Below are 72,089 nucleotides of genomic sequence, written 5' to 3'. Positions count from 1 at the left end.
GAAACTGATACATCTTAGGTGGGGAGAGAGATATAGGCCTTATAAATCTCGACTTAAAAACACAATCTTAGCACAAAATAAAACACTTGCACAGTGACTTAAAATTGAAACCATGAATATCAAATCAGGTCTAAACCAAAGACCATGATAAACACAATTATGCAGAAAAATTACCACAAAAATTGAAACACCAGGAAAACAATTTGCTTTGATTCTAAAACCCAATCCATGTTATACAATCATGATATTGAAGTGCGCTCTGATATCAATTGTTGAAAAATAGTAGAAACAAATAGAATTAAAAACCCAGCAATCAAAAAACTCAAAATGAACAAACCCAAAAGAGGTAAAGATCCAATTAAAAAACCCAACAATCAAAAATTCAACACCCTAAAAAAGATGCAGTAACCAATCAGCCGCACCATAGCAGCCTTATAAATCTCGATTAAAAAACACAATCTTAACACAAAATAAAAACACTGGCACAATGACTTAAAATAAAAACCATGAAAAACAAACCAAATCTAAACCAAAGACCCCGATAAACACAATTATGCAAAAAAATTACTGCAGAAAATTGAAACACCAGGAAAACAATTTCCTTTGATTCTAAAACTCAATCCATGGTATACAATCATGATATTGAAGTAGACAATGGAAGCAAACACCACAGCACTATGCTAAGAAATCAGAGTCACACTAAGTAGTTGGAATCACATAGAATTATAACAAAATCTAATAAGGGAAACAGAAACCATAAAGCAAAATAATGGGGCAAAAAAGAATTGAGATGTAGAGATACTTCAACCGAAGCAGGCAAGTTCTGTCAGTAATTATACACCGTGTGGAAAGGAAGACGAGAAGGAATGAAATCAAATAGGCAGCCGTTACTGCAAAACGGTAGAGCAGGAAGGTGGGTAGCTTTCAAACTCTCTGTTTTCTCACGCAATACCTAAAGGCTTCAACGTTTTTTTTTTTTTTTTTTCTTAAGCTTCCCTCCACATTACAATCTTCAAATTCTTTGTTCCTCTCGTTTCTATTTGGTCACGCAAAACCCTGAATGCTTCAATTTTTTTTTTTTTCCTTCCTTTAAGCTATAAAAAGGCTCACACAAAACCCTGAAGGCTTCAACGTTATTTATTTATTTATTTATTTTTCCTTTAAGCTGAACTAAAAAGGCTTTTTGTTGGGATTGATAGTGGAACTAAATAAATAAGAGGTGGGTTGGATTAATTATACAGATTTATTATAGGGTGAGAGTGGAAGTAAATAAATAAATAGTGGGCTGGATTTATTATAGGGTAATAGTGGAAGTAAATAAATAAAAAGTGGGCTGCATTTATAGGGTTGGGATTTATAGGGCTAAAAATTGTAAAAATAATTTAAAATTGTAGGACAAATTATATTAAAAAAAAAAAAGAATAACGTGGTAGCTGATGTGGCGCAACGCAAGAGCAGCAACATTAAACTCTACGCTTTAGCTTTTAGTAATATATAGATTTAAGCTAAAAAGGCTCACACAAAACCCTAAAGGCTTCAATGTTTTTTATTTATTTATTTTTTCCTTTAAGCTGAACTAACAAGGCTTTGGATTGGGTTTGATAGTGGAACTAAATAAATAAGAGATGGACTGAATTAATTATACAGATTTATTATAGGGTGATAGTGGAAGTAAATAAATAAGTAAAAGGCTACATTTATAGGGCTGGGATTTATAGGGCTAAAAATTGTAAAAACCATTTTAAAAATATAGGACAGATTATATTAAAAAAAAAAAATGATGTTGCATCTAATGTAGCATAACGTGAGAGCAGCAGCATTAAACGCTATGTTTCGGCTTTTAGTAATATATAGATATAGATTATTAAAAAATCCAAAAAAGGAAACGCAGCTAGTCATGAGTCTACCCTTGAATATATCTTATAAATGAGTGAATCAAAAGTTATGTGAAAGTTAGTTCATAGATTTTTGGGAAAAATTGGCCTTTGCCTTTTTTTAAAAAGCAATCCAGCATTTTGCCCCATTTTCCAAATTAATTAGGGAAATGCCCCTCTTTTGAAACTTGATTTACTTAAAATCGAGTTAAGCCCTATAGTAGCGTTTTTAAGGAGCCTATAGTGACGTTTTAAGGACATATAGTGGCGTTTTGAAACTCGAGCTCTTTGAACTCGAGTTTTGCATGTAACTCGACTTCATGGAGCTCGAGTTACAAAACGCCACTATAGGTCCTTAAAATATCACTATAGGCTCCTTAAAACGCCACTATAGGACTCCAATTTTTTTTTTTTTTTAAATTGATTTTGAGAAAATCGAGTTTCAAAAGAGGAGTATTTCCCTAATTAGTTTGGGAAAGTGGCAAAATGCTGGATTTTTTTTTTTTTGAAAGGGGCATTTGCCCATTTTCTCCTAGATTTTTGGGTAGAGAAGTCAAGTGACATTCCGCTTTCAGGAAAACTACAGGAACAAAAGATCAACACTATCTCAAATTTCTGTTGAAACATGTACTACAACTCAGGTCCATCTTGATGATCTAGATTGTTAATAATGCTAGATTTTACAAAAAGGTGACAGAGATAGCAAGCTAACCTTGCTTTGTCTGCACTTTAGTCCCTCCACAACGATAGTGATGATATTTTCAATTATGCAAAAATGATCTGTACGGATAAGACAAAATTACACCATTTTGTAGTTAATAATCAATCAGCATATTGAACAAAAGTCATTTTAGTAAAGATTAAGACAAATGAAGTGTCTACTTAACATGTTACTTCCTAGGGGAAATTTTTTTATAAAAAAGTTCTTGTTTTTTGCATCTTCGATTCTTCGCCCTCCAATCACAATAAGGTATCTCATAGAACGGTTCTAATAGACCACCACCCTCTCATAACATATATGAATTCAAAAGTATATGTCCAACGTCCAATCCTAACCCATTTCATTCAACTCTTAATTTCCTCTCAATTAGGAATTCAAAAGTACATGTCCTGATTTCTACCGGACTCAGCCACTCAATCATATCATTAGAGTACTATATATTGAAAGAGTCTTTGTCGATCACAACTCATCACCAAAAATTTCTGAATTGTGTACATCTTGTGGTCCTGCAAGAGAGACTTCTGAGGTCAGGCAAATTAGTCGGCCTTTAACTTGTCCTTTACATTCACATGCAATGGTAATGTACAAGAACTGTTGGAGTTTAGAATTTGAGCATAGCCGAAGTGTATTAACACAAACAATAAAATAAATATTAAATTATATTTCTGATTCTTAAAGTTGGGGATTGTCTTCATTTAGATCCATTAAAACTTTAGATTATTCATTTTGGTCTATCTTGATACCGATTTCAAAATGGTTCTTTCATTCATTTTGGTCTAGTTTTTGTCCCAAGTTTAGATGAGTCATCTTCTTTAAAGGTTATCTAGAAGCCTTGAAATCTATTGATGCAAGTTTTTGGAGGATGCAGTAAATAGTGAATTATAATTAATAATAGCAAGTCCATCTAAAGTCACAGACTCTCACAGATGCATTCTGGAAAAGTAGGGCTAAATGCATGTGATTATGATTGATTAATTATGATTAGTTCTTAATTAATTTCAATTAATTAAGTGCCAAAATCTCATTAGATTTTATAGTTTATACTCGAACACAAGAATGTATTAAGCGTACAAAATAATTCAAGTGGATAATCATGATTTTTGAAAAATCAAGTAATCTCATAAAAAGGATGATTAATTAAAAATCTTAAAAATGATCGTAATTATCCAAAAACTAGTCCGAAAATCTAGCTGGAACCACACTAGACAAGAAACGAGTTGATTCTAAGCATTGCACGATCCCTTAACACTTAATATGAAACAAACATGTAATGATTTTACTCCGAAAGTCTCACTCATCAAAATTCCAAAACATTCTCCATCAAGATTCAAGTCCATCATCAAATCCTCAAGATGATGTGTTTTTGAAGGCATATCAAGTGTATGATCATTAGGACCCTAAGGTGTTAGATGGCAATCATCAAATCGACAATCAAGATCTTAATTTCACAACTTCCTCATCAGAGCAAGTGAATGATTGACGGATTAGTTTGGAAAGGGGAAGGCAACACCTCTCCATTTTCACAAGAAATCTCTCGTCTCTTGGAAGAGGTAGTGCATGCATGTACATCTCCAAATCTTTTTAATTCAAACCTTCAAAACAGCAATATGGAATCTACTAGCTGAACGTACATAGCGTGGAATATTTAATCAGTAACATTCATACATTAAAGGACCGAAAATAAAGGAATTTGGGCAAAAATTGAAATGGAATATGAAAAAGGGAGGGGAACAAAATACAATCTACATGTTTCTCTCCATGGATCCTCATTCCTATATTGATATTGTACATTTGCTCATTCATCTCCCATGGCCAGTTCCAATGCATAGTCATCCCTCTCCTGCAACATTGAACACAACAAAGAAATAACATTACCCAAAGAAAAAATACATTGGCAGAAGTTTCCAATCCTTCTTTTGACTTTTTTTTTTCTTTTTCCTTTCTCTCTTTAATAACAAACTTCCCTCTTCACTTTTGCTCATTCAATTGTTGTACTTTTCCTGAGTTTTAAAGGATTAGGAACTTACAACTGGTCCTCGGGCAAAATATCTTCCAAATTGAAGCCAATACACCTGTAAATATCAAGTATTTAAAAATTCCACGACTGTATTAAATCAAGCAATAATTAAGCAGAAAACTTCCAAAATACTAAACACTTTTATGTCATTCCTTTTGCTTAAGGGGGAAAAGAGTGGGAAGATTTGTTCAGATAAAAAACCAAATGACACATTTAAGTTGCCATGATGAAATGGTATGTCCCCTCCCTTCCCTCTTTTTCCCTAACACACCTCCTGTCCAAGAATGGGACCAAAAAGATATTACATCTAAAGGGAAAAGGCTCTATCATGCTTCTAGACACAAAAATACTGCCAAGAGGACATAATCTGACAACCAGGGTAGAGAGATTTCAAGAAAAATTTAATCCCACAATCTCCTATAACAAAGAGTAAGAATTCCCCGCATAAAAAGGACTGTGCACAAGACTATCCTCCACAATAAAATTATTTAAGAATATAAGATCATCGCAATCGCTGTGGACTTGTTTAAAATAGTTAAATCTCAAAGCAATAATTTCAATTTCTATTTGATATCCAAACATGCTGTTAGTATTCTATCTAATTGAATTTCGCATCCATTTATGCTACCTCATCCTCGTCTTGTGTTTCTACTTCAAGGTCAGATGATGGGAAGCCCACGCAAAGTAGTGCATACCCCTGCATTTCAGAGAAATTTAACACAGTTTAGAGAGAGAGAGAAGAGAAGGTAAAGATATATGGACGTGAAATTGGCATTGGTAACATCATACATAGACAGTAAACTGCATGAGTGTTTTCACAGTTATTATTTGGCTAGAGAAGAAGGTCTTCCAAAAGAGTAAAAGAAAGTTACCTCACTATAGGACTATAAATAGCACCAAAAGAGTTATGACCTTGGTTGTATTGATCATATTAAACATGGGTTTTCCAATATATCAAGACAGTATAGAAAAATCATTAAACGCAATTACATGCATCCTTTGCCAAAGTTTCCACTTATTAGGTTAATTTATGTGGATTCATTTTGTGATTGATAGTCACTTTAAATCTAAAAAATATTATTTTCAATTCGATCTTACTTCTCAAGTATTCAAAAACAAAATAAATGATGGAAAAGATCTAGAAGGGTGAAATAAGCTAAAACCTTTTTCCAAAGAAAGTGCAAAGAGCACACTATCAGTTAAATGATGTTAGGAACCAGATCCAACTTAATATGCCAATTACATATGTAACATTGAAAAAAAATATAACTCAGCCCCTAGAGAGAGAGAGAGAGACAAAAAGACAGACCTTTGACCTCCTTATTATCACTGAAAGAATGATTAAGATAGAAGGGAAAAACTATTCTATAATTTTCTCTTTCTTTTCCATATATATATATATTTTTTTGGGGGGTGGGGGCGCAAAGCAAAAACTTAAATAATCCAAACTAAATGGTTAGTGGAATTTTCCAGTTGACCCAGTCCTCCATATTAAATTTTTATGAAACAAAATTTTCATTTCTTTTAGTTTCCTAAACATCTCAGCCACCAAACTGAACCTTCAAGATAAACTTGTTCTGTCAAATTGATCAATCTTTCACTACTAGCCCCAAATCATAACAGATGAGTTAACAGATTGATTTACCAACCACAACTAAACAAGACAGGGAAACCCTCATTTATGGTCAATATAGGAAACCCCCAAGTAAACAAGGAATTGTATTCCATTTAAATGATGGCAATAATACAATACCTTTGATTTCAATTCTGCAGATATTCCTAGCGCTTCAGGCTGTCTAATTTGTCCAGATTTTACACGTACAGCACAGCTAGTACAACAACCTGTGACATATAAAAGCTTTTCAGAGAGGACAAACTTAACCAGTTATGTTACAAGGCCTATGTTAATGGTATTAATTTTTTTTTTTTGGCAAGTGCTGGAATAGCCAATAGCTTTATTGCTATAAAGTATTAAATGGAATATGGAACAAAAAGTTGAGTTATGGACCGGGATACTTATCACTAGTATACGCTGAGAACACTCAAATTTAATATGAACAGACTTTCTGAAGATTCTAAGGCATCTCATGCTGTTATAGATATTCAAAGTTCAAACCTCAACTAAATCTCACAGCTAATCTATATCGGTACGTGCCATTTTAGGCAAATCCTTTCATCTGTTACAAATGCATTCAAGCCCTAAACCAACAAGTTGTAATGAGCCCATAGCTGCAACCCAGTCCAAGACCCATCAAGACCAGCCCAACAGAGCACAATACACATTTGGAGGATTAGACATGAGGCTATCATTAAGAAACTAGTTCAAGACTAACCAAGAGTAGTCAGCTTGTTACAGGGAGTCATAAAAGTTGTTAGTTGGTTAAAGAACCAATCTATAGTTTTCTTGATGCTAGCTTGTAAAATCCTAGTATAAATAATATGCACCTGTGTATTCATAATAAAGACAAGTCAAAGATAGTTTGTAGCTTAAGGATGTGCATAGACTACAGGGCACTCAACAAGGAGACTGTCAAAGACAAGTTTCCAATCCCTATAGTTGATGAACTCCTTAAACAGTTTTCTAGAACTGTTATGTTCTCAAAGTTGGACCTAAGGACAGGGTATCATCAAATCAAAATGAGTAGAGAAGATGTGTCCAAGACTACTTTCAGGACACATGGGGAATTATGAATTCCTAGGCATGCCTTTTGGTTTGACCAATGGCCCTTCAACCTTCTAGAGCCTCATAAATGATTTGATGTTTTTAATCCATTCTTAAAGGAAGTTTAGTCCTTTTCAATGAAATCTGTATGCATAGAAAGACACTGGAAGAGCATATAATCCACCTCAAGAACATGTTGGGGACCTTGTATATGCCATGAATTCCAACCGTCAATTTGGATACAAGGAGATAGTGTAGGGAATTAATCCGGAATTCCCAAACCTATGAGAAACAAAAAATTGAGAAAACACACGCCAAAGAAAAATAATCACATGCACAAGACAATATTTACGTGGTTCGACAATTTGTTTACGTCTACGGAGTTGCAGGGATTTCACTATTATCAGGAAAAAATACAAAGTGCGGCAGTACAGTTTTTCTCTCTAAAAAAAACTACAACAACAAAACCCTAATCACCAAAGCTGTGTTCTACATCCTGCGCACAAGATTCACAATGGGCTACAAAACGGGCCAAAAAATTTTCCTCGGCCCAAGCCTCTGCTCGATGGACTAAGCCTTAGAAAATCTCCCATTAAAAACCACGCAACATTATTCGGGTTGGGTCGGGTCGTCAACCGGATCAAATAAAACTAGGCTCCACAAAGCCCAACAAATAGAATACTTGGGCCACATCATCTCTAATGAAAGAGTCGAGATTGATCCTAAGAAGACATAAGCCCTATTCAATTGGCACTCACCAACTTCCTTGAAATCCTTAAGAGGATTCCTAGGCCTCACTGGTTATTACAACAAGTTCATCAAGGGGTATGTCCATCTTGCTGCTCCCTTGCCAAACTTACTGAAGAAAAATTCCTTTTCAATGGGATGATGCAGCTCAAGAAGTTTTTGAAGAACTTAAGAAAGCTATTTGTAATCTATCAGTCCTTGCATCACTTGACTCTCCAAGACATTCATATTAGAATGTGATGAATCAGGCCAATGATAGGGAGTTGTCATGATGCAAGAAAGGGGGGCCATAGCCTTTCACGACCAAGTTCTTAGGGAGAAGATCCTGCATTTGTCCACTTATGAGGAGGCCCTATCATCTAGGAAAGCCCTTCATTATTAAAACTAACCAAGAGAGTCTTAAATTCCTCTTAGAATAGAAAATCGGCACCCTTGCTCAACAAAAATGGACAGCCAAACTTCTGACCTACATGTTTCAAATTGAGTATAAAAAGGGGAAGGACAACAAGCATTGTCCAAAAAAGAGGGAGGACCCAGCAAAATAAGCAGCCCTATCGTCGTAATATCCTACAAGAATTCTCCATTGCCAGGGTGTTTTGAAAGTTTTTTTTAAACATTGCTTTAAGATGTTGAATCTTTTATGTTGGGAAGTTTGAAATTTCTATATACTAGTTGTGTGGATGGCATAACTATTAAGTTGTATTTTCAGAATGGTTTTGAATTTAGATATACTACGACATGGGTTTCTGCCTATACCTTAACTTGAGTTGATTCCAGTTCACATATGCCCACATTCCAAGTGCTTACCTTGCAGTATTACATAAAATTTAATTTCAAAAACACACATAACTCAACTAATATCACTATAATGTAAGCTTAACTACAGGTCTACAGCATTAACATTATCATTTCATTGCTTAGAGAACAATACCGTGCCTGCAAGCAAATGGAAGCGAGATATTCTGAGATTCAGCTGTGTGCAATATATACTGGTCCTGCTTTCTCAAAACAAAAACAAAAAAAAAAAAAAAAAAAAAAAAAAAAAAACTGGGATTATTCTCGTCAACCAAACAGAAGCATATTGATTGTAACAAAATTCAACATTTTCTATATTCTTAGCGCTTTTTGGTACCTCGGGAACGAAGAACTCGTGAACCACTCCGCGTTGTGTGTCGTGAACAGTGACTTTATGGGTCGGGATCGAGGGGGAGAAGTTGTTGTTGTTGTTACCGGCTCGACCGGTCTGCGTTTGGAGCTCCGACGTCGTTTTTTGGCGGCGACATTTCAATGAACTAAAGCGGTGATTGTAAGCCTTCGGCGAAGAGAGTTGCCGGTACAGCGAAGTGCAGGAATTACAGGGAAGTCTAAGAAAGTCCATGGATATTATTTCTCTCTCTCTCTCTCTCTCTCTATCTCTCTATCTTTCTATCTATCTCTTTGTCTCAGTCACTTTAATGTCTATTGATTTTCTGTAAAGGGTTATAATGGGAAGTGACGGTAAAAGGTAAAAAATGAGCAAAAACCAGTTTATTTTTTTGTTTTTAGCCCTGCGAGTCACAGGAAAGCTATGAGCCTATGACATTTTAAAAAATATTATATTAATTTTTTATTTTTTATTATATATATTTTTTGTTATAGTCTAAGAGATTATTTGATATTATCAAATAAAATGAATATGGTCAATTTTCAACCATTAATGAAATTTTATACTTGAAAAGATAAGTGAGATGTATAATTTGAATACTAAATGTAGAATTTGAGATACTTGTATGTAATTGAGGCATTGCTATCTGGAATTTATGAGTAAACCTAAACCGTGACAATTAATGGCATATTTTTCATAACATATAACACCTTAGCCATATATTGTTTAACCTCAGGTCAAAATGAATTTTTGTGACCATAAATTTTGTTCTTGTATAACTATGTTGGAGTAAAGATTTCAAGAACGCAAGAGATCTAACTAGAAACTATTTGTGTGGTCATCAAGTGGGTGACATATATGTTTGGCATATGTCCTAGAAGCAGGGACTAACCTAGGATTTTGAATTAAGAGAGGTTGGAGTATAAATATAAAAAAATTATGAAATTTCAAATAAGCATTTATAAATTTCGTATTAATAAATTATCAATAAAGACAAATACACAAAATCATTGTTTTATAATACATTATAATGCAATCATCTACTAACAAAGCTAAAAACACAAAATATCATTGTTTCTTATTACATTGGAGTATTTGCATCAACTCATGCAAAAAATTTTGTCTAAGTATAATAACATACTTTTTTATTTTATATACTTACTTTTCAAAATACCTCATATTATATTATTTATTTTGCACTACATTTCATGTAATACTATTCCCTTATCAATTTTTTTTATTATTATCTCAAATCATCTCTCTCTCCCTCAACAAAAACCCATTGCCCTCAATCTAAATAATTTCTAAAACATTTATTTGCATAACTACATTAGTGTAAAGTTTCTATCTATTTTAATATAATAATATACTTTTTTATTTTAGATACTTACTTTTCAAAATACCTCATAGCAAATTATTTATTTTGTATTACATTTCATGGAATACTATTCCCTTATCAATTTTTTATTATTATCTCAAATCATCTCTCTCTCCCTCAACAAAAAACCACTGCCCTCAATCTAAATAATTTCTAAAAAATTCATTTGCATAGCAACATTAACTGTGTAAAATTTTCCAATTAACCCCAAAATACACCAACATCAGTCCATGTATCATTGTACAAAAATACAATTGTGCTATAGTAATTGTGTAAATTTGCAAAAATACATTTGTACTATAGTAATTGTGTAAATTTAAATAGCTACTGTAGCACAAATGTATTTTTGCACAATTATACATAGACTGATATCGGTGTATTTTGGGGTTGATTGGACAAATTGAGGTCTTATGTTGTTTTAAAACTAATACAAATGCTATTACAATGAAATCAATGTAAAATTGTAAGGGGGTCCAAATATAAAATTTTAAAAAAAATACCCATATATAAAATATTTTTTTCTTAAGACAAGGGGGCTCGGGCCCCACCTAGTTCCTAGAAGCCAATCTACCAAGGAAAATCTGAAAGCTTGAAAGTCAATTTTCAATACCTACAATGTATGATGTAAAACATATCATATCAAGAAAAAATGCCTGCACCATCAAGTTTTTTTTTTTTAATGGGTAAGTTACATAAGCTAACAATGGGTGTTGAATAAATTTACTTCTAATACAAAATTTTATAATTTGCAGAAAGTAAACTTATTCAGTATTAAAATGTGGTGAGCTTTTGATAGACATTTCAAAATGTGAACAAAATAACATACTTCTTCGTAATAAGCTAGAGGAGAGAAAGAGATCAACACCTTTTTCACTGTTGCTAATTTGCTTGAGAAAGGACCAAAAACATTTTCTTCCTACAGAAAACATAGGGAATGTGGTTGTCACAATTATGATTACAGTAGTTTTTGGTCAGTTTAACTAGTGCCAAATTTTAGACGGTTCATTAGTCCAGTTTAACCAGTGCTAATTTGTTATAGTTTTTTCCCCTACTCAACACCCAAACAGATTCTCAACTAAAATAGAATACAACATGCAAAACCTAGAAAAACCTAATACAACATCCAATATAGCCACTTGTAATAAGCACTCTGAGGAGAATATATACAACAAAATACCATTAAATTACATAACTCATCCTCATTAGGAATGTACATACTTTTCTTTTTGAAACTGCACCATCTATCACAGTTGTGGACGCAAGAAATTCTCTTTACACAAATGCAAATGCAAGTTTGTAATAAATTGAGATAGACTTCAGCATATTGAAAAATTAAAACCTAATTTCAAAGGGCACAAGCACTGAAGCACGCATACCTGATACATATCTAATATTCTACATAAGAACCCTAACAAACACATTCAATCTTGGAAATATGAATAGAGAAATAAACATTCAATGAATATTCATATAAACTGCACCACGTCCACCTCATTCAATGTGTTTAACAATAAAATCCCTATATATATATATATATATATATATAAAACAATAAACCCTAAAGACTTCCTCTACTGTATGTGTGTTGTAAGCTGCACCACGTCCACCTCTTGTTTCTCTTCCCGTATAAATTTCCAACAATTTTTATCAAAGGGGTATTCGAATAGTAGGCTTTTAAAAATAATGCATTAAAAATTTTAAAAGAATATATATGGGTGATGTGTAAAATTGTGGAGCTTACAAAGCTTACGTGGCACAACAAGAGGAAGTTAACTACGGGTCAAAAGTCTTCGGTTATAGATGAATTATTATTACAATTCTCTATATTCAAATTTTTAACAAAAGAATGATTCTCTAATTCAATCTTTTTGAAAAGTTCTTCAATCCTTAAGTTATACAAATGTAGTATTGATTTAAACTCCAAATATTATCTATTTTGACTGGATGATGGATCAAATGGACTTTACAACACAGGGGTAGCATTAACATTGGGTCTAGGGGGTTCAAATGAATCCCCTAAGCTAGCAAAAAAAAATATATATATATATATATATTTAAATTTCTTTTTGTTTTTGACCCATACAATAAAAAATTGAACCTGACCTTAAATCTTTTTTAAAGTCCAACTGAAATAAGCTCGAATATGATTCTCTTAACAATCAATTCTTGCAAATAAAGTTACAATTAATTTATACATTTGATCAAATTTGAGAGTATAGTAGCTGAATTTGAATGTTTTTTTAATTTGTTATTTGTTAAGTGGGGATTGGGGGCAAGAGTCTATCAGTAATTAGCAAATGTTAACACTAAGACAATTAAACAAGGGGTGATTCTTATATATATGTATATATATATATATATATATATATAGACAAGAAATATAGGGCAAGTGAGTGATTTAGTGAAGACAAAAACAAATGCTAAAATAAAAATAAAATAAAATTCTTAATACAATTACAAAGACCAACAGTTGTCAAAGTTGAGTTGAATTGTTAAATAAAAGAATTGTGCAAAGTAAAGACCTAAACTAATTGATAAAAATATTCAAAGCAATAATAATCAAAGTTCACTAAACAATAATAATTAATATCTTTATTATTATTATTATATATATATATATATATTAATCTGAGATAAAAATCCTACTTTAACTTAGTCTAAGTGTATGTGTGCGAAACTTCCTCTTATAGACTTGAACCCTGATTATAGCCTCTCCACCCCACAAGAACTTGTACTTGTAAAGTAACCATCAAGCTAAGGGTGCATGGTGGTATTGTATTTAGAAACAATAAGTTATTTTTAAGATTTAATCATAGCAACCATATTTAGTATGTTCATTATATTAAGAAACAATATACCAAGTGAACTTATAATTTATCTTTTATTTTCTTCCCAGTACTATGGACAATTTGAACTAAGAAAATCATATAGACTACAAAATTCATCTACTACTCAAGATTTATCTTTTTATTAACCCCCTAGAAGAAATTCCTTGAGCTGCCACTGTTACAACAAAAGTACGATAAATATTTGGCTATATGCTTGTTAGAGACTCATTTTTCTATGTTCATTAACTATCATTCGTATCTAAAGACTTTTTGGTTGAAGTTTTTCAAGGCTTTAGAGGCTTGAATTTGTAAAGCTACAATGATTTGAAACATTTAAAGTTTCTAGAGGCTATGTGGTTTTGAGATAGTTTTTCTCTAGATCTTTAATGCTTCAAGATTTTTTTCAATGAGTTATGAGATTGTGCTCTATTTATAGTGGTTTCTCAATATGTGTCCCTCCTTGATCTAAGCTGAAGTTTCCTGATATCTTTGATGATAGTATTTCGGATTTGGTCCTCAATTTTTGTCATCTTTGTTCAAAATCAAAAGAGGAAAGTAGACCCTTTTTTATTTTTTTACTTTTGTTGTTGAATAAGTCTCCTCTGGAGGTACAATTTTTTACAACATGACACGTGTCTCATTTCCATTCAATATTATTTACCAGAGTTTGAATTTGGTAAGGATGGGGTGTAAAACCCATGTTTTACACCATCCAATAAGAGATTGCTACGTCAACATTTTATTTAAAATTCAATACATCCTACCACACTTAATAATATCTCAATAAACTTCTAATTTGGTTGGATTTATATATGGGTATTAGAATCGATTGGGTATGGTTGTGCCTATTCTTAAATATGTGATAAGATGATGTGGTATGTTGGGATTAGATGGGTAAAACATGGGTTTTACACCACATCCTTACAAAATTTGATCTTTATTTTACTTAAAATTCAATACATCCTATCATTCCTAATAATATCTCAATAAACTCCAAATTTGGTTGGATTTATATATGGGTATTAGAATCGATTGGATATAGTTGTACTTATTCTTAAATATGTGATAAGATGATGTAGTATGTTGAGATTAGATGGGTAAAACATGAATTTTACACCACATCTTTATAGAATTTGATCTCTATTTACCAACCCATCAAAAAAATCCAAATATCCTCCATGAATTAAAATTGTGCCTCCACAATTATTTCCTATCTCATTACCAAAATTGGGCCACAATATAGACTTTCACTAAAAAGCCCAAAATCTTATAGTTTACCTAATCTTATATTACTATTTAACAAAAGCCCAAAACTGGCTCAAAAAACCAAGAATTCATACATTACCCAAAAGTCTAAGACGAACACTGCTTGGGAATATATTCAAAGCCTCAGACGATTACTGCTTGGAAACTTATTACAAAGCCCATGATGATTATTACTTGGAAAAATATTACAAGACCCAAGACGATTACTTCTTGGCAAAGACAAATACTGCTTGGCAAATAAGTACAGAGCCCAAAACGATTACTGTTTAACAATATATTCCAAACCCAAGACGACTTTTACTTGGAAAATTATTACAAAGCCTAAGACTATTAATGTTTGGCAAATAATACAAATATTTTGTTTAAAGGTCAAGATTAATAATTTTTGGCAAATAAGACTATATTATACGACTATGGAAATTACCATTCAGAAACCCATGGAAAATATTATTTATGCTAGTTCACATGAAATACATACACTATTTTTATTAATAATTAAAGCTCATGTAAATTACATACTCATGATGTGTTATTTATCTTATAGGGCCCTAAAGAGTGACAACAAAGGTGCAAGCCCAAATAAGAGAGTCACCAAGACAAGGCCCACCAAAAATGCTTTAGCCCATGTGACAAAACCCAGCAATAAGCATTAGCAAAAGAGGTCCATATGTGTAACTAAGGCTCCGTTTGTTTTGGCTGAAAATGAAATTCGGAAATCATTTTTCGGAAAATAACGTGTTTGGTTGTTATGGTAAATTCGGTCAAACTGAAAATATTTTCAGTTTGACCGAAAATTAAGCCAAAAACGACGGAAATCATTTTCAGTCCATATTTTCACTTCAAACGTTTTCCTCCTCTCTCTCACACGCACTCCTCTCTCACACACGCACTGCCTCTCTCAAAGCTTGACTGCTCCGACCCACACACCGAGCCAAACGGAATGATCCACACCAACGCACCACGATCATGATCGCGATCGACGCTTTGCGCGATCGCGATCGCGTCGATCGGCGTCGATCGCGATCTCACCGATCTCGCGCGAAGCGTCGATCACGATCGAGATCGGCGAGATTGCGATCGCGATCTCACGATCGAGATCGACGAGATTGTGATCGCGATCTCACCGATCGAGATTGCGCCGATTGCGATCGCGATCGCGATCTCGTTGATTGAGATTGCGCCGATCGCGATCATGATCTCACCGAGAAAATGTGATATTTTCTGGGTTTTATTTGTGTTTTTAGGAATGAATGACATTATGTGTTTGTTTGGTAACTGAGAAAATGTGAGCAACAAGTAGAAAATGTGTTTTCTATGGTATTTTCAAGAACACAACCAAACATCAGAAAATATTTTCCGAAAATTTTTTTGAAATGCAACCAAACACATGAAAACATTTTCTTTTCCGGAAAATATCATTTCCAGAAAATATCTATTTTCCGAAAATACTTTTACACGAACCAAACGCAGCCTAAGACAATTAGGCAGTTTCTCCTTCAGTTCAGCACTAACCAGATGCCTGTTGGACAACACTACAAAAGAAACTAAGCTCTCTAACTGAGTCCAGAACTGGACACCCATCAAGTTAGGGTGACATCTACACCTCTGCCGCCTACAACAACTAACATGAACAAGAGCCAACAGCTGGGCTGTCACCAAAAAACTGAAAGTGCAATAAATGCTCTTCTTCTCTTTCAAGTATCGGTCACAACTCAAATGAGCCATGACTAGACCTCTTAAGCTTTAACTAATCAATTTATTTATTGCTAAAAATATACTAAAATTGATTCATGGACTAACTGAGTGTTTGGTAAAAGCTGTTAAAAAGTGTTTTTTGAAAAAGTTGAGTGTTTGGCTAACACTTATAAAAGTGGCAGTTTGAAAGATAAATTACCAAAAAGGACAATGTATATAAGAGAGTTTATTTCATACTTAAATCAATATTGTGAAATTATTTTTTTCTTACCAATATTAGGTAATAATAACCTACCACTTAAGATTTATTGTAAAAGTATTGTGATAATTTATACTGATTTTAATTTGAACGTGCTATTATAATTATTTTTTTTCAATTTCTAAACAAATTATTTTTTTCTCACCAATATTAACTAATAATAACATACCACTTAAAATTTATTGTGAAAATATTGTAACAGTATTTCTCAATTTTAATTTTTTATTCTTTATTTTATGTTTCTCTTGTTTTATTTTATTTTTTTATCCATATTTCTTTTTTTTTTCCCTCTTTTTTTATCTACCACACACGTACCCTCCATTTTTTTTTTTCTTTATTTCCTTATTTCCTCTCTTTCCCTGCCACTTCCTCCACACACGTGCCCCTACTTTTTTTTTTATTTATTTCCTTATTTCTCCCTTCCACTTCACACTCCACTCCACACTCCACTCCACTCCAGAATCTTCCACACACTTCAAACCCCTCTCATCCCTCAAGCCGGCTCAAGGTCTCTGCATCTCTTTTTTTTTTTTTTTTTTTTTTGACACTTCAAAAGCTAATGATGATGATGAAGAAGATGAAGATGATGATGATGATGAAGAAGTCTCTGCATCTCTTTTTTCGTCCTTTTTCTTTATTTCCTTATTTTGTCTTTCCTTCTTTATTCTTTTTTTTTTTTTTTTTCACACTCCAGAGAAGAAGATAATGATGATGATGATGATGAAGATGATTGAAACATAAGGATTTTGGGATTTTGGGTTTTTTTTTTTCTATGGATTTTGGGTTGATTTTGAGTTATTTTTGTGTTGATTTTGTTGATTCTGTGTTCGGAATATCAAAGGTTGAAATGGGTTTTGTTGATTGTGGGGGTAGACCGGTGAAGAAGCAGAGGAAGACGAAGAGGAAGAAGAAAAGGAAGATGAAGAAAAAAGAGACAGATGAGAGATGCCGTGAGAGATGCTGGGTATTTCGGTCTTTTTGGTTATTGCAACGGTAATATACAAAACGCGCATAGCGCGTTTTGATTTATGGACCCCTGAGGGTCCATATTCCTTCCGCGTTTTGCCTTCAGTTTTTTATGAAAGTTCAAAATGCAACTTTTATAAAAAAAGCTGCGTTTTTGAGCTTACCAAACGTAAAACTGGGTTGAGCTTTTTTGAAAAAGTGCTTTTTGGGCTACGGGCACTAAGGCCATGAATTTCAAAAGGGAAAATTTAGGAAAAGTGGTTTGGAGGCACCAGAAGTTGTCCAGCAAAGTTTCTAGAAGCAAGTTCAATGGCTAACACCTGGCTTGGGGTGACATCTCCTACTTCCCGAAACTCTAAACTTAATTACAGCAATCAAGGTTTCTAGCTCTAAGGAATGCCTTAATCCTATTGATTGAGATCAATCCTCAAATCTCAGCATTTAATGCTAAGATTAGCGAAATTCCAGCTTCCAACTGCCATTACCCAAAAAGGCTAAATTACTCTAAAAGGTGACCAGAACAGTTTTGGCCAAATCCTAGAATAGATATTCAGATTATTATCTTGGTGATCAGGTCTAGTCTCCTTTGATTTTTGCTAACTATAAAAGGAACTCACCATTAACTCAACTAACACACATCATCTTCTCATAAATCCCTCACCTACCATGCCATTTTCAGCCCACAAGTTTCCACTTTTAGTTTATAAATAAGCTTCATCATTCATACCTATCCACATATACTTATTCACAAAAATTATCTTCCATCTTCTTAGAAAATCCTAGCATCATAAATAGCCATAAACAACCATTTTACATCAAATAAGAAAAATTATACTTTACTATCTTAAACTATATTCCTAATTATATTTTACACCACAAACTATGATTCTTGTTATACTTTACTTAAAGAATTTTCCTTACTTTAGGGCCTTCTTTTCTGATATTTTTTCTTAGACATTTTTTCCCCCTTATTTATTGACTATAGTATGAGGGTTTAATTAATACGTACATTTTAAAGAATTGACTTTTTTATATATAAATCAAAGAACTAATCTAATTGGTTAAAATAACAAGGCCTTTAACAGTCACCTAATTCGTCTGAAGCAAGAGCCAGCCCACCACTTGGACTCCCTAAAAATGATGATTACTATTCACTCCATATCTCTCTCCCATTTATCTAGTTTTGAATTTTATACATATTTATTATCTTGTTTAGAGAGTTGTATTTTTTTGTTTGCTTCGCTATTTTTTATATCAACATGTGGAATTACTCGGCCAGCCTGCCATATTCGCATTGTACCAAGAAGATACAGCATGAGTCATATGACCATTTAGCTAATGATAAGCTCTTACCCTTTAGTCCCATTGTGGCAGCATATCAAGCACAAAATGCCTGCATGTTCACCAAGTGGCAGTCAACGTGTCGTCTGGCAGGATTTTGCCACAATTCAGTACTAGTCCGTCTTCTTTTTGTGCACGCCTTATTAGAGCTCAGTGGTTCACATCAAATTAATTCCGAGTCTTTTCTTACTTTCTCTCTCTGAGAGAGAGAGAGAGAGAGTCTGTTATGAGTGTATGTTTCTCTTCTCTCATAGTTAGTGGGACTCATAATTTGTTACGGGTGTATGTTTTTCTCCTCTTATAGCTGGTGAAATCCACATGGATGTATGTTTCTCTCCTCTCACAGCTAGTGGGACTTGGGTCCCACCAGCTGTGAAATGATAGAAACATATACCCATAACAGGGTATACTTCCTCCTACAAAAGAGAAACTCAGCAACGTAGTAAGCTCTGCCAAGGAGCACTTGAACATCTGTAAAGCCAAAGTTGATGAAAAGGTATTCTTCTAGTTCTATACAACATGTAGTTAAATTCAGTTACATGTTTTTACATGAAGCCTATTAATTGAAACGTAAAAGGGCGTTTAGTAATGTTATTCTAGTAACATTGTTTGTATTTTTTGAAAATACATGTGAGTGAAAAAGTGTACGTGTAAAAATACGTGTAATGTTATTTAAAAACTGAAAAGTATTGCTTAAATTACCATACCAAACGGCCCAAATTTACTTGAGGATAATGAGAATTTTGAAGAAAATATTAAGGGAAAGAAGAATAATGACGTTAGCTTTTGGCTATTGAAAAGCACTCACTTTTATTATTATTGTTTGTAATTTTTTTGATGTTAGACTGAAAATCGCACAAAACTACAAGAATATACATAACTCTCACTTGAATGATTAGGCTACGTACAGAGCTCTGAATGCACCAAATGTGTCTTAGAGAAAAGTCTTATTTATAGGCTTCATAATTAGTATTGTTAGAGATATATTAGGCCATTAGCATAGACCCAAACCTAATTCTACTTTATGTGCAAGTCAAGTCTCTTACTTTTATTAGAAGTCTATTAGTTTAGGGTTTAGTCTACTATATATATACATATTATGGTTCATTGTAATACAAGATTTATACTACACTCTAATATATTATTGATGTAGTCTTTTAGGGTTTCCTCTATGGATGTAGTCCGTTAGGCTGAACCATGTAACTTTCGTGTGTTATTGTGTTCTATACTTTATGTTTTCGCATCCACATCGATACTAGCATATTCAACATGGTATATCAATACTGATATTTAATATGGTATTAAAGCCACCTTCCTATGGCTATGGTTTTCTGTCCTTACGGTGTATTTAAGAGCAATCTTTGTTTTTCTCGGTATTTCTTTACTACGTTCATCTTTTTTGGCTTCCCACTACTGTCGTCAAAACTCTCTAGTATAGTCATGCCACCGTTAGAAGTCGCATCAACACTGTAAGACCATTGTCTTCCTCAAACCACCGTCACAAAGCCAAACTTCATTCAAAGGATCTTCTTAACCTTATCAAATCTCAATATTTCATCAAACTTCCATCTTGAATTTGAAAGGGGGTGTTAGAGATATATTAGCCCATTAACATAGACCCAAACCTAATTTTACTTCGTGTGCAAGTCAAATCTCTTACTTTTGCTAAAAGTTTATTAGTCTAGGGTTGAGTTTACTATATATATACATGTTATAGTTCATTGTAATACAGGATTTATACTACTCTCTAATATATTATTGATGTAGCCATTTAGGGTTTTCTTTGTGAATGTAGGCCGTTAATCTAAACCACGTAACTCTCGTGTGTTATTGTGTTCTATACTTTATGCTTACGCATCCACATTTATACTAGCATATTCAACATGGTATATCAATACTAATATTTAATAAGTGTCATTTGATGAAACTAGGGTTATGACTCTTAGATTTGAGAGAAGTTGTTTCTAAAGACGACCCCAAGAGATTCCATGAAATAGAAGAAAAAAAATTTATAGAGTAATATTTTATTTCATTTCTTATTTGCTTTAAGAGTGTTTGTGTATATATATTGATGGGTTTGAGAGAAATATTGCAGGTGGAGAAAGTAGCAGCAGCGAGGACTGAGGAAGAGAAAAAAATAGCCGAGGAGCGTAGAAAAGCTAAGGAGGCTTCAGCCAAAATGGAGCTTCATCAGGCTAAAGCCAAGCACGCAGCTGAGAAATTGAGCGATAAATTTCACCATGGCCAACACGTCCATGAGCCACCACTGGTGGGCACACATCATGAGCCGGTGGTTGGAACACACACACACACGGCCATGGGCAGTAGCCTTTTGGAACCGCGGCTCTAATGGCTGGTGTAACTCTTCCAACATACCCTCCAGGAGGGCACCGTCCTGGGCATATGTTATAGATTAGCTAGATTTATGTGGTTGTAACTTGTAATAGTTTGGTTGTGCGTTTTTCACTTTTTGTTTTCTTGGGTGGGTAAGACCTAATTAAGAAGTGGTTGGTTAATTTTGCATGCCTTCTCTTAATTATAATGTGCCTGCAGTTTGTGGACTTTGAAATGTGAGTCATCTATTGGTTTTGAGTTTTGTATGACAAGCTTTTAATGTAAATTACAGGTGCTTTAAATCGTTTTGTGTGTTGGGGGGGGGGGGGGGAGGAGAGAGTAAGATGAACTAGATGTTTGATTTGATTCTGGCACCAGTTATTATTTGCTCACACAATTCATTTTTAGAGATGGGATGCAAAATCAATCCTTCATTACCCGTCACCATCCCAAAAAAGATGTTAATCTCGTTATGAAACTATTAGTGTAGTGATCAATATTCAAGTAAGAAATCAATGAAAAAAGACTAAAGTTATGTTTGGTAACAGTTTTTGTTTTCTATTTTCAAAAACTTGTTTTTGGGAATATAAAGAAAAAAACAATTTTCTTGTATTTTTGAAATCAAAAACATGTTTGGTTAGTTGAAATTAAAAAGATATTTTCTTGAAGAAAAAAATAGAAAATACTAAAATATGTTGTTACTAAGATTTGAACTCTAATACTAGTTCATTAAATGAGACAGATTCATTAAATTAAATGTCTTTATTCATTGACTTTTGAAAATTACAAACTGAAAATAGCCTTTTGCATGTTTTCATTTTCCTTCACAAATTGAGTTTTAAGAAAAAATTTTATTTTCTGTCCATTTTGAGTTGCCAAATAAGTTTTTTAGTCTCAAAAATAGAAAATTGTTTTTGGAAATAAAAAATAAGGGGAAAAAACTGTTACCAAACATACCCTAAGTGTTAGATCTCGGGTTTAGTCCGAGGATGGTATTACAGATAATTTATCTCCCTTCTTCTTCTTAATGATCTTTTTCTCTCACCCCTCGTGCCTCCCCTAATCCTGACACTTCTTGGCTTTATATCTTAGCAAAAGATGCATCCGGATCTTACACTTGGAGGGCCATGATTAAACTGCCTTGATACTTGTCCCATCAAGACATTGCTAGAAGGTTTTTACACTTAAGTGTTAGCTGTGGTGACACTATTCAGGGTCATTTTCCCATTAATGCAGCCAGTTAAGTGGTTGTAGTGCATTTAATGCGGAGGGGACGATCATCTTGTACTTCCTTTTTCTTCTCATCCTTGTTCAATATCAGGTTACTCTTATTCCCCCTCAGGTTGCCCCATATGACCTCTGACTTTGCCCCTTGACCATCCGAGGTTAGGCAGATGTCCTCAGCATCCTCATTAGTTATCATTGGGTGGTCCAGAGGGGAGCCACGTGCACACCTTCCGAGGACAATTTACCTATACTACCCGAGGCCACCTCTATATGAACTCTGTTAGCTATTTGGGTCCTCATCCCCCCACAATATTATTATTATTATAATAATAATAATAATAATGAAAAAATAAAATGTGTAAAATAGAACACAAAAAATGAGACTAGGGTTCTGTCCAAAAAAAAAAAAAATTGAGACGGGGGATTTTTATTCCTAATTTGCTAGTTTTATAAATGATTTAACTTTTTTTCACTTCATTGTGTATCAAATTATATATCAATGCAAGCATGATGTGGTCTCTTGTATTAAAATTGACAAAAATAAATAAATAAACTTTTATCTTTTTCTGGCCATCAAAATTAAAGAATCTTCACCCCTCAGAAAATCTGAAAAATGTTTATTCACCCATCTTGTTGACTACAGATATTTGCAATGTTTATATTTTTGGTTGTCACCAATTTGTTGCTCCAGATATAGAAAATTAGCACAAACACCTTATTTTAGCTGCATTCCTTAGCATGTATATAAGCAGTTTTATTGCTTCCCATCTTGTGAGTTGTGGTTTTATAGGCGATTTAGACCAAAATATGACTTAACCATTGACTCTCACCCTACTTTGGAATAATGAACGGTCTGCACCGTCATTAGGATGCTTTGCTGTTATAACATTTTTAATCCAAGTAGATGGGGTAGGAAAAAAAAAATGTAAAAACCAATTTTGATAGCAGTAGGCATACTTTATAATTTCATCCTAATTGTCAACTTAAAGTATGTTTGGATACCACTTATTTGCTGAAAATTGAAAACTTATTATTGAAAATACTGTAGCAAAATAATTTTTAAATAAGTGAATAGTGCCGTGTGACCTAAATTTATATTGAAATCTGTATTTGGATGACTTTTGTGGGTCCGTGAACAATGCCATGGGATCCACATTTTTTCAACAAAACGCACAAACGCAGACACGGAACACTTCCCAAACGCACACTTATTATTCTCTTAAAAAAAAAGTATTATTCAGTTTTTCAGAATATAATTGTCTTATTCATCTTATTCATCTGGACAAAGTGATTTCAAGACTAAGAAACTTAATTGTGTTTACAATAAATCCTATATATATATATATATATATAGGTTTTTTCTACGGTAGAAAATCCTAGACTAATTAATAATCCTAGCTAGGGTTATCTTATTTGTTCTACTAGTACATAGGATATATTTGGATTTGGACCACTTGTGCCATGACATATATGTTTTTGGCCTCTTAGGTCATGATATATATCTTGAACAACCATCCCCATCAATCCCATCCCTTCAAATTTAAGATGAAACCTGAGAGTTTATGAGATACTGAACATGAAAGTATAAAGTAACTAATTAATCTGTAAACTTGCAAGGCTTGTCGAGGTAGCGAATGGAATGGCCAAAGTTGATCATGATGGCTAATACCAACTGTTGAAAGCTAGCTGCGTAGACATACAGATGGCAGCACTGTGTGAAGACTCATGAAGCGGAGCATGTGAGGTTGGGTATATAGAGACTAGAGCGATCGATGGACTGTAAACGAGTCTCTTCATGCACTAATTCATTGAAAAAAAAAAAAAAAAAAAACGATTGCTTAGGCAGTAGTATTCGATCGATCATCAAATTCGGATCACTAATTAATGTGCAGGGATGATTGCCATTTGCCATGGAGATGGTTGGCTTGTTAGTTTGTTGATGTTGCACGTATATAAGGGTGATGTGTAAGTTAATTACCTAGGGCTAACGTGATACTGTTGTGGTGTCACGCGGCAAAGGTGTGTAGCGGCTTTATGTGGAGGATACATGCATGCATGCATGAAACCTCCTTGCGGCATGTGTAAGAATCTGCAATCCAAAACTTCCACCTGTGTCGCTGTGTACGTACGTGTGTGTATCGATGAGTTGATTTCGGCAACGTTGAGCTCTCAGCCTTCTGATTTGTGGAGGACTCATGTGGTTGTTTCCTGCACCGTACCATTGGCTTAGCTAGGACCAGTTTCACTATAATGGCACAATATGTCGAAGGAAAAGAACAAGATCCTTAATTCCTTGTTCCTTTTCTAGAGCCTAAGCGTTAATGCCATTTAAATGCTGAAACTTCATATGTTGAATTAAGTTTCGAATGAATCCAATGTAACAACCATGCATATGCACTAGAGAACCTTATGCTATACTCTTGACTAACCCTGGAATTAGTTTACTTATTTAATAAGTACATAGATCTTAGACCTTGATACGATTAGAACCTATTGAGCCATGATATCTCAAACAAATCCAACATTCTAACATTCACTTGACTTGCAACATATATGGTTATATACATGGAATGAATATAATCGCGAACCAACATGTTTACATGGAGATACTCTAGCTAGCTAACCTATCCCACTTTGTACGTAGATATATTACAAAATCTCCTTGTTCATTAATCATTTCGGAAGCGGAAGTGTCAAGAAGTAGAATATGTCTACCTTTAAAAAACAAGAAATAAAACACGTTTGCTTCCAAAAATAACCTTTAATTTACAAGGATTCCTTGAACCCACATAGGTCCTTGAATCCACAAGGAGAAAGGGTCTAGAATTTATCAAAAAATAAAAAGACAAAAGTCAGACTTAGAGGCCTATTTAAAGGCTCCGCAAAACTTGATAGACAAGAAAATATATTTTAAAATAACTTCTAATTGATACCTAACCATAATAGGAACTAAATTTAACCTAAAAAGCATTAAAAACACCTAAAAACAAGGAAATGAATGCCTTTAACCTAAAATAACAAAAATTACATAAAATACCAAAAATAACAAATTACATATGTTGGTTTTTAAACCCCTTAAAACCACAAACAAATTAACCTAGGTAATTAGCCAAGTGATTACTTAGTCAAATTAACAAGTCTAGGTTAACACAAATATAACATATCAATGTATAGCAGCGGAAAATAAATAACACAACGATATGATAACCTAGGAAAACCAAACCGGTAAAAACCTGGGAAGGATTTTACCTAACTATCCTCAAGGTAAAAAGCAAATCCACTAGAAAGAATTGAAGTTCATACAATAAGACTTACAAGCCCCCACGCTCGACTTCTTATTGCTACCAACCAGTAGAACTTACTGACACGACCACGTGCAAACTCCGAATCCACAGACTCCTTCTTTCTTTGGCCTTTGCAAAACACAAACACCCTCGTTTGTGACTTTGAGATCCCACTCAAAAGTTTAGCAACACAAACTCTCCTGTTTGTGACTCCAAGACCACCCTTGAAGGTTTAGATAATCAACACCTTTGATGACAAGAGAAGACAGCAACTTCTACAATACTGGATCTTGAGATTCTTTAAGGAATAATATCGGTAGAAGACATAAGAGAGCTTTTAGGTACAAAACCCTAGATCTACAAAAGAGGCACAAGTTGCACTCTAATCTCTCTAAAAAACTCTCAAAACCCCACCTAGGGTTAGCTTATAATGTCCTTTAAATACGGGAAAAAATGGCTCGCGATTTGGACTTCAAACGAATAAGTTATGGCCTTTTTACGTTTGCTGATTTTGCTGAAATTTTGGATCAATCGAATCTGTTTTTCGATCAATCGAACCAACCAGCTTATAACTCATTTGTTTTTATCCCAAACTTGAGTTTTTTGTCTTGGGCTTCAATGTAGACCATTCTAAACTAATGAGACTTAGTTTTTGTCATGTTTTGTCATGGTTTGCCAACATTACAAATTCAAAACCTAACAACATAAATTAATTTGAAGATTCTGTCCTACATCAAAATGGTATGAATGCATTTCTAGATATGACTTTTGAAAAAGCAGCACACCCTCTAGCTGATATTGTTTGGTTAAAATTCATAATATACTAATTTCAAATGTATGCACAACAAAGTATGATATATCCTTAAGAGTTAACATTATTTGACACTTTCTCCACTTCCTCTAGTTGATATTGTTGTATAGGGTTTGGCTTTTTTTTTTTTTTTTTTTTTTAACATCATTGACTCTTCAATTTCAAAACTCAAGCCAAAATACAAAAATAGCAATAAGAAAAATATGTTTTGCCGCCCAAGTTCTCCCTCTCTTTTTATTTATTTTTCTTTTTTCCAACCAAATCAGATTTTAGAACAATTCGGTATAATCTTTAGAAAAAAGAGTGAAGAAGAAGAAGAAATTTCTTTTTAGACTATCAAAGTATCAGAGAAGGTATTTCCATCTTTACTTTTGATTCCTTATTCAATCCTATGTTTATGAGATGTCAAAATAATTAAAAGATTAAGTTTAGGCTAAATATTATTGAATATGTGGGTTTTTCTGTCATTGTTAATAAATTTAGGCAAATAATATATAATATTACAAAATTTTTTCCATCATTCATTCATTTATTTTCATTTTTTAGTGGTAATTCACGTTTCTTTTACATTTTGATTTATATTTAACAGTTACATGGAAGAGGAAAACAATGATGATAGTAAAAAATTGAATACTGATTATATTCCAAAACTTGGCATTGAATTTGAATTTGAACAAGAGGCATATGACTTTTATAATGTGTGGAAGAAATTCTGGATTTACTATTAGAAAAGAATGGTGCAATAAAAGAAAAAAAAGATGGCATGGTGACTTTAAGAAAGTTTAGTTGTTGTAAAGAGGGAAATAAAGCCCCATGGGAGAGAGATGGTGAAAATAAGTATGAATGGGCTAAAACAAGGACAAGTTGCAATGCTCATATGATAATTCGGCTTGATAAAAAGAAGGGGAAATATTTTATACATAGCCTTGAGCTCAACCATAATCATATTCTCCATATTCCACAATGTGCTCACATGATGCTATCCCAACGAAAGGTCTCAAAAGCACAAGGAATGGAAATTGATTTGGCTTATGATAGTGGTATAAAATTGAAGGATTCATATGAGTTCATGGCCAGGCAAGTTGGTGGTAGAGATGCTCTTGGTTACACTAAGCAAGATCAAAAGAATTACCATAATAGTAAACAGCAAAAAGAACAAAAATGTGGTGAGGCAAGGAGTTTATTTAAATACTTTCAGAAACAAAGGAAAGAAAATTCTTCCTTTTATTATGCAGTACAATTAGATGCTTCAAAACTAATAACAAATATTTTTTGGGCGGATGCGCAAATGATTGTTGATTATAAGTTATTTGGTGATGTAGTTTCTTTTGATACAACGTATAGAACTAATAAGGAGTATCGACCCCTTGCAATGTTTGTTGGGTTTAATCATCATAGAGAGTCTACGATATTTGGGGCTTTCCTTTTATATGATGAAACTATTGATACATTTCAGTGGTTGTTTGAAGCATTCTTTGAAGCAATGTCTGGGAAGAAACCAAATACAATTTTTACCGATCAAAATCTGGCAATGGCAAAAGCCATCTCATTGGTGATGTCAAATACTTATCATCGATTATGTAAATGGTATTTAATGCAAAATGCTCTCAAGCGTGTCAACCATTTATTACAATGTGAGGATGAATTTAGAAGTGATCTCGATGCATGTTTTAAAATTTGGGAAGAGAAGGAAGAGTTTCTTGGTGCTTGGGATGCTATACTTCATAAGTACAATGCTTTTGATAATTCTTGGTTTCAAAGTACGCTTGAAGTGAAAGAGAAATGGGCTAAAGCATATGTCAAGATGTCATTTTCTGCAAGAATGACTACAACTCAATTGAGTGAGAGTATAAACTCTAATTTGAAGGATTATTTATAGTTAGACTATGATATCGTAAAATTCTTCATACATTTTGAGAGACTACTTAATGCTAAACGTTACAAGGAGTTGAAGGGTGAGTACAATTTAAGACAAAAGTTGCCAAAAGTTAAGATTACATCACCTATGCTGATTCAAGCAGCACATATTTATACACCTAAATTATTTTTGAAGTTTCAAGAGCTATATGAAGAGTTCCAAGGAGCTTTTGTGAAGGAGCGTGTTGAAAGAAATGCAACTCATGAGTATATAGTTTCAATATATGGTAAGCCAAAAGATCGTCAAGTAATTTGGAATCCTTTTAAAAAGATTGTTTCATGTAGTTGTAGAAAGTTTGAAAGAGGTGGGATTTTGTGTAGTCATGCTTTACAAATTCTTGATGTTATGGATATTAAGGTTCTTCCAGAGAAATACATCCTTTTAGAGCATTCTCATCAAGAATACTAAATGCTAAATTTTAACATCAAATTTGTAAAAAGCACACTCTATCAAGAATGCTAATGCTATTAATTTTGACTTCTAGCTACAGGGGGCTGCTATCTCTAGTAGCCCACTATGGCAAGATGTTAAAAAAAAATTTATTTGTTTAATAAAACACTTGGGGCCAGTGCAAGTATTGGGGGGCACTTTGAGTGCTTATAAAAGCCATGGGAACAGCAAGCTTGGCACAGGAGCTGTCTCTCAATGTTCTTGAGTTGGAGCTTTTAATTCATCAAGTTATTTGCTTGTGTCGAGCATGTATGCATTAGGTGGATCATTTGTTGATTCTGCGAGGATGAGAAGGTTGGTGAAGGAGAGAGGTGTGATGGAAAGAATAAAGAAAATATAAAGAAAGAATATAAAAAAAGAATATTTAAATGAAGTGGTAAAATAATAGAATTTTTGATGTTAAGTGTATTGTAAAGTGAGATGTTAAAATGAATAAAATAACTTTTTAAGATGCTAAATGCTATATTTTATAGCATTTTTGATGAGAATGCTCTAAGAAATGGACAAAAGATGCAAAAAATGAGATTCTGCAAGACTTTAATGGACGTGATATCAAAGCTAACACCGAGTTGGAAGTTACAACTTGATATAAGTTTTTGGGTCCAATGTATGTCAAGCTTATCACTCGAGCAAGTGAATGTGAGGAAGCATATGAGCTAGCATTGGGAAGCTATAATGAGTTGAGAAAAAAAAATATTGATGATATCCTTAGAAAAAAATCTAATCCCTGTCAAGTTAATATTAGCCAAGAAAATTCATCAAACGAGATGACAACCATTTCTGCTAAGGGTCTCAAGAAGAAGCAAGGATGTAAAGGAAGACGCCGAATTAAAAGTTGCCTTGAAAAGCCCAAAAAGAAGAAAAAAGGAAGCATCCATCAACCCATTACAAACAAATCAGTGTTTATAGGTACTAGTCTCACCATTATAATTTTTAACATTTATACTACTTCACAAATATTCTAGGTTCTTTATTTAATGACATATTAATTTACTAAATATTACACATTACATAGGAGAAGCATTTAACTTCATCTATGCAGGTGACGCAGGACAACCAAAATAAAACTGAAACAACAATAAAATAAAGAGATATGATCTAGGAGTCAACACCTAGGTCTTGCTTGGAGTCAGTACCAAGTGGGGAAACCACTAGGAGTCAGCACCTAGGTTAGACCTAGAGTCAGCGCCAGACCAAATGGCCATTTTTTCATTTACCAAAATATCAACTATCTCCTCAAGTAGTACAATAGGTTGCTTATAAAGGATTACTAAACCCTAGTTCCAAATTAAAATATTAATAAACTAATAAACTATTAGGACCTAAAACATAAAAAATACAATAGACTTGCAAACATAAATAATACTAAATAAAAATCTTCTTGCATCTCCTGCATCATTCTCCTCTGGTTGGAGAAAACTCGACCTCGAGTTCTAAAGCGTTGAAGGATTAGGATGCTAACAAGTAACACTTGCTTCAAGTTTGGAATCACCTTAGGGAGCATAGAGAAAAGAAAAACCTTGAATTCCACCATGTCAAACTCCTCTAGAATAACAAAATCAATGTGTGGAATCAACATAATCTTATCTTGAACCATTGGAAGCACTATGTTATCCACTTTCTCCACTTTAGCAAACTGGTTGTCTTCATGCACCATGGAAGGTTGATTAAAAGTAGATTCATTAGCTTCCAATATCACATCATGTGCACCCTCTAACTTAATACTCTCTTCAGAAACCATCTCTTCTCCTTGCTGCTCTTCAATAGATTCATTTCCTTGCACACATGTTAAAGCAACACTTGTCGAGGCATGTATGTCTTTGTCAACATTAGGCTTTGGTGTTGCTTGAGGATTCTCCACGACTAAGATATCATCATCAATGTTGTCTTCTATGGGAGCAGCAATAATTTCATTGTGATCAATTATCCTTGGTTTTCCAATTGAATAAGTTTGAGTCTTCATTTGCTTTATCTAAGTAATCATGTCTTGAACATCTTTCATGAGCTTTTCAGATAATTCCTTTAATTCCTTGGTAGATTGTTCAAAAGTGCACCGGGGACATGAAATGGGATGAGGATTCATCGTATTTGCTTCAACTTGAAAAGTACCACAGTGAGATTATGGTAGATACTTAACTCGAAAGTATGGTGACAAATACTCATCACAAAACTTTTCTTTCATATCTTCCAACACACTAATGGCAGGTTCATACTTTAGATAGCAGAAATATTCAAGATTCTCCCAAAACATTTGTGCTCCACCTCTTAACTTCAACTTTGCATTCCTAACATTTTTTTTATTTGCAAAATTTGCTTGCTCAAAAAATTGCTCCATCCCATTCATCCAGTTGACAAAATCCTGTGGATTAGTTTTACAACCATCAAAATAAGGTGTATCTGATATTACCATGATTCTCTAAAATAGTGCTTCAACAAATAGTTGGCAGTTGGAACAAGAACCTGGGTTGCTGTGATGTTCTCTAGACAGATATTTGCTAGGATTGGGGTGGTTGACAGGTTTGGATTTCGTGGGCTGGGTCTTGTAATTTTTTTTTTTTTTTGAAAAGAAAACTAGTGTTGTAAAATGTGGGCTTTGGGCTTGTTAACAAATGGGTCGGGCAAGGGTTTGTTTATGTTACTGGTGGCGATATGGCTTGTGTGACAGTGTACAACGAGTTTGTTGTTTTGGCTGGGTCAGGTAGTTTAATGGGTTTCAATTTGAGTTCTTTATTTTAGATGGGCTAGGTCAAGTTGTTCTTAGTGGTAAAACACTGTGGGGTTGCAAATTAAAAATGATCAGGAAGAGTTTAAACAGAAAATAAGGTGCTGGAGTTTTTTTAAATAAAATAAAAGGCTAGTTATTGTTACCTTTGAGATGGAATCGCTAGTTTATAGAGGGATTACGGAGGCATGGTGCCGGGCAATTGAGGGTCATGGTGGCACAATATCAAGAAGAGGATGGTGGTGGGGCTCACTGTGGTGCGATCTGACAAACAAGGGATGGCAACGATGGCTTTCCAATGGGTGGTGACGTGCGAGGAAACTTCTTGAAAGACCTTGACCAGGTCTAGCAATGGGGTATGTTGGGTAACCTTCTGGTGGCAGAAAAAATACTGTGAATGGAGTTTTTTTTTTGTGATATTTTTTTGGTTCTGGATTGACTATGACGATGCTTCAAACAGATTAGTGTTTGCTCTGATATCGAAACTGATGCAGGACAACTAGAACAAAACTTAAACAACAAAAAAATAAAGGGATATCACCTATGAGTCAGCACCAAATGAGGAAACCATTAGAAGTCACCATCTAGGGTAAACCTGGAGTCAGCAGCAAACCGAAAGAGACCAAATGGCCATTTTTTCATTCATCAAAACATCAACTATCTCTTAACGAGTACAATAGGTTGCTTATAAAGGATTGTTAAACCCTAGTTCTAATTAGCTAGGAAACCTTAATTGCCTTATTAAGAAAATAACCTTACTTCCAAATTAAAATATTAATAGCTTAATAAACTACTAGGACCTAAAACATAAAAAAAATACAATTAACTTGCAAACATAAATAATACTAAATAAAAATCTTCTTGCGTCTCCCACATCAAAACCCTAATTGCCTTATTACAAAAATAACCTTACTTCTAAATTAAAATACTAATAGCCCAATAAACTAATAGGACCTAAAACATAAAAATACAATTGGGTTGCAAACATAAATAATACTGAATAATAATCTTCTTGTGTCTCCTGCATCATTCTCCTTTGGTTGGAGAAAACTCAACCTCGAGTTCTAAAGCATTGAAGGATTAGGATGCTGACAAGTAATACTTGTGTCAAGTCTGGAATCACCTTAGGGAGCATAGAGAAAAGAAAATTCTTGAATTCCATCATGGCAAATTCTTCTGAAATAACAAAATCAATGTGTGGAATCAACATAATCTTATCTTGAACCATTGGAAGTACTATGTTATCCACTTTCTCCACTTTAGCAAACTATTTGTCTACATGCACTATGGAAGGCTGATCAAAAGCAGATTCATTAGCTTCCAATAACACATCATGTGCACCCTTTAACATAATACTCTCCTTAGAAACCATCTCTTCATCTTGCTGCTCTTCAATAGATTCATTTCCTTGCACGCATGTTAAAGCAACACTCGTCGAGGCATGTACATCTTTGTCAACATTAGGCTTTGGTGTTGCTTGAGGTTTCTCCATGACCAAGATATCATCATCAATGTTGTCTTCTATGGCGGTAGCAATAAGTTCATTGTGATCAATTATCCTGAGTTTCCCAATTGAATCGATTTGAGTCTTCATTTGCTTCATCTAAGCAATCCTGTCTTGAACATCTTTCATGAGCTTTACAGATAATTCCTTTAATTCCTTGGTAGATAATTCCTCAATAGATTGTTCAAAAGTGCGCTGAGGACATGAAATCGGATGAGGATTCATCGTATTTGCTTCAACTTGAAAAGTACCACACTGAGATTGGGGTAGATACTTAGCTCGAAAGTATGGTGACAAATACTCATTACAAAACTTTTCTTTCATATCTTCCCACACACTAATGTACCTTATATAGCAAAAATATTCAAGATCCTCCCAAAACATTTGTGCTCAATCTCTTAACTTCAACTTTGCATACCTAACCTTTATGTTATCCGCAAAATTTGCTTGTTCGAAGAATTGCTCCATCCCATTCATCCAGTTGACAAAATCCTGTGGATTAGTTTTACAACCATCAAAATAAGGTGCTTCGGATATTACCATAGCTCACTAGGCAAAATAATTTTGCCAACTTGACTTGCTATGTATGGCCCACTAAAGAAGGGATTGTCATGGCATTAACCAAATAAAGCTTCACTGTTTGAAGTTTGAACACCAATAGAAAAACCGTGGACTAGACTGAAGGCCTAGAAGGCTAGACTTGATTTTTTTTTTTTGGGTATGCACGTAAAGAAACTAAAGAAGAATCTTAAATGAAAATTTGAGTCCACTAAAGATAGTAAGAGAACCTAACCCTTGTGATGGCAGCTAAGTGTACTGGGCCTTACGTGGAGTTGGTTGTTCACGGACTTGGAACTTCTCTACTGCACGGGCCAGAGGACTTGACCCCCTTTTTGTTTTGTTTTTTTTTTTTTTTAATGACCAAAAAGCCAAATACATTGTGGTGTGGATGGGTAACAACAAAATGAAGCTTCAGTCCCAGTAAGTGCAGTGATTAGACAACGGCGCCGGGCAAGATGAGAGCTTCATAACCAGTGAAGCCGGTAGTGGCGCACGAGATGAAGGGCTTCTAGCAGTGCAACACTGACAAGGATCAGGATCGGGCTCGTGGGTTGACGGAGATGGTCTGGTGTCGATTGGAGCAAGTGAGCAAATGGCGATTTGAAGGCTAGATCGTCATCGTCGTGGTGCTGGATAATGAAATTGGAAGTCGTCGGTGTGATAGGGATGCTACTAGTGATGGAGGCTGATGGCGGCGCTGACTTCTTATGGATCTGAATTGTGATTTGATGGGATGAGAAACACGAGCACTGAATGAATTTTTTTTTAAAAAAATATACTTTTTTGGTTCATGACTGTGGTTATACTTTAAATAGATTGGTGTTTACTCTGATACCAAATATGACGCAGGACGACCAAAACAAAATTGAAACAACAATAAAATAAAGGGATATGACCTAGGAGTCAGCACCTAGGCCTTGCTTGGAATTAGCACCAAACGAGGAAACCACTAGGAGTCAGCACCTAGGGTAGACTTGGAGTCAGCACCAGACCAAAAGAGACCAAAGGCCATTTTTTCATTCATCAAAATATCAACTATCTCTTAAGGAGTACAATAGGTTGCTTATAAAGGATGGTTAGACTCTAGTTCTAATTGTCTAGGAAACCCTAATTACCTTATTACAAAAATAACCTTACTTCTAAATTAAAATAATAATAGCCCAATAAACTAATAGGACATAAAATAGAAAAATATAATTGGCTTGCAAACATAAATAATATTAAATAAAAATCTTCTTGCGTCTCCCGCATCAGCAAGTTAATGGGGCCATCAGTTATAATCCTCTGCCATACACAGATCATTCAATTCAGGTAACTTCATCTATGTTGTTTAATCTTCTTTTTTTCCCCTTCATTTTAGGTGATTTTGTTTTCATAAATTGTACACTATTATTGATCACTAATAAATATAGGATTTGTACATTCCTCATTTTTCAAGTGTTGGTGAACCTTGTAATCCTTCATCATTATCTCAAGTACCATTGTATTAGAGTTTACTTTGAGTGCATAAATTAAGAATTATTTGAATTTTATTTGATAACAACTTTTATACTATAAGATTAATCATCATTTTTAACTAATATGTTTCTACTATATATAGGGAAAGAGCATTAGAAATGATCAAGAACAAAGTTCATTTGGAACTTTTGAGAATTCAGTAAATTTTTATGGTAAGAAAAGAAATGAAGAATTTTCAAGAGACTTATGTGGATTTTCTAATAGTTAATATTTGGCTATTAGTTGTAACGTGTCAAGCAGGAATGACAAATCCTCATATTCCTCTTCCATGTTGTAAGAATCCTAGTGATCTTGAAGGGGATGATATCAATTCATTGCTTACAAAGTTTTAAATTGGTAAAATTAAAGCTTTTTCTACCTATCTTTGAATGGCTGCAGCGAATTCTTAGTTTTGAATAACTTTAAAAAACCATTTTTAATTGTTGGAGATAACAATTTATACTACTTTTTGGAGCTCAAAGTTTGTAATTATTAGAGCTCATAGTTTATATTGTTTTTTTTTTGGAGCTTGAAGATTGTAATTGTGGAACTCACAGTTTATGCTATTTTGTTGGAGCTCAAAGTTTGTAATGGTCAAAGTTCTTTTTATCTTTAATGCTACTTTGTACTTTTTTAGCAAACAATTTATGCAAATTAGAAGAATAGTATCTTTTTTTATGAAAGAATAGTATGTTGTTGTGCTATTGGCTTTGTGGAAGAATATATTATATATATATATATATATATATTAATCTATGTTGTTTGCTAGTTGGCCCTAAAATGATTCCTTCAAATACAATGCTTCCTTCATAGTATATGCTAGTTGGTCCTAGCCCTATTTGAAATTTTTTGGGAACTTTTCTCAAGCACTTGGCATGCATTTTTTTTAACCCAAAATAAAAACTATCCATTCAAATAGCACGCCTCCTTATCACAAACAATTAGGGTACGTTTGGTATGCTATAATAATTCTTGTAATGGAATAGTTATTCATATGTAATATCAATTCAGTCATTTGGTTGTATCTTTACTACATGGATTAGTTATTACATTGGAATAACTATTCTTTAAGTTGAAGAATAGCAATTCCTCTTTAAAATGGATATAATAGCTATTCCTTAGTGTATATAATAGGTTTTAAAATTAATATATTTTTAAAAATATAAACTTTTCTTATACATCATCTTTTACAAGCTTTCCATATGTAACAACCAAACTTATGAATAGTAATAGTTATTCCATTACAATGTTTTTTATTCTCAGTAATAAAGATTACTATTCCTAATGTAATTTACATTCAGTGTACCAAACGTACCCTTAAAATAGTCATCATGAAAAACTACAAAATTACAAGACTGACCATTCAAAATTAATGTAAATAATCCCTTTTTTTTATAGGTGAAAAGTTCAGAAATTTATGTAAATAATCCTTCAAATCAGAGTTTATACTCTCACTCAATTGAATTGTAGTCATTCCTACAGAAAATGACATCTTCACATATGCTTTAGCCTAGTTCTAAAATTTGATTTGGCAAGCTGGAAAAGAGAAAAATAAATAAAAAGAGAGGGAGAACTTAGGTGGCAAAACATATTTTTCTTATTGCTATTTTTTTATTTTGGCGCTTAGTTTTGAAACAAGAGTCAATGCAACCAACAAGTTTCCTCAATACACATCTCTTCCTCTCTCTTTAAGTGGCCTACTCTATAGTCACTCCGAGTGCAACTATAGACTAATAATACCAATTTCCTCTGTCAAGAGCAAAAGCAACCAATCTCATTTTATAGCTACAAGCTTTAAGTTTCATGGACTTAAAAAATAATAAATAAAATAAATAAAAATAAAAAATGTTAACGTGAGTGTGAGCGTGAGCGTGAGCATGAGAAGAAGTAGCAACGTTAGTCTTGGGTGGGCTCTATTAGTTTTTGCTTAAAATTTAATAAGGTGGCATTGAGTTTTAATCTCCACCGTTGGGTTATTAGTGAGTGATGTGTTAGTCTTTGTTTAAAACAAAAAAGAGATATCTTGTTAAATTTTTATTGGAGGTAATCCAGACCTGTTGTATATACGTTCAATTGTTCATTACTTTCTAATTTTGTTTCTGGACAGGGAATTCTTGTACTAGGACTAATGGACTGTGACCTTGAGTTGCTCAAACCAGTAATTTGGTGGTTTATTTTATGTCTAAACATATAGTTGTCTTATTAATAAAAGCATTTGTTCTGGTTTGCTAATAAAAACCTGATTGATTATATGTAATTATGTCCCTTTAATAATTTTTGTTTTTGGTTATATCAGATGATGACTTGAACCAATAGGGGCATAAATCTGAATTTAGTCACAGCTTAATAAAAAGTAGAAAGTAAGAGGTTTTATGAAAAACACATGTCAACATGTTTATTCAAATTAAATGGCTTAATCTTGTTGTTAATGTGAATACATATATATGGAAATATTTGTGTGATGATTATAACATGAGTTTCTTACAAATTTTTATTGTTTTTAGGGTGGCAATTATTCAAGTGATTTGTGATTACAGCATGAATATTACTTTTTTGGAGAATGAACAAGTCATTAAAGGCATTGATAATCCTTTTTTGGAGGTTGAATAAGTATTTTTAAAGCATACATAAATAATGAAACTTAATTCTACTAGTTGTATATTTGATGGTTGTGATAATGAATTTACGTGGTTGAATATAAATTCAACAAATATTGATGGTTTTTGTCTTTTGTAGAAATTTTTTTTTTTTTTATTTTGATTTTGTGAAGATATTTTTATATTGTTAACAGGTTAAATATGGTGTGTTTAGTGGGAAAAAATAGATTTAAAATATATATATATATATATAATTTATTGCAACAAAAATTTTTGTTGTGGTAACTTATCACAATAAAAATTTTGTTGCAATCAGGTACTTACTGACCTATTGCAACAAAAAAATTTGTTGCAATAAAGTGTTTTTAATAATAATAAAAATCTTTTATTGCAACAAACTTATTGCAACAAAACTCTATTGCAACAAAAATTTTGTTGCAATAGTCTATTGCCATAGACTTTATCGCAACCGTGGGCAACGAAAACATTTTGTTGCAATATAGGTTTATTGCAACTAGGGGCGGAGCCAAGGGGGGGCGAAAGGGGGCAGTTGCCCCCCTCAGCTCGCCAAAAAAATCATGTATAATATACTCTTATTATAGTTGAAAGTAGTTGGCACCATCCACTGACAGAAAGCTTCCCAAAAGCAAAAAACTAGTATTCTCCTCACGGTAAGTCATGGACTCTAGAATCAAGATTGAATAGCAGGTGCCAGTCTCACAAATTTTTAAAAAATTAAAAAACTCTCCTATGCCTTTATATACGTTAGTAGAAGTACACTACTGAAAAGCTAGCAATGCTAAACAAAATATTTTCTGCAACAAATTCCACAACTTTTGAGATGTTATTTATTTTCATTTTGGTTTATCATTGACATTATTTTATTGTCTACATTTACAAATTGTTAGCTCAATGATTGTGAAAAGAAAAAAAAAATGGTGATTCTAGACTAATTGTTAAAGGAAACCTTAGAGCATCTACTAATCTTTCTCTTCCTTTTCTTCACAATTTCAAATTTTGAATTTTTGTTATAATCCAAAATTTTAACTACTTAGAAGAATTAAAGAAGAAAATTGAATTTTACTTAGTTTTTTAAAAGCATTCCTAACAATGAGACACGTATACAACTTTGTAGGCATATTGTCATATTCTTAACACTTTTGCATTAATTTATTTTTTCAATTTCTTTGAAGAAATCATCAAATTATATGATTAAACAGTATGCATTCAAGTTAATTTCTCAATTTGATTATCATTAATTAACTATTTACATTGAGGGTATTTGAGTAAATTAAACTAAGTATAAAAAAATAAATTAAAGTTTACATTTGTATTAGATTGTGTGTCACAAATGACAATTACATTAGCATATAATTGCTTATTTATTTGTTATTAATATTGAATTGCTATTTTTTAGAATAATTTTACTTTCAATCTTTTCTCTTTTAATCTTACCCCCCCTAAATTGAAATCCTGGCTCCGCCACTGATTGCAATAATATGAAGCTTATTGCAACAAAAAATTTTTGTAGCAATAATAAGGCTATTTTCTTATAGTGTTACTAGACTCCGAGTTATTAGACTCCAAGTGATGGCCAAGTTGAGCCATATAATCAGCAGAACCGTTCAAACCTCTAAAAACATGGAACGCATAGAATTTGATTCTACTCTTTGCTAGAGAATCACTAATACCGTTATAAAAATATCGTAACGAAGCAAGGCATTTGTTCTTCTGGCATTCGTTCTTCTCGTTCAACCAAACAATAGCATCTTTATAATCTCCAACCAGTACCAAGCTATCATATCAATAGTTACTTTTCAGTTTGATTGTAGTCAATACTGCATTCCAGATTGCCAAAGTTTCAGCAACCTGACTCCTCTGCGTCAACTTTAGAACAGCCACAGAATAAGAAATTAGGTCCTTGTGTGGCAACAAACCCTAACTCAGCAGATTTAGCATTTTTACCAAATTCTAACTCAACATTATCAGATTCTCCAAGAAGTCTAGAACCTTTAAATGCAACAAACCCATCAACACTTAGAACCATTGGATTATCTCTAAATTTCTTTCTTATCCTTCCAGGAATGCCTCTAGTTGTCTTATCAAGCTGGCGACCAACGGAATTTGAAGCAGTATCTGCCCCTCCTTTAAAATAAGTAAGATCAAATATTCCCGAGTTGAATAGAAATCCAAATACTACATTTAGTAATTCCGAGTAACTATCCTTAACTTTTGGAGGAGACATTGCGAAACAAAACCTGCAATTATTATGCAATTTTTTAGTATTATTAACAAATTAATAAATTGCAAATTATTTAAATAACAAACTAGGGTTTTTCCGCTGTTTCTTTTCTTCTCCTTCTGTTGTCAGATATTTCTGTACATTTCTTCTTCTTTTTCTCTACTCTTATACTCTACTAAGCTTATATTATGAGCCCACTTTCATTCACTGGGTATTTGTTGGGTGGGGCAGATAATAGATTCGCGTTTTTGCTCATTTCATTCATCGGGTTTTCTTTGGGTGGGACGGATAATAGATCTGCATGTTTTTACAAATCACAAATTGGATTAAAGAAAATGTGATAGGCCACAAACAGAATGACCCCTTGTGATAGAAATTAATTAATTAATTAGTCAAGTTATTAACTAATCAATTTATCATGCAAACGCGTGGTAGCACAAACAAATCACCGATAAACTAATTATGCAGCGGAAAATAAATAACACGGTGATTTGTTTACGAATGGGGAAAACATAACGGCAAAAACCCCACCGGGTGATTTCCAGGTCACCACTCCCGAAACTCCACTATTATCACAACAAGCGGTTACAAGTAAAGGAATCCCAAGTACCTTACCAATCTATAGTTGAACCCTTACCCCAATACCCAATTGGACTTGTTCGATAGTGAAAGTCTCCATTTCTGATGCACAACTCCTAAGCACGTGACTAACCAATTGTGTGGATCCCAGTACGCGACTTCAATCACCAACTAAGAAGATTGTTGGTTGCAAAATTCTTCAGTTCATCCACACGATGAAGATCAAGAAGATACTTGGTCACAAAATCCTACGATGCACATACACAGCAACTTTTTCAAGAGAAAGAGATGAACTAGGGCAAGAACTTTGTCTCCGGTCACAATTTGCTTAAACAGAGTTTGCTCAATGCTTGTGCAACTTGTGAACTGTTTGACGGCCTTTAAAACAATCATTTTATATGTCTAGGGTTAGGAGAAAAGAAAACCCAAAGACATATTCACGGATCCCAAGAAAATCAAATCAGAATTCTGAAATTCTTAAACCTCGACAGATAGAAGGTGTCGAGCAGTTGTCGAGCACACCGGACTTTGAACAGCTTTCTTAAGCTTGATAGATGTAGCTGTCGAGCCAACTGTCGAGCTTTAATGAATTTACACTATCAGCTTGTTTTCTTGGACAGACTTGAAGGTTTCAACACTTGATCTTGAAACATGGTTTCTTGAAGTATTTAAACACATCCTAAATCTACCCAAATATAAGTAAAATGCATTTTGTCAAATGATAAGTTATATGTCTAGGGTTAGGAGAAAAGAAAGCCCAAAGACATATTCACGGATCCCAAGAAAATCAAATCAGAATTCTGAAATTCTTAAACCTCGACAGATAGAAGGTGTCGAGCAGTTGTCGAGCACACCGGGCTTTGAACAGCTTTCTTAAGCTTGATAGATGTAGCTGTCGAACCAACTGTCGAGCTTTAATGAATTTACACTATCAGCTTGTTTTCTTGGACAGACTTGAAGGCTTCAACACTTGATCTTGAAACATGGTTTCTTGAAGTATTTAAACACATCCTAAATCTACCCAAATATAAGTAAAATGCATTTTGTCAAATGATAAGTTAATTACATAAAGTAGTGACATATGTTCCTAACAAGTGAAATACATATGTCCTAACAAAACGAACATCCATTTAAACAAGTGGTTGAAGGAAGATTAAGAGAAAGGGGAAATTTTTGAAAAAAAAAAAAATGAAGGGTTTGAAATTTTTTATAGATGGAATGAACTGAGTTTTGATTTCTCATAGCTACATATGTATATTGTATAATATATCGAATTAGCAAAAAAATGTATAATATATCTAGGCGTGGGGCCCTTGCGTTAATTATCTAACTACTCCTTTCAAAAAATATTTTCTAACCATTTACATGTGGATTTGTTAATTCATTAATCAATTATTACATAGGTGATACATGGCATTTTCTTTGCCTTCCATTCTTCCCAAAAGCCTATGTTCGTACTTCAATTAATCATTAGAGCATTCACAGCAGTGGTGCTATATAGGTTGGTATATTTTAGCTCCACTACCCCTAAAAACTACACTGTAGCAGTGGAGGCAAAAGCAAAAAATTTAGATGTTCAGCTACAGTGCACATCTATCTATAGATGTGCACTGTAGCACAAAGCTAAAAAAATATAATACTATTTTATTTAACTTTTCTCTCTCTTTCCATTAAAATAATCCATCTTGTTCTCTCTCTCTCTTCCGTCTCTTTCTTTTCATCAGACTCAAGTCTCAGCCCTCTCTCTTCCTTCTCTATCTCTTCGATATCTTTTCTCTGTTCTTTTTGTGTGATCGGCAATGGCGTAAACGAAAATGGCGATGGCGTGATTAGCGATGGTGATGGCGATGGCAATGGCGATGACTGGTCTTCTCTCTCTCGATCAAGCTTCGACCCACCCCTTTCGCCAACCCAGCTCGCCATCCCAAGCCCCAAGTCCCAAGCTGAAAGAGAGATGTACATGTAGAGCGATGAGATCGAAGCGTAAACGGAAACTAAAGCACGGCGAGGATGTTGACAACGTGGGTAGCATCGACGCAGGGTTGATTCTCCAATATATGTTCATGGGTTTTGGATTGCTAGGTTTGTGGGTTTCTGATATTTTTTTTTTTTTTTTTTTGGCTGGTGTTTTTGGTTCTTCTTTGCATGGGTTTTTTGGTGTTTGATTTTTTTTTTTTTTTTGTGGGTTTGGTTGTGACCGTGGATTGTGGTTGAAATGGCGGTTTGTTGGTTGTGTTGGTGGTGGTTTGGTAGCTGTGGCTATGGTTGTCATGGCCTGTGTTGGGCTATGGTTGTGGCTATGTTGGTGGTGGTTTGATTTTTATTTTATTTTTCTTGCTATGGGTTGTGGTTGTCACATAGAGGTTGTTGCTAGTGGAGTGGTGGTGGAGGTGGATGTGGCTGGCTGAAAGGTTTTTGTGGGTGGTTGTTCTTGGCCGGCGGTGGTTGTGAAATGTGGTGATGATCCGTTTGTGAGTTTTTTTTTTTTTTTTGGATGTATTATTTTATTGTAGTAGAAATATTATTTTATTGTGATGATTATATTATTTTATTTTGTTGAAAGCTAAAATAGATCCACTGTTGCAGTATGTGTGTAGGTAAAATAGATAAAATAGCTTTTGGTGGAGCTAAATTGCTAAAAATTTAGCTCCATTGCTGTGGATGCTCTTAGTCACTTCTTTCCATATTTTTATTTTTTTGGCTACCTTCGTTGATAATACCTAAGTTTTAAATGTCATTCCATTCTGTTCTAGCTAAAATATTTAAGCTCGTCCTCAAAAGTTAGTGTATTCATGGACGAACCTAGAAGGGGCCCAAATTCCTAGGCCTATATATATAAATTTCACAAACATACTCTCCTGAAGGGGTATGTTTGTGTATTCATGGACGAACCTAGAAAGCACCCAAATTCCTAGACCTACGAATATATATATGGATAAATTTTACAAACATACCTTGAGGTTTTGGGTAATATCAATCAAGTCCAAAATGTTTAAAAACTAACCATTTCAATCTTTATCCTCAAATGGTTTGTAACATCCGTTACATATCTCCTCTCTTTCATACCTCTCCCTAAGTCTCTCTCTTCCCTTTCTCTAATTCTAAGAAGAAGAAGAAGAAAAATTGAAAAAAATGACTAAAAAAAAGCTTAACCATTGACCCAGCAAATCTCAGAAACCCATTGACCACTGACCACAAGCAAAACCCACAAACCCAGCAAAACATCCACAAGTAAAACCCACAAAACTAGCAAAACAATGGCATCAGCAAAACCCACAAATCCAGCCAAACAATGGCATCAACAAAACCCACAAACACCATCAACCCACAAACCCATCAGCAAAACCCATCCATAAATCCAGAACTAGCAACCACAGACCACAGGCATCAACAAATTCAAAAACATTTCAAACCCACAAAATATTCATCACATCTCTTCTCTGTGGCTTTGTGACAATTCGCCACCGACCACCCCACAACAAACCGAAAACCAACAATCCAAGCCAAAACCCACAAAACTCCAACACACCCACAAAAAACTGAAACTTCATATGTTGAATTGAGTTTCAAATGAATCCAATGTAACAACCATGGATATACTAGAGAACCTTATTCTATACTCTTGACTAACCCTAGAATTAGTTTACTTATTTCGTAAGTACATAGATCTCAGAGTGACCATGATACGGTTAGAACATATTGAGCCATGATATCTCAAATAAATTCAACATTCTAACATTCACTTTACTTGCAACATGGTTTATATGGAATGAATATAATCGCGAACCAACATGGTTACATGGAGATATTCTAGCTAGCCTATCCCACTTTGTACGTAGATATATTACAAAATCTCCTTTTTCATTAATCATTTCGGAATATATATATGGGGCCATGTATATATATTGAACACACAGAATTTGCATGCTCTAGTAAAGCATTAATTTCCATTTGTCTTTGTGATAAGCATATATCACAAATATAAATGTTCTATCAAACACACAATAACCTGCCTCTTCGACACGTAGACTACTGACTTGTCGGTCGTCTTTTTCGCATACCAGATATACAGTACTAACATATATATATATAGTTAAAGTTCATATATACTTGTAAGAGCCTTTTCGTTCATATATCAAATTAAAACAGTACTTGTCTTGCTGAGTTTGTAATAAGAGAGAGAGAGAGAGATGCAATCTGTGAAGGAGAAGCTCAGAAACATGGCCAGTTCTGTCAAGGAACGAGTAGCCATCTAGAAAGCCAAAGTAGAGGAAAAGGTTCCCTCTCAATTTTAGATAAGACCTACAAATTAAATTAAATAGGTGTAAAGGTCTTTACCGAGTTATTTTGGATCTTAACATTTTCTTTGCAAGAAAAGAAAGGATATTAACCATATATTTAAGTATATATAATATGCTTAATTTGTGCCCACGCATTTGATATTGTAGGAGGAGTTTTAACTACATATTACATAATAGTAAAGTTTGTGTAATATTGAATTTTAGTTAAAAAGTTTTTTAGTGTGTAAATTATTTGATAAATTATATATAGTGAAGCCATGTCATATACAGTGAATAGTATTTATAAAGTTCTAAATTAAAAAAAAAAAAAAAATTATATATGAACCTGAAATATATATATATAGAAAAGTTTTCAAATTTAAGCTTTATTCTTAATATTCTCAGTTTCCTTCGGGCTTCCACTGCATCACTTTTTTTTAGAAGAGCTTTAGAGCTCCTAAAGCACAACCAAATGGATACTTAGTGTTATTATATATAGGTCTTGTGTTCAATATGTTATGAGCAGGAATTGTGAGCTGAGTTATATTTTATGTTTAACCAGCAATTGATTAATAATCACAACCATGAAGCATGATTATGAATTATATACTAGCATCTTAATCTTAGGCTCAATTTTTTATGAGGTTGACAAAAAGAAGGCCGAGAAGCGTAGAAAAGGCAAGGAGGCATCAGCACAAGCAAAAAAGGAGTTGCATCAGCCTATTGGAAAGGGAACTCCTTTGTGTGGGGGTACCATTCCAGCATATCCACTAGGAGGGTACCGTCCTGGACACAAGTATTAACTATTAATCAATGGTGTAAGTGAGAACTTACTGTTAAATTTTGCATAGCCTTTTTAATCTCTGTGGTTTATCAAAAAATAATAATCATCTCTGTGTGTGTATAGTTTTAGCATTGTGTTTACTGAGTGAGAGTGTCATCTTTATTTTTTGAAGTGGCATAGTATAACATGGATATCAACTATTATATAAAGTCACCAAATTCTTGTAACTAAATGACATCTTTTTGCTTTCTTTTATATATATTATATAAGAAGAAGTAAAAAGTATGGCTAAAAACTTGATTATATCTAATGGCTACAACTCTACTCAATATTTTTTTATAGAAAGTTAATTTTGACAAATTTACAATTAGATAATATTTTCTTCTTATATCCTTCATACTTACAAAATTTCAAAAAAATCAAAATTTAATAGCTATGTTATTAATCAAATGTTTAAATTTCAAGATTTTATAGTCTAAAATTATGCATAAAATAAGTTTGTGAATTGAATAGTATATAACATCTAATTGGTACGAACTTTGATACGCCTGTTAAGAATATAAATAACATACAATCCAATGATTATATTTTCAAAAATATAAAAAATATGTAGTCATATTAATTGTTTTAGTCGAAGTTATAATCATTGACTACAATCAAGTTTGTAACCAAATTTTAACCAAACTAAAAGATGATTGTTCTAAAAATAAAAATAAAAAAGTTTGTTACCAAATTTTATACCAAAAAACAAAAATTGTAACCAAATTTTGTTCTAAGAAGAATAATCCCCCTTTATTTTGAAATAAAAATAAAAATAAACAAACAAACAAAGTACTATATAAAGACTTACATAAAAATGCATTAAATGTTTTATATTACGTAAATATTGATAATTCGGGGCTGTAGGCTGTAGCTTATAATTGTGGTCGTAAATTGGTAAAAACTTTGTTTGCCTTTGCAATTTCCAAATGACTCTTTCAGTTTGTAATTGTACTATTACCACTATATATAAAAAATAAAATAATAAAAAATTAAAAATGATGACAAATTTTTAATTCCTTTAATTTAAAATTTACACTGTTTGAATAATTATGTTTAACAATTAAGAAATTATAATATAAGTTTTATGAATACCACTCTTGAACTTTGACCCGTGAATTTGGTTGAACATTTATTTTCTAACAAATTAGACCTTTTTGTTATTACTCTGTTAGATTCATAGATTTAATTACATAATGTGTACATGATAATGATGTTATTTCAAAATTATCGATGATGTGAATTAAATTATGTGTACACTTATCCAAAAAAAAAAAAAAAAATCTAAATTATGTGTACATCATGTCTGTAAATGAGTTAGTCTTTAATGGAAAATATTACTAAGAGGTTTAATTTGTTACAAAACTAAAGTGCAATATATTAATTGTTCAAATCACAAGTTTACTCTTGTTAAAATTCAGGGGTATATATATAAATATATATAGTGGTGATGGTGGTAAAGAATGGTGGTGTACGTTAATGGCAAACAAATAGTACTTTTTGTGATTGAGATAATAACATGAGTAGTAGTAGCAATATCGACTACATTATTGGATGCTTGCCTCACCAGTCACCACCTCACGTTTGCACGATTTTGCACCATGCTATTATTATAGCAACTTCCTACCAAAGGTCGGGCACCCACAATCTCAAGTCATTTTCCGGGTAAGCTTAGGCATTAAAATATTTTTGGGAAAAAAAATACTCAATCTCTAGCTCACTAGATTTAATTAGCTTAATTTTAAAGAAATCATTAATTTCTTGTAAGGAATCAACTTAATTAGAACCTTCCTTGATGGTATTGATGCTCAACTGGAAGCCTTGGTCCTTGGAGTCATGCAAGTTGCAGCAATATCAACAATGTATTGAATTCAGCCATGTACTTCTTCTATCACTCAAGCAATTACTACCATTGCATTTGAACCAAAGCCAAGCGTTTAAAATTCATCAAATTGCATTTTCTGTGTATACAAATAGACACCACTGATGTCAAACACTAAACTTTTACATTTATGGCCAGACGCAACAGTTGCCAACAATTACAGATCGATTAGGAACCATATGAGAAAATCCATGGATGCATGTCAACACAGACATTGATACAAAGGGTTGCAGCAGGGTTCCAGAGTCCATACCAGACAACCAATCAAAGATGTTTCTAAATCAACAAATCGACAACATACTTGTGTTTTTTCACTAACAAACCCTACCACCCAGAATTCTGATTACTTTCTTTTTAAGGATCCTCTATACCCACTGCAATCTACCTTGGTGCTCCACACACTGTCGAATTTTCCCATCAGAAGCCAAGAGCAAGCTCTTCACTTTAGCCGGCCTGGTACTGTACTTTACTTCAAACTTCGGAAATGACCTTTGATGATCTTCTGTAGAGGTTGATGACTCCAGCAGGACCTCATCGAGGAACTCATCTGCTACATCTCCATCTTCATCTATCCTAAGAGCCTTGGTATACCATCTCAGACCCTGAACATAGACAAAATGAAACCAAAAATTTAACTACTTGATGAGACCAAAAAGTATCATTGAAGAAAAATGATTTAAAACACAACTTCTGTCGCAATTCTGACAAATATGCTCATAGACAGAGGACAAGGAATGTCAATTAACAAGAATCAACTGCTAACAGGACAGAGGAGGAAGGCAGCGTATTGCTGTGTGCCTAGCATGTCCTTGACTTCTATATAAAGTTTTATTTTACTAATCATTAGCAATATAAATGCATCCTGATCACTAATGGAAGGAAGGAAGGAACTATTATGGGAATCCAAAACTTCTGTCGACTTCCTAGACCAACATATCCAAGTTTGGGAAATACATGGCAAGTATTTTAGTCAATATTGACAACGGGTGTCAACAAGAAGTGTCAATGATATATACACTGCAACCAGAACAATGAAATAAAAGCAGCCAAAGGGAAATAGTGAAATACTATGAGTTTGGAGTTTCGTCACAACAAATAGCATTTAATATATATAACTTAAACCAATTTAGAAAGCAAAGAACTTGCATCAGAACTTGTCCCCCAGTAAATTTTTGAGGCCTCAATGTCACCCCAAACTAACTGACATTCTCTGCATGCATGCAGCCATCCGATGGGAGTGAAGCATAAGGTCACTAATAAACTGCATATCCAGGAAATTAGGATAATGAAGGTTGGTTTAGACAAGAACTCTCATCTGTGCCAAAGTATGTATGAGATCTTTCTTGCATATTGTTCATATCCTACACCCATTCTAATTAAATGATGACAATAAAACTTCGTCCTATAATTAAAGAGAAAATAGGAAGTCCACTAAACAGGAGAGAAACCAATTTGGTATTTTCAAGATCGCCCATTCTTCTAAATACATGCTCTGAACAAGCAAAAGATCCCATCTCATGAGTATAAACTTAACACAACATTACTGATGTAAATAGCCACACCAAAAAAAAAAAAAAAACGAAATCATTTTTTTTTTAATGTTTTTTCTTTTTCCTTTATTAGTTGACGGGCAGCAAATTAAAAAATATCAGAATCAGCATCCCAGCATTAACAAAATCATATTATTTTGGGCATGTTAAACATATATTCATATTTATCTCTACAATCAGAAAGAGCGCTTCCAGAACAACAAAGCATTCATTAACCAAATTTCAAAGTAAAGAACATCTCTCACAAGCTAAAGCCATAGCTCAAAAGACGCACCTCTGTGTCCAATAGAGTGTCTATAAACTCACAATTAGTTTAGTTAGTCACATCCAACAAATATATGTACTTTATTTCCTTGCCTTGTATCACATTCTGTAATAAATTTCTTTTGGCTGAATAAAACAACTATGGGCAGCTTTGAACTGGTCTTCATCCAACAATTCACAAGATTTGATGCAGAAACATATCAAATAGTGTAAATATAAAAACACAACTGTCACTAGATCCATTCCTACGGTTGTTTCATCAATAAAACTGAAGAAAATGTGCTCAGTCAAGTTGTAAGGCATTGCTTCTCCATGTGCTCAGTCAATGCAAAAGCTTATATATATTTTTTCTTTATCTCTGGAGCTTTAAGAGGGCGATCAAAGCATGTTTTTATAGGGATGGCAATAGAGAAGTTTTGGTATGGGACACCTAATCCCTATCTATACTTCATCTAGAAATACCATCCCCCCAACCGAACCCCCCCCCCCCCTCCCAAAACACACACTCTCTCCCTAAAAAAAAAGTAAAAAAAAATGCTTAGTGAGAGTCCAAATCCCATGCCCACTTAGTGTCTGTTTGGCATCAGCTTATAAGCTCAATTTTTAGCTTTTAACTTTTATTTACAGCTTTTTAAAACCTCACTTTTTCCCGCATTTTCTCACTTTTTCAAGGTACAAATATACTTTAGCATACTTTCAGCAAAAAGCTAGATAAGTAGTTCCCAAACGGACACTCAATCTGGTCATCAAAGACCAATCCAATCCATCATAAAATTTAGTCTAGTTTAGAGAAAATATATAGAGAATCAACCTTGGGGAAAGTTCTGAGAACTTGCAAGGGCAACCGCCATAGAGTAAAAGAAATTGTGAGGGAGTGAGTTTGCTAAGAGTAGAAAGGGTTTGAGGAAGACGGTCATAAGCTGGAAACAAGGGAGGAAGACGAGGGATAGAGAGTAGCTGAGATCAACAGCAACAAGGGATGAAGACTTACTTTCTGGGGGATGGCAGCTACAAGCTGAGACAGGGAGAATGAAGAATAAAAAATAAAAACCATAGAGGTAAACAAGAATATTTATATTGTCAGGTCAGGGGATGGGGATGTGGCAGAGAGACCAAGACGAAGACCTGTCCCTGCCCCCACCACCCCCCCAAGGAAAGGAAATCTATCTTATTAGGGGGAGATCAGACCAGGGACTTGACAGGGTAGGAAATTTTTCTGTCCTTAGTTCTCAAGTTGCATAAAGTTACACACAAAATGAAAAAATAATTTTTCCCATTCATTTTCTTTGTTATGGGATGATATACGTGCAAACTTAAATTTTCTTATGTGAAGTACCACAGCTGTTCATTAGTTCTGAAAGCAAGAAGTTTGATTTACATTCTGGTAACAATGTTCTAGATGTCTAATTTCGCTTACTGACCCAATTTCTCCTCATTACACCACTACATGCAACATCAACCAACTAAAGAGAAACCTCGCTTGATAAGTAAAATCTAAAAATCTTCGCCCATGCTGCTGTCCAAATTAAGAACAAAACCCTCTTTGGGGCCTTAACACACCAAATACTCTTCAGCCTTTGTACCTTGGATAGCCTCGTAATAAAAGCCTCCTAGGGATATCAGAATACATAAGATCTAGAAAATAATTCAATGAATCCAATTCCCAATCATGAAACTCTATAAAATCTCATGTTCCAGCTCCTCCCCACCCCCATCTAACTAAGGTAATCTTATCAAATGAGCAGGAGTATAAATCAAGATGTGACTTCTTTAGAGAAGAATTCCCAATCCAAAGAGTACGCCAAGACCTTACTCGAGTGCTTGCCCGCAACTCGGAAAACACAAACTGAAGAAAATTGTCCCATCCTGCCCTAATGCTCCTCCATAGACTACACCGTGACACCCCCCCCCCCCCCAAAAAAAAAAAAAACTGGTTGCAAAGTCCAACCGCCTCATTCCTCCTCATACTTCATAGCGAGAACCCGTCTCCATAAATGTGTGGCCTCATTCTGAAATCATCATAACCATTTCCCCAATAAAACTTCCTATTTTTCGAATCCCCAAACCACCTGTACCAATGGCAAAACAAACTGCTTCCCATGCCACCAAGGAGAACTTGAATTCCTCATCAGAGGCACCACACAAAAAGCTGCTCGTAATCTCTCTAACCCGTTCATCACACTAGTGGGAATAGTCAAAATAGAGAGATAATATGTTGGTAAACTCAAAAGCATACTTTTTAATAACGTTATCCTCCCTCCCTCTGACAATATAGCTTCTTCCAACTAGACAGTCTGTGTTCCATCTTCTCCAAAAATTGCTTTGATATATAGCATGAGACAAGTATTTCCAGTAAGGTCAACCATAAAAACTTATAAATCCATATTTTGAATTAACCAATGAACCGGGATTATATTAAGGACATATAAAATAAGTAGAAAATCAGAGGCAAAAAATAAATCAGCGGCAGCAAGAAGTTGGCCTAAGAAGATTACAAACAAAAGGAGACAGATATTGAAATTAAAAATGTTAATATAAGCAGTAAGCGCAAAGCATCATCTGGCATAAATAATGAAGAAGTACTTGCTCCCAAATGACAAAAAAGGGTAGCTCATGTGGCAGACTCAGCATTGACAAACCTCACTAAAGCTAAATGCCATCTACCTCCTCATTGTCCTGATTGTTGTTCTAACCCTCATAGCAATTGCTACCGAGTTAAATATAATTATGAAAAAACTAACATCCATTGCTTCACAAGTATTAACTACCAACCAATAGAGATGAGATAGCTTGAAGAGGCCATGGTTGTTCATCTCCAAAGAATTCTGAACTTGTGTTGGTTTATTTAAAATATAACCAAAAATACACCTTTGATCCAAGTTTCCAAGTGATCAAGACTGCACATGCACTGATGCACAAATGAAATGAATATGCAACTACAATCATAGTGCAAGCTTTCAATCTTCACAACAAGACTAAGTAAGAAATATGATTGGATCTAAAAATAAAGGGTTAAGCTACAAGAGCCAAAGGCACTAAAGAGCTCAGACAAATTAGCTAAAGAAAGGCATTTAATCATGATGCATAACACAATATACTTTTTTTTTCATCAATGTTTACACACGCACCCAAGGACAGAGTTTGGCTACAAACTTGATTGTAGCCTAAGGCTACAACTTCACTAAATATATTTTTATTAGATGTAAATTTTGACAACTCCACCATTGGATTACATTATCTTCTTATATCTTCCATGCTTGCAAAATTTCCAGAAGAACAAAGATCAATAATTATATCATCAATCTATTATTTAAATTGCAAGTTTTTGTAGTCTAAAATTATGCATTAAAAATAAGTTTATAGATCATAAAGTAAATAACATCTGATTGTCACAAAATTTGACATGTGTGTTAAGAGTGTAAAGAACATGCAATCCAAATGTTAGATTTTCAAATATGTAGCAATGTTAATTTTTTTTTTAAAGGAAGTTGTAGCCTTAGGCTACAACTAAGTTTGTAGCCAAATTTTGTTCTACACCCAATGAGTTTTGAACCCACAACCTCACCTCCACTTAGCCATACATAAAAAAAAATAAAAAATAAATAAATAAATAAATAAAATTTACTAAAATATGTAGGTAATGAAGCCTTGTAGGCAGAATGTCAGATTGACTTTCTCATGATAAATTGCCTCAAACCTGTCCCCCAATAGCCTTCATGGTCATAATAGACAGCTTAATCCAAATGCTAACTTTAGAAATATTTAGCTTCCACCACACTCTGTGTCATGTATCCACCATAGTATAGTGCTGCCAAGTGTCTTTGGCTTGATCACTGTGATTATTACCTCCCTATAGGTTCTCAATGTTGACAGATACACCTTTAAATAAGTAACCACTCACCACCACATAGCCCTATGGCTCAAAGAATAAATGTGTATCTCACAAAACCTACAGGTCCACCTCCCCCAACCTGGCAACACCTACCTCATGCATGTTTGTCACTATATTTATACTATGGCATGTCATTACCTTTATGAAGTACCACATGTCAACACACTATTCAATTGGACACCCCTAATCTTCAACTACTCAAGATTTGAAATCAAAAAGGACCGAGAATGGCTCATCATAAATTATGGTTGTGTCACTTCTAATTCATTAAAGTCAACTTTTTTTCATTGAAAAATTTTCCTAATTTAGATTCTTAACAGTAGATAAATGAAAAAAATGCAATTCACAGTCCAATAGATAACTTTTGTCCCTTGAACTATCCAAGGCTGATATCTCATTTATAAAGAAACATCAGATGATTTCCACCAAGTGCTAATGCATGTTGTGCCAAATAAGAAAAATCGCACAACAAAATTAAAGCAGGCACTACAGAGATGCTTGGTAAGTTGTGACTTCATGTAGAGGAAGGGCAAGTTATAAAGAAAGAAAACTGCAACATATACATGAGGTGGTCATTCGAGATGGAGACTTAATTCTAAAGAACCACAAAAACATTGCAGTAGGGGTCACTGAATTCTACAGAGGAGCGTATAAACCATTTGACAGCCTACAACACATTAAATAGTAATTATAGAAACAAGGTCAAAAACTACAAGGCACACAAGTCTCATGCAGGATGAAGTTAAAAAGGAGCAGTTATCAATTGAAGACCATAAGAACAATCAAAAATAGTTGGTTGCAACACCATTTGAAGAAGGGTCTAAAACTTGCTCTACCTTAACACAATTATAACAACAATCAAGCCTTAGTCTAAAAATTTTTAGGGTTGCCTATGTATCCTCAATAGACTACTTAGGGCTGGTCACATGTAATATTTTCCGCCATTCTATTCTATTAGAAGTCATACTCTCTATTACTTCCCTAATTAACATGTAATTTTCATTCCCTCAACTCGAACCAAGTCATCCTTTCTAATTGGTGCATTACTCACTCTCCTCTAAACACTATCAAACCATCTCAAGCAACTCTATCTCATCATCATTTAGCTATTGCATTTATTTTTCTCATTGCCAGTCAATACCAATGATCTATACCTAGAATGCGTTGCTAAATCTCAGCTCTAGAAAGCTATTTCACGCTCATCTTTTCATCAATAAGGACTAGCCCCATTTTTTAGGGGATTTAGTCATTTTGAATCATTTCAGTGTATTTCCAGTTATCCATCACAAAATATGTTGACTATATTTCCACTTAACTATAGTCATTTTATAAATATGTTGCTTTTTAACATCCCAAAATTCAGTACCATTGAGCATAGCTGGTTTTATAGCAATCTTGTAAAAAAATTCCTTTCACTTAGTATGTACTATTTTACAATCACTATCATACAATACCCTTGATGCGCTTCTCCACTTCATTGATCATGCTCTTAATCCTATGAGTCACTAGCTTCTAAACAAACCCATCTTCAATTCCCCTTAAATCAGTGATCCATCTCAACCATAGATCTTACCTATCAACTTATCAAAAAAAAAGATCTTACCTATCAAAACGTTAATTCTATCTGTCATTTGAAATGTCCACATATAGGGTGCCACCTTGATAACTTTCCTTAAAAATTGGTTAAAAGCTCTCTCCTTTATGGCAACTAAAAAAAAAAAAACCCCATTAAACTAAAATTACTTCAAATAAATAAACAATCTCAATAGTGGGTTTTTCCACTTAGATAAAGTCTCTTTTCGTCAAATAAGAGAGATTTGGGGTTCAAATCCCAATTACACAAAAACCCAATTGGTATCTTGACCCGATGATAAAAAGCAATCATCACGGAGCAGCAAACACCACAAAATTGAAATTGAATACATGGGGGGTGGAGAAAGATGAAAGAAGAAAAGACCTGAACAGCGGCGTCAGGGGGAATACAAGGAGAGAGGAGAGGTCCAAGATGGGGTCGCTCGAGCGAGACCTGGACGGGAACACTGAAGCCTCTACGAGGAAGACCCGTTTCTTGGAAATGGGCAGAAGACCGATTACTATTGCCATGGGTCTGAGCTTCGGAATTGTTGTTGTTGTTGCTGTTGATGTTGTTGTTGTTATCGTCGTCTTCGTCTTTGGATTCGTGATTGTCGTCTTTAGAGAACCCTAAGAAGCCCGCTATTTTCTTCAACAACCCCATCCGGAATTTGAGAAGAAAAAAAAGCAGCTGATTGCTTGGTAGTTTTCGTCCAGTATTTGAATGAGAAAGATGTTTGGAAGAGAGAAAGAGAAGTGGTGGGAAGAAATGGAAAGTATAAGAGTGGGTGGCCGTGGTCTTTTTCGGGGGTTTCTTATGGTTGGCTGGGCTTATACATATACTCACTCAACAGCTTTTCTTTTTTCTCTGCCTTTTTTGTTTTTGCTTGCACACCCAAAATTTTGGTGCAGCTTTTGGGTAATACTAATACTGTAGCTAATAGGGTCTCATCATCCTTCGGGTTTTCAACCTTTTTTTTTCTTTTTTCTTTTTTTTAAATGGAGATCAAATAGAGGTCAGTTTGTTTCTTTTTTTTTATTATTATTCCATTATTGGGGAGAGAGAGAAAATTTGAAACACGGGAGTGCCCGTTGAAGTACAAAGTTTTTTTAAAAATTAGTTTAGAACTCATGTATATACACTTACACAATAAATACATATACACGAGCATGTGTGTATATATATTTTAAAGAGTTTTAATTTATTATCAAATCAAGATACCAATCGATTTTTAATATAGGTGGAGATTGAACACTGATCTCTTATTATCTTCTGTATATATTAAGAGGATTCAGAAAGTTAGTTATTATTTTTTTTCCTATCAAAAATACCCCTAAATTAATTAACCAACAACTTAAAAATGGAGTTAAAATAATAAATTAACAAAAGAAAATTAGTTATTGCTTTTTTTACTATCAAAAATACCCCTACCTAAAACTTAAAAATGGGGTTAAAATAGTAAATTGATAAAAATAATAAATTCATACTTCTACGTTGAAATACCTTCCTGCTTTTAATAAACTCCTACTTTTACGTTAATTTAAATCCCTACTTCTACCCTCTAACTCCCTACAAAATAGAAAAACTCTTTTGTTAGTTTTAAAACTCCTCAAATCTACAAAACTCACCCTACGTATTTATTTATTTATTTTTTCATGATTGGAAAAAGTAGAAATCTCAAATTATAATAAATGCAAATTATTAATCTTTACCCAAAAAATTGAAAAGCCTCTGAGGCTAGTATATATTAATGTGTAGCCTTATGCATATACACAAGTGCAATTAAAAATTATCACAATTATATAGTTAAAATTATACCTTTTTTTAGAAGATGTTCAAATCTCTCTCTCTCTCTCTCTCTCTCTCTCTCTCTCTCTCTATATATATATATATATATCCAATTAGAATTTCAAAATAGAGTTTCAAATTAGTCTATTTTTTCGCCATGTGTCCTAAATTATTTATTTTTAAAGAGAGTTTTATTTTATAATTTTAGAATCAAATGTGGGACTACATCATAAATATTCATCCAAGTGAGTTATTGATTATAAAAACCAAAGAGTCTAAAATAAATTAATCATAAAATAAATAATAAATAAAAAAATTGCTTGACAATAACAAAAATTAAGAAGTAATAGAAAAATTGAAAAACTAAACATGGATAGTTTGCATTTTATACCTAATAATATTCTTACAAGACTTTTTAAAGAGTTAACAAAATATAAGAATGACTATCAATAGTATTTAAATTATATACAGGAATTATACTATGCATCTTATTGTATATCTTTAAGTGTATTCATGCATATAGTAGTAGCTCCAGAAATTCTTTTCAGGGTGGTCATTAAAAAAAATTATAATAAAACTTGAATATATTAACATTACAAAATACGCAAATGCATAAAATTTTAAAATTTCATTTCACAAGTTTTCATTAGTTTCACTATCAATGTTATGAGCTACATCTTTTTCAATATATACAACCAAGCAATTATTAAGCTACTGATCTCTCATTCCATTACTAACATATTGCCTAAATAAGTATTAATATAAACAAAATGCATTATCTTTTTAAAATATATATCACATAAATCCAACAAATTCTGCTAAAGATTAAAGTCAGACTAGCTATTTAAATAGTGTGCATTTTTTATATAAAAAAATGATCATGCTAACGGTTGCCTTTAGGGCAATGATTAATAATCCATTTTAGTAAAGATAACAATTTTAAAATATGTCATTTGAAAACACAATTTTAAAAATCACAATTAAACGTTTGATTTGAATTTTTAGGCTGATTTGTTTGTTTGGGCAATTTTTTAGAAATGTTATGTTCATAACATTTTTACAACACTTTCACAACAAATTTTAGATGGTAAGTTTTTATTGGTTCTAATTTAAACTTATCACTGAAATTATTTTATTGTTTACCAATAACAACTTGCTATTTAGAATTTGTTACAAAAATATTACGAAATATTGTGAACATTGCATTTCTTGCAATATTTTTGTTCAACATTCAATGGACCAAAATTTTAGAGAGGTTGAATTTTATTTTTAATGGGCTCAATTTTTATTAAGGGTTGTAAGGACGCGATTCGTGGCGGACCGTATCAGTGTCGGGTTCGCACGTGAAAAGGCCCCTAACAACATCATTTGTAGAGCGTGGGTTTGGAAGGCTAGGCCTTGATTGATAGGCGGTGGGTTTTTCGCGGTGTTCGTACCAGTTTAAGTTTTCCTACACCCCTGGAGTCTTTCTCCTGGAGGTGGGCTGGGAGGCTCTGGTTTTTGGCCATTTTTCCCAACCCCCTTCTTTAGGTTACTTATTTTTCCTTTTATACTCGCCTGCGTCCACTGTCCTTCGCCCACGTATAAGGTCAACCTTTCCAAAATTGATACTTGTCCCATCAGCCCATATTCAAAGTCGTTGGGGGTGGTTGTAAAAGCTAAAGACTGCGGCTCTGTCAGGTTCAGAGCATTGAATGGCAGTGAGAGCAGCTTTCCCTGGATATTTTAGATCTTTCGTCCTGATTTCGGTCCTATACCGTTTTTACCCTTCCTTCAGGGGGGGACTTTGGGTCTGCCGAGGACTGAGTCGTCCTCGGCGATATCCATAGGCTATTTTGTCGAGCTTGGGCCATAGCCCTCCTCGGCTTGGGCCTTCGGATTTTCCCCAGGTAGATGGGCCTGGCCCGTAAATTATTTAGGCCCCACAATAGCCCCTCAAAACCCGGCTGTCCAACCTCTTGGTTGGAAAGGGGGGTTTTGGTGATACCAAACCTCTTCCTACGGCCCAATCAATTTGGCCTTTTAATAATGCTGGCGGCTCCTCATCTGTCCAAGAAACGCGCCGGTCTATGAGGCAGCCTTTTGATTTCGCGCTTGATGCGCTCTTATCGTTTGGGTATCCCAAAACGTGCTTTTAATGACCACTATTTACGAGACTGTTTTAATTCGGCGGTTTGTTTTGATGGGGTGTAGAAACGGAACCGGCATGTTCGTGTTGGCAGATTCCTTTGGATATCTGAACCTATTAAATGTTTCCCGCTCCACCCTCAGTATAAGAAGGAAAGGCGGAGGTTATTGTTTTTGTAAAGAATTCATTCTCATCTTTCTGAGATTTGAAATATTTGGCCTCCCCGAGGGTTCATTTTACCCACTGGTCCACAAACTAAATCGTGATACACTTTATCATAACAACGAGTGATGCAGGAGCCAAACCCCTCCCATAGACGTCATGTTCCAATAAAGCTCATTATGGCTCGATCGGGACAGGGATGGCGAAGACTCAAAATCAACCTCACCCTTCTTTCAGTCAAAATCCGAAGCAGGGACTCGTCACGTCAAACTTTCGGCGTGACTGAGTCGAGAACACCCATCATCAGTACCAACCGCTCTCCTATGAGCATACCTAGTATGGTTCCAGTGTGTTGGGAGTCAGGATCGAGGCAAAGATTGGAGAGACTTTGAGAACGAGTTTAGAAGACGCCTGGGAGTTTAATTATCTGTACTACGGATGTAACTATCGCTTAGGCTGTTCGCATTTTGTATAGGCTCGTTCGAGCCCTTCTTTGTACATTGTAATAATTTTTCGTATTAATAAAAATCGTTGTTATTTTATTTCGCATGTTTTGTCTCTATACTTTTTTTTTTCTTTTGGATCTACAAACGCTGCTCGGCATATTAATATAGCATCTAAATCAATGACGGCTAAGACCAAAAGATTTGATAATAAAAAGACGTCGCCATAATTTTAATAGAAATGCTTGACATAATAAGGCCGATCAGTGAAGAGTAATACTTACCCCATGCTAGCCGAGGAGAGAAACGAAGGCTTGATGTCATGTAAGGAATAACCATTTGAAGATATAGCACCTACCAAACGAGCGGCCTTCTTATATGACTAAGTGCTGGGGCTTTCCACCCCCTTCCTTACACCTTTATTGGCCTTAACCTTTTATGGTGTTTAAGCCGTGGATGAAGTGACCCGACATTTTTATCAAGTAACCCATCTTACGGGATTCAAACCTTTTCTTATCCAAGTATTTGGTTTCCCCATTGGCTTGGGTCCGAGGACCATACAAGGTCTTGGTTCTGTCCAAAACTTGTAATTTTTATAATTTTTCGTACTTGGTTTCCCCATAGGCTTGGGTCCGAGGACCATACAAGGCCTTGGTTCTGTCCAAAACTTGTAATTTTTATAATTTTTTGTACTTGGTTTCCCTATAGGCTTGGGTCCGAGGACCATACAGGGCCTTGGTTCTGTCCAAAACTTGTAATTTTTATAATTTTTTGTACTTGGTTTCCCCATAGGCTTGGGTCCGAGGACCATACAGGGCCTTGGTTCTGTCCAAAACTTGTAATTTTTATAATTTTTTGTACTTGGTTTCCCCATAGGCTTGGGTCCGAGGACCATACAAGGCCTTGGTTCTGTCCCTGGGCCCATATGCTGAACGGGCCTGGGCCGCGAATTTACTGGGCCCACAAATTAAGAGGTGTTTCCATAACCTTTGATCACGCGGTACCTTTTGGCGTCCCAGTGTTCGAGGTGCACCCTCTCGAGACTCCTTTATCCTCAGGGTTGCAGATGACGTTGGAAATCGAGCCAGAGACATTTTGTCTGTAGCGTTCCTTGGGACGCTGCGCGAATTAAATGCCATCGGTTTACTTCTGGGTATAAATGGGATAGGGGATCACTTCACTTGCACATGAACTCTCCCGTTCCCTTCAGAACTATATTTCTTCCATATCCGCGATCTCTCTTTCTAGTGCCACTGCCCCAAAGCAAGATGTTTGAGGCTTGGATAGGGATGAAAGGTCTCCGCGCGCTTCAGAGGCACCGAATCCTCCAGGTGATATGGTATGGACAAGGATGGCACAGATTCAAGCCAGTCCTCCGCCTTGACAGGAGGAAGATGGTATTCCTCCTTCTTTTAGTCAAAATCCGAAGCAGGTTCTGGTCATGCCAGATTTTTGGTATGTCAGAAAAAGGAATTTCCGCCATCAGCGCCGTCTGCCTTGTAGCAGGCAAATTTTTACAGGGGCTTCCCAACTTCCGGCTCCCTGCACCTTTTCTGTAGATGGTGTTAGCCTGAGGTCAGGTTTCCTGCACCTTTTCTGTACCGGTGCAGGCCCCAAGTTGGGTTCTTTTGCTGCCTGAGTTATGGGCGTGCAAAAGCATGGAGGGGGAATAAGGTCTCGAGGCAGTAGCCAACCTCTCCTCTGAACTGCCTCCTCGGCTTTATCTTTACTCTCTTGTATTCTTCGTTACTTACGTAGTTAGCTTCGATGTAGGCTTTGTTTCAGCTTTCCATTGTACACTGTACTGTTCCTTTGTCTTAATAAAATATGTGTTTATTTCTCTATACATATCTTTCTTCTCCGTAACCACTACTTTATGCATGAATATTAAATATGAGTTTGCCCTTAATGATATTCTAGGCAGAGAAAGGCCTTAACACAGATTCCTACTAGTTTAGACTTACAAATATTATCAAACATAACAAGGTTAGTCATCAAATAAATTAAACTCTTGGAACTAACCGGGATAACGGCTGAGTGCTACGCGATGCATGCAAGAGCGATGTCCGAGTACGACAAACTCTAAGTAATTCGTCCGAGAGGGTAGCCGAGTAGCGAGGGGCTTTGGTTGTGCTTCTGGATAATATGTTACGCCGTATCGCATCAACCCCTTTGATATTGGGGGATCAGAGGGTGGACCGAGAAATCCGCGCAATCAAGGTATTAACCCATCTGTTAACGCGGAGCTCTCTTCGGATGAATTTTGAGGTTTATGTGCCATAGTTTTTTTTTTTTTTTTTTTAAATAGTTGGTTCCCCATCCAGGTAGTTGGTTTCCCCAGAGGCTTGAGTCCGAGGACTATGCAATGCCTTGGTTCTGTCCAAAACCTAGTTTTCCTCATCCAGGTAGTCGGTTTCCCCAGAGGCTTGAGTCCGAGGACTATGCAATGCCTTGGTTCTGTCCAAAACCTAGTTTTCCACATCCAGGTAGTTGGTTTCCCCAGAGGCTTGAGTCCGTAGACCATGCAATGCCTCGGTTCTGTCCAAAACCTAGTTTTCCACATCCAGGTAGTTGGTTTCCCCAGAGGCTTGAGTCCGTAGACCATGCAATGCCTTGGTTCTGTGTCCTAGTTTTCCACAAAAAACCTAGTTTTCCACATCCAGGTAGTTGGTTTCCCCAGAGGCTTGAGTCCGTAGACCATGCAATGCCTTGGTTCTGTCCAAAACCTAGTTTTCCACATCCAGGTAGTTGGTTTCCCCAGAGGCTTGAGTCCGTAGACCATGCAATGCCTTGTTCTGTCAAAACCTAGTTTTCCACATCCAGGTAGTTGGTTTCCCCAGAGGCTTGAGTCCGAGGACTATGCAATGCCTTGGTTCTGTCCAAAACCTAGTTTTCCACATCCAGGTAGTTGGTTTCCCCAGAGGCTTGAGTCCGTAGACCATGCAATGCCTTGGTTCTGTCCAAAACCTAGTTTTCCACATCCAGGTAGTTGGTTTCCCCAGAGGCTTGAGTCCGTAGACCATGCAATGCCTTGGTTCTGTCCAAAACCTAATTTTCTCTTTGTGCGGGGTCTTGGCTCTAGGGGAGTTAGCTCATCAGCCAAGCCCCTAGAGTTTATCCATACGGTTAACGTTACCACGTGCCTAGTTTGCTCTTTACGGGGGACCTTGGCTTTAAGGGAGTTAGCTCCTCAACCAAGCCCCTAGTCAAGAAACGTAGTCCGTAACAGAACTTTGTACTAGAACTCTATAACCAACGGTTAGATATAACGAAGAAACTCTATCGACCCACTTCCTATACCAACACACAAGCCTTCCCCACAGATGGCGCCAATTGTAAGGATGCGATTCGTGGCGGACCGTATCAGTGTCGGGTTCGCACGTGAAAAGGCCCCTAACAACATCATTTGTAGAGCGTGGGTTTGGAAGGCTAGGCCTTGATCGATAGGCGGTGGGTTTTTCGCGGTGTTCGTACCAGTTTAAGTTTTCCTACACCCCTGGAGTCTTTCTCCTGGAGGTGGGCTGGGAGGTTCTGGTTTTTGGCCATTTTTCCCAACCCCCTTCTTTAGGTTACTTATTTTTCCTTTTATACTCGCCTGCGTCCACTGTCCTTCGCCCACGTATAGGGTCAACCTTTCCAAAATTGATACTTGTCCCATCAGCCCATATTCAAAGTCGTTGGGGGTGGTTGTAAAAGCTAAAGACTGCGGCTCTGTCAGGTTCAGAGCATTGAATGGCAGTGAGAGCAGCTTTCCCTGGATATTTTAGATCTTTCGTCCTGATTTCGGTCCTATACCGTTTTTACCCTTCCTTCAGGGGGGGACTTTGGGTCTGCCGAGGACTGAGTCGTCCTCGGCGATATCCATAGGCTATTTTGTCGAGCTTGGGCCATAGCCCTCCTCGGCTTGGGCCTCCGGATTTTCCCCAGGTAGATGGGCCTGGCCCGTAAATCATTTGGGCCCCACAAGGGTGTTTAAGTTTTTTTTTAGGGTGGTCAAATTTTTTTTTTCTAAGGTGGTCAAAAGACCCATACTAATTTAAAACACAAAATTTTTTAAGGTGTATTAAAAAATAAATAAATAAATTCAAGGTGGTCCTGTGACCACCCTCAGTAGTACTCGATGCCACCCTTGCATGCATATGTATAGGGTTACAAGCTAGTTATACATAATATTAGCTTACATTTTTTTAAAACCATACATTTCTAAAATATGTAATGGTTTCTCATATTTTATATATATATATAAAATTTAGAATTTAATTGATTTTAGACTCTTCGATTTTTGTACCCAATAATTTACTTGCCACAAAAATTAAAAAATTAGATGGACACATAACAAAAAATTGAACTCCAATTGAAATCCAATTTTGAATTTAATTGAATTTGGACTTTTCGATTTTTACATTCAATAATTCACTTAGCATAAAATTAAAAATTAAATAGGGCACATGGCGCAAAATTGAGAATCCAATTAAAATCTAATTGGATTTTCTCTAAACTTTTACTATTAATATATATATATATATATATATATAAGTTTTTACTTAATAAGAAACAAAATATTAATGGTATTATTATGTTATTAGTTAATAAATTTGAATTATTTTTAGCTAGACAAACAAATGGCATTGGAAAGCAAAATCTTTCAAATTCTCTTTTCTTCTAATTTTAGATATAGAATTAGATATATGATTGATTTTTTTATGGTTCATTTATATTGGATTCCGCATATTTTGCATTAGATTAACTCATTTGGCATGAAAATTAAAAACTTAGATAGAACATGTGGCGTAAAATTAAACTTCAATTGAAATCTAATCTGAGAAGAGATTAAATTATATATGGTATTAATTTACACCTTTTTTAAACCATACATTTCTAAAATATGTAATGATTTCTCATTATATATATATTAATAGTCAAAGCTTAAAGAAAACCTAATTATTGAGTGTAAAAACTGAAGAGTTTAAATCCAATTAAATCATATATATATATATATATATATATGATTTAGAATTTAATTAGATCTAGACTTCTCAATTTTTGCACCCAATAATTCACTTGCCACAAAAATTAAAAAATTAGATGGACACATGATGCAAAATTAGACTCCAATTGAAATCCAATTTAGAATATAATTGGATTTAGACTCCTTAATTTTTACATTCAATAATTCACTTGGTACAAAATTGAAAAATTAAATGGGAAATGTGGCACAAAATTGAGAATTTAATTAGATTTTCTTTGAGTTATATATATATATATATACACACACGTGAGAGAGAGAGAGAGAGAGAGAGAGAGAGAGATTAAGTACAAAATTGTGTAATAAGTCTTCTAGGATAATCAAGATTTAAATTTTGTTATCGCACTTGGGCAAAGTCTCCTTAATGATCTATTGAACAAGGCCTATAGTCACTTAAGCGAATCTCGTGCACTTGCTCCCTTCAAACATCAACTTGACTCATGACTTGACATAACTAATTTATAGTGAATGCAACCTTCATTAACACTTGTTTCGGTATAGTAAGCAAAAAATAAAAAAAGTATAGTAATTTGCTGGCCAAAATGGTTAAATATCACTGTTTTTGAAATATATAGAGATCTACCACTAATTGTAAACTCGAGTTTGGAGAATTTGAGTTTTCCATGGTACTCGAGTTCCATGGAAAAATTTAAAAATTTTTTTTATGGAACTCGAATTCCATAAAAAATAGCATGGCAAATTTGAAGGATATTTTTTCAAAGATCTCCAATTTCTGGAATTCGAGTTTCAAAAATGTGGTAGATTGCTAAATATTTCGCAAATATTGATAAATTCATACATATTTTTCCAAACAGTGGTATAAGGCTATTGTAGCCGTAATTTGCCAGTTTGAACCTAAATCCTACTAAGGTGAGTACGTCCAAACACCCAAAGAATCTACAATACACCAAATTTTATCACTTTGTCTCCTACAAAGGGTGGATAGGTGAAAATTATAGTATTCCAATTGCTTAACAAGGTTAATTCAGTTCTAAATTTGAGAGTACAAATTCCTCCCCAAGCCTTAAAAGTTTTTTTTAATTTTTTTTAGAAAGAGCCTTAAAAGATGTTGAAATTGATTAGATAGCTTATTTTCCAGTCTAATAAGAAACTCGTATAACCAAGTATAAAAGGTTTTTTTGGATACCAAACAGGTAGGCAAATTTTTTTTTTTTTTTTTAATAAAGATATTACCAAAAAATATAGCAATTTCAAGTTTTAACACTTTGGGTGAAGTCATTGTATACGCCCTAGGTCATTGTAATCCTCAAATGCTGCTAGGCTTGCCATGTAACTAATATGCTTGGGATATGCCCAATGTAAATCTATCATACACATGGATGTACACCACTAACTTAGGGGTTGTGCAGAGAAGGATATCGCAACCTATTATATGTCCAAGAATTAATTTTGACCCTTATGCAGATGTCTAATGAACCAAACTTGAAGTTTCGAACAAATTTAGGAATGTGTTAGGAACCAAGTTAGGTTGAGTTTAAGGAGCTCACGTGCACAAAAGCTTGGATAGCTTGCTTTAATCACTAAAAGGATGTCAAGATTAGTCTCAAGAGAGTTTCAAAGCACCTAAACATCTCATCTAAAATTGTTAACCTTAAGAGTGAAGCATGCTTTTAAAACCTAATGAGGAGATAATGTGCTCGGCATGTTGACCTTTGCCCTAATTTTGTTTAATACTACAATTGATAGATGAGGGGTCCTAATCAGATATACAAAACTCATGTAGAAATTAGCATTCTTTGCACTTCTATAGTTCCACATGAGAATCTTCTTTTTGTGTGTGTGTGGGGGGGGGGGGGTGGGTTCATGTAGAATGGTCAATAGGCATGATCTAGCCCTGAACATGTGAATCCCAAATTGATTGGATATTGATTAAGTGGGTATTATATAGGTGTATGCTGAGTCCGACATCAAGCATATACTAGGTTGATTTGAGCTTTATTAAACTACAAGGAGTCTTTTTTTTTTTTTTTTTTGAATGGAAGATATAGATAAACTACAAGGAGTCTTAATTGTGACTAGACTAGTCCTTTTGAGGTATAATGTAAATATGGCTAGTGATTTTCCATAGATTGTTATAAATCATATCAGAGTAAACCTGGTAATGGAATGTGGCTCGGGGGCACTACAACACAATTTGGGTAGATAAATATTGGATTTATGAGTGATTGTGGGGATTTATATTGTAACTTAACTAGTCTTTTTGGGGTATAAGCAGTAAACACAGATGTGGCTAGCGCTTTACTCAAGTCATTACAAATGGTGCCAACACCAAAAATAGACAAATTGAATATTGATTGTATGTTGTATGAGTGTATGTTGAGCCCTACATTAGGCATATACTGGGATGATCAAAGCTTTATTAACAACTACATGTAGACACCACATCATGTAACCTACATTTAACCTAATCATGAGGGCAAAATGGTAACTTCACACTTGAATGTAGCATCTTAATTCTAGCCATTGGATCCTTAATTTCTCCTTATTAAAATGATTTCGACTTCATAATAATCAATATGATAAGTCACAAGTCTCAACTAAACCATTAGGTTGAAAGTAATCATCAAATCATGTTAATGGTTAAAATGCATTTGCATGAGTTGAATCAAATCACATGTGATTATGAACAATTAATTTTGATTGGTCTAATTTAAGTCCAATTTAAAATAAATGAAGTGTCATGATCCTATTGGTTAAGACCAAAAATGACCATGTGATTGCATGCACACAATTTAAGTTAATCAACATTTTTAATAAATTCCTAAATCTTAGTTGATATTTAATTGTAATTGGAAGATTTAAATGTTGTCCAAGCCAAGGTCCAAAGGCGGAAACTAAATAAAAAATTAGAACATTAATTGCAAATTATAATTGAAAAAGAAAGGAAATCAAGCTAACTTAGACCAAAGTACTAGTTGGCCAAGCATTCATTTGCCTATCAACAGACTAAATAACACATGCCAAGTGCCGATTAGATTGGCACTTGGCCCTATTTGACTTTAATTTTAAAATTTAGACTCTTGGTTTTGCCTCAGATTGCATTAATTCTGAGATTAATTGCCTTCCTTCTAAGATCCTTCATCCTCTACTATATAAGGGGCTGTTTAGATTTGTTGTTTCCATCGCTCATAACTCTGTTTCTATCACCCATAACTCAAAAATGGTGGGACCCACGACTGAGAAGTCTGTTTGGTTTTTGTTTCCAATTTTTGTTTCTATCACTCAATTCTATGATTTTTAAGTGATAAGCACATTTTAGGTGTTTTCAGTTTTCAAAACTCAGTTTCTAATGACAATTTCGTAATTCTTCAGCACAAACGAGTCTTACTGCCAGTGTCCTGTTCCATCCCTGCGCAGCTCCAACAGGTCTTTTTGCCTTTACTCTCTGTTTCTCTCTTCTTCGTTTCCTTACTATTCTCTCTATTCTCATTATTTTTCTCTAATCTATCTCTTCTCGTTTGTGGTGGCGTTTCAATGATAGAGTTGGGTATTGATGTGTGGCATTTCGGTGGTGGAGTTGAATCAATGGCCGATGTTTTGGTGGTGGGTCTCATCTATAGGTCTATTTCAACGGGGGTAGGTCTCATCTATGGGTTTGGGTCGTGGCTATGGGTTTCAGATCGAGTTTCAAGTTGTGGGTTTCCGGTGGGTGTAGGCCGTGGGTTTGATTGTGGTGGTATCTGGTTTGAGATTTAAGAAATAGGTATGATTGTGGTGGTCACTGGTGTGGGTTTGGTATTTGGTTTGAGATTTTAGAAGTGGGTGTGATTATGGTGGTGTTTGTAAGTTTTGGTTTGGCCGTGGGTTTGGGGTTTGGTGTGTTAGGTTGATTCGGTGGTTGTTTAGGGGTTTGTACTGGTTGTGGGCTTCCGATGGGTTTGTGGTGGGTAGGTTAACAGCTTTGCTCTGACCAAGTTACAGTTATGGGGCCCACAAAAAGTTGAAAATTTTGAGTGATGACAAGTTGAGTGATGTGTGCCAAACGGGTGGGTATAAGAAATTGGGGTTTTTTGAGTGATGAGTGATGAGTGACGAAAATTGAGTAAAGAGTGATGAGTGATAAAAAAAAAAAAAAAAAAAAAAAAAAAAAAAAAAAACCAAACAGCCCCTAAGCCTCCCTACTCCCTCATTCCAAAGCATACCAAAGTAAACAAACCTCCTCCTCTCTTCCTAGAGTTCAAGTGAAGTAGACAAGAGTTTGTCATATTATGGTCCTCAAGAGACTCGAGTATTGAGTGAGTACTCTTCTACCCTTCCCTTAGAAACTGCCAAAAAGCCTCTACCACCACCATGTTGGATCTTGCATGTATGTATAATTTTTTCCCCTAACTTGTTTATATATTATTGTAATTTTCTAGGATCAAAGCATGCTAGTTGTTGAGTGTTCTTCACATGTTCGTCCATACACTAGGATTTTAACCTTTTTTTTTTTTCTTTTTTCTGCTGAGAAAGTGAAAGAACATGTTTGTTCTTAAATGCTCACATGTTTGGGATATCACAATTCACACATATTCACTATGATTTATCTTTCAATTCATATGCAATCTGGAATAAAGTAAAATTAAGGTGTTTGACATTTACACACATTTAATTTTAAGCAAACAACATGACATGTTTACAGTTTACTTTAAAGCAATAACATGCAACTAATTGATAGTATTGTAATTGTATGAATAATGTGATATGTCAATGTCATTGACCATCATAGTCTAAAGGACTATTTTCACTGGGTAAGGTGGGTATCTAACACCTTCTCACCTTGTAACTTAGCCTCCTAACTTAGATAAAGGGTTTGTAGATCAATAATTCTTCATGTAATTTTATCTTTGTAAAGTCTAACTAGGACCAAAGCAATGTTCTTTTCTCTTAAATTGTATCTAAGACCAAACCTATGTAATATTTTAGTTACTTCAACAAAGATGTAAAATTGTCAATAATTCAATAAAGATATAAAAAAATTCAATTCTTCAATAAGACGTTTATTTTCGATTATGGTATTTTAATTTTTTTATGTTTAATAAAATAAGTAAAGGTCCATGTAAAACTCTCGATCTAGAATAAAAATTTAATAAGTTGAACCACCATTATGAGAGGCACTAACATGACTCTACCCGTTCGTATGGGTTTGACCCAACCAAGGAATGTTGTGGGTCGGAGATAAGGTCTTTCACAATATAAGAACTCTTAATTGTGACTAAACTAGTCCTGTTAAGGCATAGTGCAGATATGACTAGCACTTTTCCTTAGGTCATTACACGTCACTTCTTAAGACTTCTCTACAACAATTTTGCTCTAAGCTATGTTCCATCATTTCTCATCCTGGAGGTTTAGAGTAGCCAATAGGAGAAATAGTCGTTCATCAAGTTTGAGAGTGTCTAATAGCATTTTGAAGATCAAAATGCACACAGGTGTACCCAAATGAAGATTGTGGTCTCCTTTCTATCAAGAACATGATAGGGAGATGCACTAGGTTCTTTTAAGGGACAAAGTTGTCGATGGCAATCGGGCTTCAACAATGCTTTTCCCTATAATCATCCTTGGCCAAACCTAGTTCCTCACATTTTTTTTTTTTTTTTTGATGAACTCTCGGACTAATTTTGGGCACATAGGGACAATATAAGTTTCAAGTGCACATGACTTATTATAATCGCAATAGTAAAGCGAGATAGAAGAGTAGTGTTATCATTTTTTTTTTTTGGTGTGTCTATGTGTGTGTGTGTGGATAAACAGCAATAAAAGTAGTGTTATCATTTTACTTTTGAAGGTCACTAGCAAAGTATTTGAGCATTGAAGTCCATTCGAATTGTGAAAGTATAAGGGCCCGTTTCGTAAAGAGATTTCTAATAATGTTGTTTAAGTGTTATGGAAATACGTGTGAGTTAAAAAGTATTATAGAAATACGTATTGTGATGTTTAAACATTAAAAACCGTTGTTTAAACAACAATACCAAAAAATACTTAAACAATGTGTGTTGTGTGTGTGTATGTTAGACCCTTTTGAATATACACCACTGTCAATTTCTTTAAAACCTTCTCCCCTTCTCCCTGTCTGTTTGTTAAAATACTTAATATTCTTTAAAAAAAAAAAAAAGTACCAAATGGGCCCTAAATCTCTAAATTTGTTATCATTGGAGTTTTGGTTACAATTTTCTTATATTTGCCTATGTTATTGAAAAATGCTCTAGAATTTTATTTTATTATTTTTTTTTTGGGTGTTGGCTCGTACAAATTTTTTGACGTAGTTAATATCACAAAATCTAACACAATAAAGAGATAATCCACTATGATAGCTTCTAACCAAGTCTAACCTTCCAAAATCTAACAAAATGTACACAAAATTCTAAACACCAACGTCTAAATTCACAACAATCCAACCAATAAAATATTTAATGGAACAAAATAGAAAAAAAAAATCAAATAATCTTAATCCCACAAATTCTAAGCCAATCTAAAATTTTGATAACCAATATTAATGGAAAGAGGGGGTAGAAGCAAATCTCATAAGATAGAGAAAACATACTTGATTAGAGGTGATTGTCTTGGAATTAAGTGGGTGTGGGTGGGGGTGGGGTGGGTCAATGGGGAAGGGTAGGACTGTCCAACCTAACCCGGAACCCGACTAACCCGAGCAACCCGCCCAAACCCGAACCGAAAACCGCCCGAATCGACCACTTCGAAGGTCGGTGGCGGGTCACCGCCCATAGAACCTGACGTCTGTGGGTCGGTTGGCGGGTTTCCTCTCCCAAAACTCAAGCAACCCGACCCGAGCATATAACCAAAAACTTCCAGCGATATTTTGAGTTCTCTGACGAAAACATACAAAAACCGATGTTCTTCGACGAAAATTTACTTGAAACCCATTAGATCGGACGAGATACGACGAGATCTTGTCGAGATCTAGTCTAGATTTGACGAGATCTGGCGAGATCTCGTTAAGATCCGGTGAGTTCTCGTCGTGATCTGGCCAGATCTCAACGGATCCGGCCAAAATGACAGCATCGGCGATGAAACCTGAAACCGACTGGTATAACCCGAAGCTCGACGCGACCTGAATCGACTAATCCGACTAGCATTCTGGATCGGTTGCAGGTTCCGTTTTCGCCCACCTAACAGATTCGGGTCGAGTCTGGGTCGGGCACAAACCTGACCCGTGGACACCCCTAGGGAAAGGGATGATTTGGGTTGGGGGCGGGTGGCAATGGTGAGTATCTTTTATTTAGAGCATTTAACATTCAGGATTGTAAAAAATTTTCTATTTTATTATCTAAAAAGTCATTTTATCTATTATATCATACTATTTTACAATACACCAACATCCCATATTTTATTTTTCGAATACAACCCATTAAAATAACATAAAATAAATTCAACCAAAAAAACAAAAAAAGTCCCATAACCAATCTCTGTCGTAACAACCAGAAAAACATCGCCATCACCACCCCTGCAAACCCAAAAAAATTTAGCCCATCTTAGCCATATCAAACCCAAAAAACCCATGAGAAATCAAGCCAATCACCACTAATATCAATGCCGAAAACACCACCCACAACTGCTGATCTCAGCCATAGAAAAAAAAAACCAACTGATCTCAATGTCGATAACCACCATACCATCGTTCACCAACCATATTAGA

The 72,089-nt window shown here is 34.5% G+C and overlaps 3 protein-coding genes across 3 annotated transcripts; 1 reads left to right on the top strand and 2 right to left on the bottom strand.

Moving 5' to 3' along the window:
* Positions 1-3,917: 3,917 nt before the first annotated feature.
* LOC115969837 (ferredoxin C 2, chloroplastic) lies at positions 3,918-9,476 on the bottom strand. Its single transcript, XM_031089459.1, has 6 exons — positions 9,154-9,476; positions 8,953-9,016; positions 6,366-6,454; positions 5,241-5,309; positions 4,623-4,667; positions 3,918-4,435 (listed from the first exon to the last, which is right to left on the bottom strand). Exons 1-6 carry the CDS (start codon positions 9,397-9,399, stop codon positions 4,391-4,393), a joined length of 558 nt encoding a protein of 185 aa, XP_030945319.1. The 5' UTR covers positions 9,400-9,476; the 3' UTR covers positions 3,918-4,390.
* An 18,090-nt stretch (positions 9,477-27,566) lies between these two features.
* On the top strand, positions 27,567-28,433 carry LOC115970137 (protein FAR1-RELATED SEQUENCE 5-like). Its single transcript, XM_031089804.1, has one exon. It carries the CDS (start codon positions 27,567-27,569, stop codon positions 28,431-28,433), a length of 867 nt encoding a protein of 288 aa, XP_030945664.1.
* A 19,211-nt stretch (positions 28,434-47,644) lies between these two features.
* LOC115971887 (uncharacterized protein DDB_G0287625-like) lies at positions 47,645-55,802 on the bottom strand. Its single transcript, XM_031091988.1, has 2 exons — positions 55,273-55,802; positions 47,645-48,211 (listed from the first exon to the last, which is right to left on the bottom strand). Exons 1-2 carry the CDS (start codon positions 55,549-55,551, stop codon positions 47,975-47,977), a joined length of 516 nt encoding a protein of 171 aa, XP_030947848.1. The 5' UTR covers positions 55,552-55,802; the 3' UTR covers positions 47,645-47,974.
* Between the last annotated feature and the right edge of the window lie 16,287 nt (positions 55,803-72,089).

Source organism: Quercus lobata, chromosome 12 (assembly GCF_001633185.2).
Source record: "Quercus lobata isolate SW786 chromosome 12, ValleyOak3.0 Primary Assembly, whole genome shotgun sequence".
Lineage (NCBI taxonomy): Eukaryota > Viridiplantae > Streptophyta > Magnoliopsida > Fagales > Fagaceae > Quercus > Quercus lobata.
This window is presented reverse-complemented; position numbering and strand designations above follow the sequence as displayed.

What these genes read in the sequence shown, in the direction of transcription:
- LOC115969837 (XM_031089459.1), bottom strand. Translation starts at nt 9,399, where the DNA reads ATGGACTTTCTTAGACTTCCCTGTAATTCCTGCACTTCGCTGTACCGG. An exon ending in CTGCAGAATTGAAATCAAAG is followed by an intron (nt 5,310 to 6,365) that starts GTATTGTATTAT and finishes TCTGAAATGCAG; the next exon opens with GGGTATGCACTACTTTGCGT. An exon ending in ATTTTGCCCGAGGACCAGTT is followed by an intron (nt 4,436 to 4,622) that starts GTAAGTTCCTAA and finishes TCAATGTTGCAG; the next exon opens with GAGAGGGATGACTATGCATT.
- LOC115970137 (XM_031089804.1), top strand. Translation starts at nt 27,567, where the DNA reads ATGGAAATTGATTTGGCTTATGATAGTGGTATAAAATTGAAGGATTCA.
- LOC115971887 (XM_031091988.1), bottom strand. Translation starts at nt 55,551, where the DNA reads ATGGGGTTGTTGAAGAAAATAGCGGGCTTCTTAGGGTTCTCTAAAGAC. An exon ending in CCCCTGACGCCGCTGTTCAG is followed by an intron (nt 48,212 to 55,272) that starts GTCTTTTCTTCT and finishes GTCTATGTTCAG; the next exon opens with GGTCTGAGATGGTATACCAA.